General features: G+C 43.5%; 1 protein-coding gene across 9 annotated transcripts; it reads left to right on the top strand.

The window, feature by feature from the left end:
- Positions 1-21,551: 21,551 nt before the first annotated feature.
- TMEM229B (transmembrane protein 229B) lies at positions 21,552-59,827 on the top strand. 9 transcript variants are annotated; one of them, XR_004426474.1, is made up of 3 exons: positions 21,552-21,671; positions 52,379-52,427; positions 55,129-55,482. XR_004426474.1 is itself a non-coding variant. In XM_033147222.1 (3 exons), exons 2-3 carry the CDS (start codon positions 52,398-52,400, stop codon positions 59,677-59,679), a joined length of 561 nt encoding a protein of 186 aa, XP_033003113.1. In that variant the 5' UTR covers positions 21,603-21,671; positions 52,379-52,397; the 3' UTR covers positions 59,680-59,827. The 9 variants fall into 9 exon arrangements, 5 of the variants coding, with proteins under 5 accessions (XP_033003113.1, XP_033003128.1, XP_033003098.1 ...); XM_033147222.1 differs by lacking the exon at positions 55,129-55,482 and adding an exon at positions 59,149-59,827 and having other exon boundaries at positions 21,603-21,671; XR_004426477.1 differs by lacking the exon at positions 21,552-21,671 and adding an exon at positions 22,214-22,235.
- The last annotated feature ends 4,927 nt before the right edge of the window (positions 59,828-64,754 follow it).

Genomic DNA, 64,754 nt, shown 5'->3' with positions numbered 1-64,754 from the left:
CCAAACCCAGCATATTACTTTTCCTTTCCGAAGAACTGTTACACAGGGCAGTGAAGCAGTTCAGGAACAGAAGGCAGGTGTGGAACATGCAAACATTGTGTGTTACTACCCTCTACAGGAGAAAATGCACAATAGTGTTATTATGTCAATTGTGATATAATTCATGATAACACAACATGCAGGTTACACTATACATTTACAGCCGTATTATACAACTTTAAACATGCATTGCTTCCCCGCCAAATAATATTTGGAACTGTATTTTATTAAGGGTGCTGAGAGTTGTGAGGAAACCCCTATACAGTGGTACCTCGGGTTGTGAACACGATCTGTTCCGGGGTGCCGTTTGCACATCGAAAAGTCCGCATCCCGAGCAGCGATATCGCACATGCACGGAAGCCCAATATTGTGCTTCTGCGCATGCACGACCTGTGCAGAACGCTTCTGCGCATGTGCAGACTGCGTGGAGCACTTCTGTGCATGCATGCACAGCGAAAAACGGAAGTAAAGACTTCTGGGTTTGCCGTATTCGTAATCTGTGCCGTTCACAACCCGCAGCGAACGCAACACGAGGTACGACTGTATCCCTAACAGAGCTACAATTCTTAGAGTGGTTTAACGATCAATCTCTCATCCAAGGGAACTCTGGAAAATGTAGCTGTGTGAAGGGAAAATGGGTCTTCTAACAACTCTCAGCACCCCGAACAAGCTACAGTTATCATTCATCTTAATGCAGAAGTAGGGAAGCTCTACCCTGTGGGCCAGATCCTGCCCTTCAGGCTACTCTCTCTGATCCTCAGGATGTTCCCTATGCTATGCCTCTCATCAGCCTTGCTCTGTACTCTTGAGTACTTTGGCCTGGAAAGTATCCTTGAACTGTGATGGTGCTTCTTGCTTAGCTGGGTTGAGTGATGGGAGGCCATAGAAACTTAAGGCAGGCTTTTGCATAGCTGGAATGGAGCCCACAGTACAAAGATAAGAGTCACATTTGTTGTTCCACTTCTATGCCTGTGACCCTGTCCAACACTGGCATACAACTCCTGGATGTTCCCCTACAAAGGAATGCAGGCCTTATGCTGGAAAAGATCCCCAATGATGTTCCCCTGCCCATGATAAGTACAGATGAAGAGAGTGTGCTACAACTTTTTCCACAATAAACAATAACACAGTTAAATCACTGTACGGGGTGTCCACAATTGTGAGGTCTGAAGAAATGAGGATGATGCCTCCACAATTGTTGCCATTGCCTGTGGACTGCTTGTGATGTCACAAAGCACTTGAGTAGAACACAGCTTGCAATGGCTGTGACATTCAGCATTCCACAGGTTTCTTCCATTTGGAGGAGGTGAACTGGCAAATGAAAGGAGGCGATCAGCCGCCAGCAGAATGCTATGGACTGATAATAAGGCAAGTTTGCTTGCTGAATGGGATTATGTCTTGAAGGCTGCTGATATCCATATTCAGAAGCTGGCTGATGTCTAGTAATGGACCTAATGGACGCTGGCAGGTGTTGGTGGGTGGAAGTCGATGGAGTTCACATTCAGAAGCTGATGGGTGCTGCAAGGCATAAGCAGGCTGATGTATGTGGATGTAAGGTGGTTGATGTCTGCCTTCGAAAGCTGGTCAACAGAAGCTGGTGGACTGAAAGCGGGGGAGGGGGTAAATACTAATATTTGTTTTTGAGAGCCAGTGTGGTGTAGTGGTTAAGAGCGGTAGACTCGTAATCTGGGGAACCGGGTTCGTGTCTCCACTCCTCCACATGCAGCTGCTGGGTGACCTTGGGCTAGTCACACTTCTTTGAAGTCTCTCAGCCCCACTCACCTCACAGAGTGTTTGTTGTGGGAGAGGAAGGGAAAGGAGAATGTGAGCCGCTTTGAGACTCCTTCGGGTAGTGATCAAGCGGGATATCAAATCCAAACTCCTCTTCTTCTTCTTCTTCTTCTTCTTCTTCTTCTTCTTCTTATTATTATTATTATTATTATTATTATTATTATTATCATTATTAAAAAAACTTACATAAATTAATTTTTGTTATAACATTTATAAAATGAGAAAATGAAAAATAAATTTATAAAAAAGAGGAGAGGCTGCTGGGTGCTGCTCGTGGGCTTCCCAAGAGGCCCCTGTCTGGGTACTAGGTGAAATATGGTGCTGAATAGGCATTGGTCTGATCCAAGATGGTTCTCCTTATGTCCTTATTGTCAGTTAGTGAGCAGAAGGTTAAACCTTGTTGGCTACAGGAGTCTGCTGAAACTTGTGAGTGGAAAAGAAAAATAGGTAAGCAGAATCTATACAAACAAGCACAAATAGAAAACCAGAAATAACAGTACATAAAATATTTGGCAGGCTTTGAGTAATGGTGGCGTCTAGACAGAGTTGAGTTTAGTACTGGCCTGGCGTACTTGCCATTTTATACACAAGGAAGCATTCCTTTCCCCAATGATTCCTAGCTCTACAGACAACAGCACCTGGCAGACAACAGACTGTGAGACACTGAGCTTTCCAATTATGTTAATCATTATGCGTGGTAGCAAATGTATTGTAATAAATAACCAGTCCTGAAGTGCCTAAGGATTTCCCAAAGGAATTTTTGAGAAAAAGAGAAAGAAAATACCAGTAACCTCTGAGTCTGGCAACAAATAAAAAAATGTCCAGAACTTGAGAGGCCTTTATTACATCTCCATTGTTCTCTACTCATCTAGGGAATGTTTATGCCAAAAAATATAGGTGTCAGAATGCAGTGTATTCTCCTACCTTCAAAACTTTTCATGTTCTTTATGAAGTATATTTGTCTTCATTTTGTATGGCCGTCACCCCTCATGCTTCTTTCATGTGATGGTCATTGATTTTTCTTCTGAATGCAGACCCATTCAGAGATGCACCACCTCTTGGAGAGCCACCAAAATGAAAAGTTCAGAAATGGATGTATTTCATATGAAAATATTAGTGTCAGTCATGTTGCCATGACCTTGGATTCCAGCAGTAAACTCAATGCACAGACTAGAGGCCAATATATCAGTTGTGTCAACAGAGGAGGCACTGAGCATCACCACTGAACAGGAGACCCCCAAGCCCACAATGCCAGGGATCCCTGGAACGAGATCATAGAATTATTGAATTGTAGACTTGGAAGGGACCAGAATTTTTTGCCCAATTTAGGACTTGAACCCACAACCCTAACATTTAGTCTTATGCACTGAGCCCTGCAGCCCGCAACCCTGAGTCCAACAACAGGCAAGGATGCTCTCCAAAAGAGCCTCAAACACCAGCCCAGCATGCCCAAGCCAGAGAGACAACTGAGTGCCAGGCTTTCAAGTAAGTGGCTCTGGCATTTCAAAAACCAAGTCTCACAATTCTGCAGTAACTGTATACATTTTAATTTGCAAAAATTTATATACCAAAATTTATATGCCACCAACATTTATAAAAAAAAATATGGTGAACAGCATAAGATCAACAATAAAAATGCATTTATAAAACAAGTACAAAATACATCACAAATCAATAGATCAGATTAATATGACAACATAGCTGCATCACGCAGTCAGAAAAAAGGCTGGGTGCCTGATGTTCTTTGGAAGCACATTCCAAAGGGCAGGTGCCAACACAATAAAGACCCTGGGTATAAGGCAAACCTTGGGCACATTCAACAATACTAAGAGTTTCTCCCCAACCCTCCAATACTGATGTCAATAGCAGACTTGCTGTATCATTCTGCACTAGCTGCAGCTTCGGCAGTGGAACAGACTCCCATGAAAGGTGGTGGACTCTCCTTCTTGGAGGTTTTTAAGCAGAGGTTGGATGGCCATCTGTCATGTATGATCTAGCTGAGATTCCTGCATTGCAAGAGTTTGGACTAGATGACCCTTAGGGCCCTTTCCATCTCTACAGTTCTATGATTCCAGACCAACCTTAACGGAGGCCTTAATAGGCTGGCACAATACCATTATTACAGCAGCTTTGATTGCTGTTTATTAATGTTGACTTCATTACTGTTCTATGGTTGTGTACTGAAAGCATACTGTTTTGCCAAATATGCTGATATCTTAATCTACGTTGGGCAGCTTAAAACTGAAACAGATAAATGATAAATAAATCAAGTTCTATTGTGTGGCTGGTCCTGGTTACGCAAGGGGATAACTAATGAGAGGCAAAGGTGTAGGAGTTGGCAGGCCATAGGAAAGGAAAATGGGCTTGTTAGCAGATTAGTTTCATGCAATATATTGTGTGTCTGGTATTGGACGGCATGTAGTACATGATGTCCTCGCATACCAGAGCACTCCCTGCTGCTGCACCTTTCTCAGAGTCAGCAGGTTGCTGGGTAAATGCTATGCAAGTGATGTCAGGCATCATATATCACCGAAAGTCAAGATCAAGCCCAGCTGCTGCGACTATGGATGCATTCAGAAGAAAAGAAAGATAACCAAGGAATGGAACTGCTTGGAACTCAGCCAGGGATGGGAACTTTAACAAATACCCTGAACTAGGTGCTTGGCATCACTGAAGTATGTGGGGTGATGTGACCTTTATGAATGCAAGAGCAGTGCTCCCTCAAAAGTACGAGGCAGTGGAATTTGCTACCAAGGAGTGTGGTGGAGTCTCCTTCTTTGGAGGTCTTTAAGCAGGGGCTTGACAGCCATCTGTCAGGAATGCTTTGATGGTGTTTCCTGCTTGGCAGGGGGTTGGACTGGATGGCCCTTGTGGTCTCTTCCAACTCTATGATTCTATGATTCTATGATAAGCTCTTTTGTGATTCCTCTGTACTCCCAACCCTCTTCACTAGGCTTTTGTGTGTCTTGATTGGCCACTGGGAATAAACGGGAAAAACCCCTCTTGCTCTCTTCCTGTTAGTACTATATAATCAGATCTGTGGGACTTAAACCCTGTGTATTCCCATGGACTGCAAACACCGGATGCTAATGAGACACAGTGGGGAGGACATTTGCACAGACTCCCCTGCCAGCAGGGACAGCTCAAGACATTTTGCTGCCTCAGTTGCAGGACAAGATGGTGCCCTCCCCCTAAAGCACATACAGAAGCCAATTGGACTGGTAGTTGAATGTTGCTCCATTACTGGTGAATGAGCAGTATCCTCCACTGCACTTGAGGGCAGCAGGCTATTGTAGAGGGTATAGGGCAGCCACATGCCCTTCACAGCTTTGTCCACTTCCTGCAGCTCAGCATCTGTTGCCTGTGGCAGCTGACTATCTGCCTCATTGTAGGGCTGGTCCTGCCTGTTTGTATCCTCAAGAACAGGCATAGGCAAACTCGGCCCTTCAGATGTTTTGGGGCTACAACTCCCATCATCCCTAGCTAACAGGACCAGTGGTCAGGGAGAATGGAAATTGTAGTCTCAAAACATCTGGAGGGCCGAGTTTGCCTAAGCTTGCACTAGTGTCTCAAAAGCACACTCAGATTCACTTTTCCCTCCCAGTTTCTTTTTACTAAACTCAAGTAAAAGTGAGCTCTTTCAAACAATGTTCCTGCCTTTATTGTATCTCAGTTGCAGTTTGGGAGGTTTTTAAGGAGGGCTCTCCCTCGCTCACTAAATTTATTTTTTGATCACAAATCACATTCACAACTTTTGAAAGAAGGCCATCATCTTGAGGCCTCAGAATCTTCACCATCATCTTGTGTACTAATACAAAGCCAAGTCTTCCCATTCTCATGGAGCTGGAGCAAAGACCACACCATTGACATACAAAAGAGCAGGATAACAAGTGTGGAGGAACCCTAAGGCCTGCACATAGACTAATCAGAAAGGGGTGAAATTAGGCAGGCCCACACCCTGAAAGCAGCCCCATAATAACTCAGTGGCAAGGAATGTAGAGTGGCTGAGAAGAAAACTGACAGCCAGGTGGAAACAGAGAATAAACTAGAGTGGCTAGAACAAAAGGAAAGAGCACATTTGTGTGTGTGTTCACACACCCACACACACACACCCCAAAAAGAACCATCTCAATAGGTCAATTCCTGGCAGGGGCACCATCTTCTCTGGAGGATTGAGGGGGCCTGACCTGACATAGCATGGGTGTGTGTCTGAACATTGAGGGGCCCAGCCAACTAAGAAGAGATTGCCTCCCCCAGTGCCTCAGCCCCCAGGAGCTGGCATCCTTGATTCCTGGTTCACCCTGAAAAATTATTTTTTAAATATTTTCAGTCACTTAAGTTGTCATAACACATTCAAATTCAGCTCTGCCACTGGGAAACTCTGTTATCTCTCTTATCCCCAGCATCAACCCTCCAGTTCTGTAACCAGACCCTAATGATACTGCCCTGCCTTACAAGGTGTGTGCACAGGTTAAAGACATCAGCAGCCTTCAACTTGAGGCCGTCCAGGTATTTTGGCCTACCACTCCCATCAGCCTCTGCTAGAAGGGCCATGTTAATGTCTTTGAGGGATGGAAAGGGCTGAAACGTGAAAGTTGGGAAAGTAAGAGATGAGAGCAGCTTCACTCCATGAGTGTTTTGGCCTTTGCCCCAGCTTCATGCTGACATCAGGCAAACTGTTGCCAGATGCTGAATTCTCTGCTCTGTTATCTCTCAGGCCTTGATAGGGAAGTTTGGGATTGGAGATTTATCTCACTGCCAGGAAGGGGAGAGGATACCCCCTTGCTTAGCCCTCCTCTCCCTGACTCATCTGACAGAGGGTTCTTATAAACATACACAGCTGGTTCAGGGCTTCCAGGAAACTCAGGGCTTCTCCCACAAAATTAACATTTACTGCAGCAGAAAGCAGGCAAAGGAAGACAGCAAGGGTAAGACTGTGGTTTGGCAAAGTGCTCTTACATAATAATAATAATAATAATAATAATAATAATAATAATAATAATTTATTATTATTATTATTATTATTATTATTATTATTATTATTATTACCCCGCCTATCTGACTGGGTTTCCCCAGCTACTCTGGGCAGTTTCCCACATAATAATAATAATAATAATAATAATAATAATAAAAGCAATAAAAAATCAAGAAGCTTGTTTTGCAGTATGACTGGCTGTTGGAAAAGAAAAGTGACGTTTGTATCACATTAGAAGATGGATTGTGATATTTCATGATAGGCTTGTACTCCTGTGCTGAATTTTCTTGATCGTCAAGAAATATTAAGTGCAAAGGTTGCTGTCTGAGGTGGGGAAACGTTTCCCCAAACCATCCCTCCCTTCCATCATTTTGAGCTAAAAAATGCAGCTCCCAAGAATTTATTCTACACTTCTGTGAGTAACAGAATTTAATATTAAGAATGCACAATTCTTAAACTTGCCTTGAAGCTGCCTTCTACACCTTTGATACCTGTCCCTAACTGTAAATGTGTGAGGGTGGGCTGTGGTTACTCATTGCTGAGGGAAAGACACTTTGCACATGATCAGAAGCTCTCTGCTGTGCTTTTACTTCACACCAGGATTTGGTACTGAAAAAGAATTTCTGAGACAGACTCGTGGTTCAAACTAAGCCTCAGGAGGAGTCCAGTTACCATCTTTCAGACAAAATGGATGTCATGGGATTTACTATGTATCCTCCACATATTATAGAATTACGACTCCCATAATCCCAGACCAATGTCTCTGCTGGCTGGGGCTGACCAAACATTCACCTCGTGGGGGATGGCTACCGTATATACCCGAGTATAAGCCGACCTGAATATAAACCGAGGCACCTAATTTTCCTACAAAAACCTGGGAAAGCTTATTGACTCAAGTATAAGCCGATTCACCTTTGCCGCTGTGGAGGAGGAACGAGCAGCCTGAAAGCAGCCCTTTGGGCTGCTCCTTCCTCTTCCTCCTTTGCCAAGTTTGCATTTATGCGAGCAGTTCAGGAATGGAACAAGCTGCCTGGGGAGAGTAAAGAACCGCTGTTCTTGTACACTTCTTAAGGAATGGTTGACTGGGGAGAGCGGGTGGTGGCACGAGTGGAGAGAAAGGGCTTCTTTCTCGCCGCCCCCACCACCCGCCTCACTCGAGTATAAGCCGAGGGCAGCTTTTTCAGCACAAAAAATGTGCTGAAAAACTAGGCTTATACTCAAGTATATACAGTAAATTCCTGCTTCAGAGAGAAAAGTGAGAAGCTGCTTTTGCAGGCAACATTTATTATCATACTGTCTGTCGATGCCATCTAGTGGCAACCGTTATTCACTGCATTTGATGTGTGAATACATTTTCCTCACTAAAGCATTCCAGGGTGCATATATCGACGCAATGCTGGAGAAGTTTTCTCCTCACGGCAGTGGAGATAAGGAGGAACAAGGAGTACATCTCGATAAATGGATTTATTTCATTGTCAACAAGGGAAAGAGATAAAGGATTATTGCTGGAGATAAGGAGTATTGCGGGGAGTCTGAAAACATGTAATAAATAGTACCTTGTCGGAGCCTAGTTTGAATCATAATCTGTCCTTAAAAAAAAAACCTGTCATAAATTCAATTAAGTGGATTTAGAAATGATGGGGATCTGTCTATATTACATCTCTGAAGTAAGACTACAAACATAAATGCAATGCAAAATTTGTCTGCTCCCTTTGACCATTTATTGTTCTTGTTTAGTCGTGTCCGACTCTTTGTGACCCCATGGACCAGAGCACGCCAGGCACTCCTGTCTTCCACTGCCTCCCACAGTTTGGTCAAACTACTTCTGGGCATTTGAGAGCTGATTCTGCCATTATTTCCCCCTATGCACACCAATAACCTGTAGTGAGTGGTCAGGTGTTAAAATCATTTTGAAGGTGGTTTGCCAACTGCATGTCTTGTATAGAGATCTGCCTTATAGTAGGTCACTATTGTTCTGTCTAACATAGTTGTTTTTTTGTCAAGGAGAGAGTCTCAGGTGCATAAAGTACATACTATCTACAGTCTTAACAGCTTGGGCGCAGATTACTTGCAGGATCACCATCCCTATATATATATATCTACACCATGGGTAGGCAAACTAAGGCCCGGGGCCGGATACGGCCCAATCACCTCCTAAATCCAGCCCACGGATGGTCCGGGAATCAGCATGTTTTTAAATGAGTAGAATGTGTGCTTTTATTTACAATGTATTTAAAATGCATCTCTGGGTTATTTCTGCATTTGTAAGAAATCAATCTTACAGTGAGCCAGCACCTCCACTATGGAACTCCCTGCCTTTTGAAATCAGACATTTATTTATTTATTTAGATTTAGTAACTGACCTTCAAACATATTATCAGGATGGCATACAACAAAATATTCACAACACTATAAAATAACACAGCACAACAAAATAACCTAAAGCCAGCAACTTGCATGAGCTCTTGTGACATCGTGCAGGCCTGACTACTAAGGTCTGCTTCTCATCTAAGGCTTAAAGGAATGTAAAGGGCCAGAAATTTGGCTTGGAGTTTTGCACAGCGTAATTAGCTTTAGACAGTATTTTAGAGTTGAAAGGTTACTTTGCGAGGGCACCTAGTCCAATCATTTGCTCTGTGCAAGAGATGCATCTTGGATGGCTTTACTGTGGCTCAGATCATCAGCTTCTTATAGCAAAATTCCAGCTTAAACTGAAGAAAGTAGGAAAAACCACTGGGCCAGTAAGATTCAATCTAAATCAAATTCCTTATGAATATACAGTTGAAGTGAAGAACAGGTTCAAGGATTTAGATTTGGTGGATAGAGTACCTGAAGAACTGTGGATGGAGGCTCGTAACATTATACAGGAGACAGCAACGAAAACCATCCCAATGAAAAAGAAATGCAAGAAAGCAAAGTGGCTGTCCAATGAGGCCTTACAAATAGCGGGGGAGAGAAGGCAAGCAAAATGCGAGGGAGATCGTGAAAGATACAGGAAATTGAATGCAGATTTCCAAAGAATAGCAAGGAGAGACAAGAGGGCCTTTCTAAACGAGCAATGCAAAGAAATAGAGGAAAATAACAGAATGGGAAAAACCAGAGATCTGTTCAAGAAAATTGGAGATATGAAGGGAACATTTCGTACAAAGATTACAATAATAAAGGACAAAAGTGGAAAGGACCTAACAGAAGCAGAAGACATCAAGAAGAGGTGGCAAGAATACACAGAGGAATTATACCAGAAAGATATGGAGGTCTCATACACCCCAGGTAATGTGGTTGCTGACCTTGAGCCAGACATCCTGGAGAGTGAAGTCAAATGGGCCTTAGAAAGCCTTGCTAACAACAAGGCCAGTGGAAGTGATGATATTCCAGCTGAACTATTTAAAATTTTAAAAGAGGATGCTGTTAAGGTGCTGCACTCAATATGCCAGCAAGTTTGGAAAACTCAGCAGTGGCCAGAGGATTGGAGAAGATCAGTCTACATCCCAATCCCAAAGAAGGGCAGTGCCAAAGAATGTTCCAACTACCGCACAATTGCACTCATTTCACACGCTAGCAAGGTTATGCTTAAAATTCTACAAGGCAGGCTTAAGCAGTATGTGGACCGAGAACTCCCAGAAGTGCAAGCTGGATTTCGAAGGGGCAGAGGAACCAGAGACCAAATTGCAAACATGCGCTGGATTATGGAGAAAGCCAGAGAGTTCCAGAAAAACATCTACTTCTGCTTCATTGATTATGCAAAAGCATTTGACTGTGTCGACCACAGCAAACTATGGCAAGTTCTTAAAGAAATGGGAGTGCCGGATCACCTCATTTGCCTCCTGAGAAATCTCTATGTGGGACAAGAAGCTACAGTTAGAACTGGATATGGAACAACTGATTGGTTCAAAATTGGGAAAGGAGTACGACAAGGCTGTATATTGTCTCCCTGCTTATTTAACTTATATGCAGAATTCATCATGCGAAAGGCTAGACTGGATGAATCTCCAACCGGAATTAAGATTGCCGGAAAAAATATCAACAACCTCAGATATGCTGATGATACTACCTTGATGGCAGAAAGTGAGGAAGAATTAAAGAACCTTTTAATGAGGGTGAAAGAAGAGAGCGCAAAATATGGTCTGAAGCTCAACATCAAAAAAACTAAGATCATGGCCACTGGTCCCATCACCTCCTGGCAAATAGAAGGGGAAGAAATGGAGGCAGTGAGAGATTTCACTTTCTTGGGTTCCATGATCACTGCAGATGGTGACAGCAGTCACGAAAGTAGAAGACGCCTGCTTCTTGGGAGAAAAGCAATGACAAACCTAGACAGCATCTTAAAAAGCAAAGACATCACCTTGCCGACAAAGGTCCGTATAGTTAAAGCTATGGTTTTCCCAGTAGTAATGTACGGAAGTGAGAGCTGGACCATAAAGAAGGCTGATCGCCGTAGAATTGATGCTTTTGAATTATGGTGCTGGAGGAGACTCTTGAGAGTCCCATGGACTGCAAGAAGATCAAACCTATCCATTCTCAAAGAAATCAGCCCTGAGTACTCACTAGAAGGACAGATCCTGAAGTTGAGGCTCCAGTACTTTGGCCACCTCATGAGAAGAGAAGAATCCCTAGAAAAGACCCTGATGTTGGGAAAGATGGAGGGCACAAGGAGAAGGGGACGACAGAGGATGAGATGGTTGGACAGTGTTCTTGAAACTACTAGCATGAGTTTGGCCAAACTGCGAGAGGCAGTGAAGGATAGGCGTGCCTGGCGTGCTCTGGTCCATGGGGTCACGAAGAGTCGGACACGACTGAACGACTGAACAACAACAAAGACAAATTCACAGAGGATAAGGATCAATGGCTATTAGTCACAATGTCCACCTTCAGGGTCATAGGCAGTATGCCTCTGAAAGCTGGTTGGTGGGACTGGGAGAGAGCTGCTGCACTCAGATCCTACTTTCAGGCATCCCAAAGCATTTCATTGGCTGCTGTGAGAACGGGATGCCAGACCAGATAGGCAGGCCACTGTCTGATCTGCGAAGGTTCTTATTAAGTGCTAAGCAGATGACAAAAGATCAGGTGATAAGGTACATTTCAAGTGGAATGACACCCAACCTCCATGTGTTCATTAGCACTGCAAGCTGCCCAGAGCCTGGACACTGTACGCACAGATCATCTCTGTACATGCAATATACACAAGCTCTCCCTTTCATGAATTAATCAGCCCCAGATTACATGTCATCATCTGCATGGTGTGACTGTTGATAGCTTTATGTTCCGGGGAGAGCCAAAGCTCAGTGGGAGAGTATCTGCTTTGCACCCAGAAGAGCCAAGGTTCAGTCCTTGGCATTGCCAGGCAGGGCTGGGAATATCCCATGCTTGAAGCCCTGGAGAGCTGCTGCCAGTCAGTGTAGGTGATACTGGGGCAGTGCTTTGACTTGGTGTAAGGCAGCTTCCTATGTTGCTCTGTTGGTTGTGCTTTCCGTCGTTTGTCTTCAGATGAACGAGCTTCCATAGGTACTTGGTGTATAGGTTCAGAAGGGGGACAGATCTCATTATTTTAATAATTCAGTTGCAGCAAAGAGCTCCAGTTTCATTCATTAGAGGGTTTGTAGTATAAGAAAAAACCTGAACTTAACAAACCAGCCCCATGGTAATGGTCGTGGCATTAGCTGACCCTTTTCTTGACCTGTGGGAAGCCTGCCAATTGCTAGGAGCAACATAAGCTGATCAAGGGGCTGTTAGCTATAGCACAGAGGTTTTTAAATACGTTCGTGCTGCCAAGAATGCAAGTGGTAATAGCTTAACTGCTGACCATGACTTAAAAAAAAACAAAAAACTGGTGGGCAGCTTTTGCTTCTTTGTGCAGGGGTCCTAGGTGCTATGTGGGGCCCTGGCAACACCCGGCAGAGACTGATTCAGCCAAGACTTCAGTCTCCACCTTGAGAAGGTCTAAATGTAGGCTTAATGACAACAAAGTCAAGCTAGGTTTTTATTTATTTTATCCCTCCCCTTTCCCCCAATCCCCTGCTTTGCATATCTTCTGAGGAAGAATTCTGGAGAACTCAGAAGCTTTAATACCAGTTGCTGGGAACCACAGTTGGGCCGAGTGTAGTTGCACATGTTCCCAGTTTGCAGGCTTCCCACAGGCATCTGGTTGGCCACTGTGAGAACTGGATGTTGGACTAGATGGGCCACTGGCTTGATCCAGCATGCTTGTCTTGTGTTCTTATGTTGCTCAGTTTCATGACGTTTTGGTTGGCCCTAGTAAATGCTCTGTAGAGCGGCCAAACATCCCTGCTCTCCAACCACACTGGCCAAACTCTTACTCTTAGGCACTTGAAACCCATGGTCAGAATAGTGATGTGTGCCTGCCTTTCCTGGGTTGTATACTCTTATTTGCCACAAATAGAAATTGACACCATACAGGATCCAATCTTGGCAATGGGGAGTTTGAGGCAGTATTAAGCATTTGACACTTATACCCTGCCCTTGCTGTTTGACTCTCCTGCATACCAAAGCTGTAGCACTTAGCAACATGAAATCCCATCCTAATTAGCTTTCATTTAACAATACCCTTTTGTACGCAGTTAGAATGTCAACCACCTCCCATTGAAGGGATGCAAGGGAAAGTAACACAGTATTTAAAGTACTGGGTCAATGTTTCTAGACCTTTTGCAAAGTGAATAGCCCCGCTGATATATTTTGAGCCTACAGAACCCGTCTTGAAAACTAATTATGGGATTTAAATAAGGTAAGATTGGATTGGAAGCCTAAGGGACTGTTGTCCAAATGCAGCCTGTTCTGCGGAGGTCAGGCTCCTTTGGGAATCTCCAGCCAACATTCAGTTACGTTGAAGCTACATATCAAGTACTTCTTCATATGACAGGTTTAGTATTGTGAAATAGGCAATTTTCAGCAACTGGTGCATGAAACACAATGCGGGAACTTGGGAAACGAAGCAGAGTGTCCTTCCACATATAGGTCCAGTGACAACATTGTCTGCATCAAACTTTAATTTTCACCACCTGTGACAGAAGTGTGTCGATCTGCCTTCCCCCTGGGGTTGGATTGTGATTTCTCCTAGAATTTTATGGATCTAAAAGGGTTTCAGACTGGACTGTGGGGACTTCCTGTCTCCTATCTAGCAGATCAATGGAATAAAAAGCTATTACAGGCGATCAACACAATCATGTCGCTGTTTGGGTTTTGAGATGCTGTAGGGATATTAACTAAACAGTACACCAAATGTAAGACGTTCAGTGAATGCTAATATTTACTGCTAATAGTTCTTCATGTAATGATGATGCAGAGGCCAGTAGGCAATGTCTCTCCTTTTCTCTAGTCCAGGGGTAGCCAAGGTGGTAGCCTACAGATTCTGATGGATTCCAACTCCCATCAGCCCCAGCTGGCATGGCTGATAGTCAGGGGTATCTTGAGGGCAACACATTGGTGCTCCTGCTTTAGATGTTTAGAACAAGGCCATAGTAAATACTGGCAAATAATGAAAAAGGGGAATAAATTTCATAATTTATCAACATTAACTTTGAGATCTACAATGAATATTATAATTCTGGGAATACTCTTATTCTGGGTGCTTCAATACTGTGGTGGGAACTCCTGTGTTTACCATATATGACATGGTTGTTCCCACTCACCTTTTCATTCAATAAACAAAAATGATGTTTGCAGCTGTACAAACTAACAGGTTCCCTATGCATTTACAGATCAGTTACTGTGCCTTCACATACCAGGAAAGTCTCAATTTCACAGTCCTTTGAACATATGCTGCTGGGGTACTTTCCATCTCGGGCCCTCAGGGAAGTTGTTTACAGCACATTGTACTCACTTTCTTTCTTGGAAGTTCTGACCTAAATTCTTTTCCGCAAACCACCTTCCCGGCTCATTGTGCTTCATTCTAGTGAATAATGCATGTTGTCCTCCCTGGCATGTCAGACAGCATTTGCATCAAGATTCTTAGCGGTTCAGAATAGGTCTCCTTTCCCTCTGACTTCTTTTCTCTCTTCTGTCGTTTGTGTGGTTCTCTCACATTTTAAAGGAAAGCTTGTGTCTTCCAAATGGAACAAAAAAAAACAACAACCCAAAAAACTATTCTCAGGGATCGTTCAATTCTCCTTAAAGGGAATCTCATATTTTATATAACACAGATTCTATTTGCAGCAGGCTTGCACATTTAATAGTTTATGAGATTTGCTCCATAATTAAAGATGCAAATTAGTGCACCCCTTCTGAGTCTTCCTTTTCAGCACTCTGCAGAACTTTTCATTAGCCTCAGATTTTCAGTATCCCCAGCCAAAGAAAACAGGAAACAGCTGCTAGGAGGAGTTTACATTTCACTTGTGGAGTCCACAGTTCAATTATGGACTGTGGCTTGCCATTATAACATCCTCTGGGACTGCTTGACCATACCTCCAAAATTTCCTATCGCCATGGCCTTTTCTTGAGCTAATTATGCTTCCCTTGTTAATTATGACTCTTCCTGAGACCTGGTCCTGCACACTTGGTTTCCTCATCCTTCCTGCTCCTCCAGTTGCCTTGGCTCTGATGAGCCTACCTAGCAGCTGCATATTAACCTGGTAAGATCAGATGCGATTCAAAGACAACCTTGCATGTTAGTCCTTATGTAGATAAGGAAATAAGTAAGATACTGTATTGAGTTAGATCAGGCTTCCTCAACCTTGGCCCTCCAGGTGTTTTAGGCCTACAACTCCCATGATCCCTAGCTAGCAGAACCAGTGGTCAGGGATGATGGGAATTGTAGTCTCAAAAGATCTGGAGGGCTGAGGTTAAGGAAGCCTGAGTTAGATGCTGCTATTTATTGCTGTTGTTTTTCTGGTGCTATTTTATTATTATTGGTGATGATGATAATGAGGCAACATAAAATTCTGTCTTATATTGTTGCTTTTATCTTTTATAAAGCTTTTGTTTTATGAAACATTGTCCTTTATATTCATGGAAGCTGCTAATTGCGAATAGCTGGAAGGCGTTTTTTTAAACATGAAATTTCTTTATTAATAATGTATATTCCCAAAACTAAGCAAGACCTCATACATTTGAATAAATAATCAAGTCTTCAGAAAGGGAAGCTCAGATGATCCTGCTGCAGTGGTATGTTATCCAAAAAATATTTTTACCTCTGTGAGGCTACAGAACCAACAGATGTTAATGGATTGCCCTTCTTTGCTTAGGCCTAAAGGTACTCTGTGAAGAGAGCAACAGATTTTCTCATATTTCCATGATTATTTCACTGAGATGCCTCATATTCTCCAAAGCTGAATCACAGGCTACTGCAGCCCTCTGACAAGCTGATATATCCCAGCATTGACACAATGGATATTGATTGAATGAATTTATATACTACCCTATACCCAGAGGTCTCAGGACGGCTCACAGAATAAAATCAAAATATAAAACCACAAAATACATAATCAAAATAAAAACAACAACCCAACACCCCCCCAAATCCATTTTAAAATGGCGAAGGATGTCCTCCTGAAAGGACTGCCATACAGAAAAACCACGAAACAAGCCAGACTGATTTGAATAGCTTGAAAAACTAGCTCATTATCCAGGCATTCCCAGAAAACACATCACCTTTTTGTTTTATATCCTTTTAGCAGGTAGAAACACCCTTCCATAAAATTTGATAGCACACTTTATCTCAGCCAAAGACTGAGAAGCAAAAAATAAAATAAAAAATACTTATAGTGATTGCTAGGTTGGTTATTGCTCTTCAATGGAAATGGAAGGGGAAACCTTCAAAATAAGAATGGCTGGAGAAATTACAGGATACTCTTTTATTCATCAAATCAATGGCATTCTGTAGATCTTCAAATGCATTCATACATGTTAATTAAACATGGAGGCCAGTAACTGTTTCTATAAATAATTCTTTGTCACCGGGCTATGACCAATTTGAATGGAAAAACCCCATGCAGAGGGTAATATTTTGGTCACTGTAAATCAATTTTATCTTACATAAAGGAGGCCTTTTAATGGTGTGTATGTTTCTGCATGTTTTGTTACTTGTAACAAATAAAGTATTAACATGTTTAATTATTCATCATTTGGTAATAAAGGAAGGATCCTTGACATTTGTTTGAAAGTTCTGACAATTTTTTTTCAGTTGCTTGCACCATGGGAAGAGTTAAATGGTCCGTGTTTTCTGTTTGAAAGATTTTAATTCATCAATTCAGAGATCAAGACCTATTTCCTATGTGCTGAAAAAAACTATTCATGTTTTAAAATGTCACAAGCAGTTTCATATCTTCTAGAGAAAGTCTCATGTATGAACTGGAACAAAAGCTGGACTCCTACATTTACTTCCTAATGAAGTAAATTCATTTCTGCTCTAGACCTGTCATTCTGGGATTCACCAGAGAGAAAACTTCATTAGCCTTTGGTTCTACAGAGCCAGAGAGATTAAATGGAGTCTTTCTTCTAGACGTGTTTGCTTGTTCAACCACATGGATACTATGGACATACGAAAGGGGAAACATTTCAAACTTTTTCCCTGTTGAACACTGTAAGGAGGAAATTGTCATAAGCAGAACTGAATGCCCTGAGCTTGTTGGAGTCTTAAAGAAACAAAGTTTGCATTGCCTCCTTACCAATCCTGTACAGTCTGAAAGTCTGGATATTAAAAAGATTCACAAAGACATGATACAGCTCCAGTTTTGTCTTTGTGGGAAGTTACTGCTAGAAAAAAATTGCCCTGAATTTTCTGCTGCTCAGAGAAGGGAAAGTGTGGAAGGGCCATAGCTCAGTGGCACAGCACATGCTTCGCACATGAAGGGTCCTTGGTTTAATCACTGGCATTTCCAGATAGGGCTGGGAGAGACTCCTGTCTAAAACCTTGAAGAGCCACCCACAGTCTGTATGGAAAATACCAGACTAGATGGGCCCATGGTCTGACTCAGTATAAGACAGCTTCCTATGTTCCTATGCGGGAAAAAAATATCACAGCCTTTCATTCTGACATTCCCATGACAAACAATTTCAGGCAACTGCCATAAGCTCAGGACTTGTATTTGGGAACCTCTTGGTTATAAACATCTTAGCAAACTGAAGGCCTTGATATTTCAACAGAGCCCTCACTGGACTGTCCCAGAAAGCAGCCCCTTCTCTGTGGAGATCACCCCCAAGCGATGATAGAGAAGCACCCCACCCCTAGGTCACATCCACATCATGCATTTAGGAAACATTTAAAGCACACAGCTTCCTCCTAAGAAACCTAGGACTGGTAGTTAGTTAAGGGTGCTGGGAACTGTAGCTCTGTGAGGGGCAAACTACAGTTCCTAGAACACTTTGGGAGTAGCCATGTGCTTTAACTTTATGGTGTAAGTGTGACCCTAGTTCCTGTGAATGTCCCTTCCTTTATCCTCAAATACCAGCAATTCCATTTCGGAGATTCCTGCTTAGCCACCTAATTCCCAAGGATGATAGCTTTCTTGGCCGCCACATTCCCAAGAAATATGGGACTAGTGCACTAGTCAGGACCAGAGAATTAACAGAGAGCTGATAGTCTCCAGGAAGGTGCATCAAAGGCCACACACCTCCCTGTAACAGTATTCATCCCTCTATAAACTACTGACCAGACATGGACCTATATTTAAGGTTATTGTATCTTGTAGCCAGTTGCTCCATGATCTGTCCTTGGTCCTGATGACTTGCTCTTGGGATAGTAACTAACTCATAACTGCTTCCAACTAAATGAGAACCTCCTTGTTCCGTTTTAGACTGGCAGTATGTTCTGCTGCTCTGCCTGTACTGAGTGGCATCTCTCTGCAGGCCTTGCCCTTAAACAGGAGAACAAGCAGACACCTCCCCATATTTTCACAGAATTGATTCAGGAGCACAGCCACCACAGCATTGCCGTGTTTACATTGCAATTGTTATAACAACTACAGTGCACATATGTTCATTCTACCCAGTTACAAAGATTATGAAGGGAAACAAGCATCTAAATTGTACTAACAGCAGATGAGGTTGAAAATCTGGTTCTGGACTGTACCATTGCAGGCAGGCACTCATATGACCGAATGTTCTTTTGTTTATTTTAATTTTTCTTAAGTCCTTGAAATAGAAAGGTAAATGTCAGCGAGAAGTCTAGGTTAGATTCAATGACATCTAGTTTTCTTTGTGCAAGGTTTCTGTGTGACTGCAAAATCACTCTACTGTGAACACATAAGCGATTAGAATATGAAAGGTATATAATCATTCATTTTAAGCAAAGACCTACCACTTGGTCCATGATACTTAGCAAAGAATAGGATTTGAGAATAGAAGTCTTCTTTATGACATGTTGATGTGACATGGCACTGGGGATGCTTTTTATCTCTAATTTCAAGTAGCTGGAATAGAGAGATTACAGTGGTAAATTTCTAGTTCAGACTGGTCAGTCACCTACAAAACAGAACACAACAGCTGCTAATCAACAAGATCAGACCTCTAACAACTGCAAACTCATTTACACATAATTTCATATTGAAGTAACTGGGCAACATTTTTCAGAACTTGAATAGCTGGATTTTAGTTGCAACAAAGGGTATAGCATAAGAGTGTCAGTTCAGCAAAACAGATGGCCTGGAGTGAAGGTAATATTTCATTTAAACAGCCAAATACTTTTCTAAGAGTAAATTGCTTGGAGTGCAGGCTCCCATGAAAGTCTCTACCCAAATCCTACTGAAACGACTTGCATGAAGGAACTGAGGGGATGCTCATCAAATGTGCACATGATGCCAAACTTGGAGGGGTACCTAATGCAGCAGAAGACAGAATTGGGATTCAAGATAACCTTAACAGATTGAGTTACAGGTAGGTAGCCGTGTTGGTCTGCCATAGTCAAAACAAAATACAAAATAAAAAAATTCCTTCCAGTAGCACCTTGGAGACCAACTAAGTTTGTTCTTGGTATGACCTTTTATGTGCATGCACACTTCTTCAGATACACTGAAACAGAAGTCACCAGACCCTTATATATAGTGAGAGAGTGGGGAGGGGTATTACTCAGAAGAGTGGTGGTAATGTCTTAACAGATTGGAGAACTGAGCCCAACCTAACAAAATGCATTTCAATAAGGGCAAATATAAGGTTCTGCACTTAGGCAGGGAGAACCAGCTACACTAATATAAGATGGGGAACACCTGGCTTGCCAGAAGTATATGTGAAAATGATCTATGGATCTTTGTAGACCACAAGCTTAACGTGAGTCAACAGTGTGATTCAGCAACAAAAAAGGCTAATGCTATTCTAGGCTGCATCAACAGAAATCAAGGGAAATAATAGTACCTCTCTATTCTGCCTTAATCAGATCACACCTGGAGTACTGCGTCCAGTTCTGGGCAGTTCAATTTAAGAAGGAAACTGACAACCTGCAACGTGTGCAGACGAGGGCAAGATGATCAAGGGTCTGGAAACCAAGCCTTATGAGGAACAGTTGAGGGAGTTGGGTATGTTGGGCCTGGTAAAGAGGAGACTGAGAGGCAATATGTTAGCCATCTTCAAATATCTCAAGGACTGTCACATGGAAGATGGAGCAAGCTTGTTTACTCCTGCTCTGGAGGGCAGGACTTGAACCAATGGCTTCCAGTTACAAGAAACTAAATATCTGGAATAACTTTCTGATGGTAAGAGCTTCTTTTGACAGTGGAATGGCCTCCCTTGGAAGGTGGTGGGCTCTCCATTGTAGGTTTTAAAGCAGGGGTTGGGTGGCCATCTGTCATGGATGCTTTAGCTGTGGTTCCCATATTGCAGGAGGTTGGGCTGGGTGGCCCATAGGGAACCCTTCCAACCCTACAATTCTATGAGTTTATGAAATGACTGGAAGCTACACAAGAGAACATCTCCTTTTTGCTTGTGTCTCCCAGCTTTGCTGAGAGTGTGTTAAAAATATATTATGCCACATAGGGCCAAACAATAGAATATTGAGTCCAAGCGAGTTTCTCTGGCCTTTATGAAGAGCTATAGATATAGCACTCAACTGCAGCACAGACATAACAGACCAGAGGTCTTCTCCTGGTTCCTGTGCAGTATTTCATAAGAAGAGCCCTACTGGACCAGGTCAATGGCCTATCAAACTCAGCATCCTGTTTTCAGAGGGGCCAGCCCAGATACCCAAGGGAAACTAGCATGCAGGACCTGAGTGCAACAGCACTCTCCCTACCTGCGACCTCCAGCAACCAGTATTCAGAGCTGTGCTGTCTCTGACAGCGGAGGCCGAACATAGCCATTGTGGCCAGCAGCCAGCATTGGATTTAGGGTAGTGCGGGTGGTTCCCCGGCACAGGGTGAGAAGAGCCATAACTGAGAAGATCCATTTGGGGGTGGCGGATTTTGGCCTCGCTCAGTGCACGTATTACCAAAGATGACCAAAGCCCATGGGCGTTGCCAAGGGAGGGGGCAGGGGGGCCAGCTGCCCCCATAATCAATAAAATTTCTAAAATCAATACAAATTTGAGTTTCTGCCGCCCCCTAACAAAAGCCTGCCCTCCCCCAACAAAAATCCTGGCTCCGCCCATGCCAAAGTCCTCCCTCGCCAGTAGCCATAGCCTTATCCCCCAGGACTCCTAGCTGCATGTGGGGATTTACCAGTTAATGCATGTACCCATACACCCTTGGGACACTATGAGAACAGAATATATGGGTGGCAGCTCCGGGGCATGTTGGCAAAGGGAGGATTCGTCGCTCTTCCCACACCGTCTCCAGTCACCACGCCGGATCTGGCACACTGCAAGCCTTGGCATGGTTGGCTCATAGGCTGGTCACTTACAGGCCCATCCTCTGGCCTCGGGACTCCCGGGGATTCTGGGCCTCTTGCCGGTTGCCGGACGGAAGGAACGCGCCGCCTGCAAATCTGCCGGGTAAATTATTCAAAACAAGCGGATGTAGCCGACAAAGGACCCGAAGGAGAAGAAGTAACCCTTCGCGGGCTGCGCCTCGCCAGGCCAATCCGGGCAGCGGCGGCGAACGAGTGGCAAGGAGCGGAGGGGGCGCTTTCGGGCGGTGGAAGAGAGCCGAACCCCGCCCGCGAAGGAGACCCGGCGGCGGAGGCAACCGGCCGCCTTCCCTCCCCGCGCCGCGCTCCTTCCTCTTGCGGGCGCGGCAGCGGAAGGGTTAAGCCAGGGGGCGGGGGCAGGATGGGAGCATGTGCAGTCGGGCCCCGCAGCCGCGCTATGGGTCCCTCTTCGCTGGCACACTGGATCTGCAGCTGCCGCGGCGGCGGCGGCGGCACAAGCAGCAGCAGCCGGCGCAGCCGGAGGAGGAGGAGGAAGAGCAGCCGGCGCCGCGACGATTCCATGGAGGCGAGCGCGGAGAGGCGTAGCTGAGCCCAGCCCAGCCGCGTCCCGGCCCGCCGCCAAGCACCTGCGCCGGGGCCTCCTCGACCACCTACCTCCCCGCTCTCCAGCAGCGCCGCTGCTGCCCGGGTAGGTGCAATTGCAGAGGCCTCTTCCTCCTCTTCCCGCAACTGGGGCGCTTGGAGGTGGAGGGTGGCCGAGGGAGGAGATCCCACCGCCCGCCCGCCCTCCCGCCTCGGGGTTTCCGAGGGAACTCCGTCTCCGGGGAGTCCCTTGCGGATGGAGGCAGCGCAGGCGGGCGGGTGGGACGCAGCAGGAGAGCGCGGCGGGCGGGCGGGAGGGAGGCACTGCTGGGCGGGCGCTGCTTGGTGCTGCAAGAGCCGCATCCTGGCGGGCTTTTCTCATGCGCCGGGTCCGGCTGCCGGAGCGCTCGGCCGGCCCCGTACACCTTCCTGCCTCGGCCGGGGATGCTGCCCACCCCGGGGAAGAATGCGCAGCAGCCCGAAAGCGGGGTGACCTGGGGGGCTAGTCGGGATTGGTTCCGGGGCTGCGCTGGGCGCGCTTTCGGCTCGCAGGGGATCCCGAGTCCCGAGCGCCTCTTCCGCAGTCCAGGAAGGGACGGGGTGGGGGAAGGGAGGTGTCTCCCTGCTTAGACCCATCTAGGCTGGGTTGAAAAGGAGCTCCTCTCCAGCCCGGGGCATTATTGCGCTTCCCTACCTTGGCATTGCATTTCTTGCTCTCCTCCTCTTCGCTCTCCGTCCTCCCCCAGCAGTCCGGTCCCCTTTGGTCGTGAGCGGCACTTAAGCACAGTGCTACAGTCTGTTGTTCATTACTCGGGCTCCCCCCCCCCACCCCCAATCGCGATTCTCCAGCGAACGACCGAGCTATATATTTTCTTCCCGACATGCTGTCCAGTTGTCAAAATGTGAGCTTTTCTGTAGTCCTCTTCTTGCCGTCTAACTACTCTTCTTTATCGTTTTTCATTTGCAAAACGCTGTAAGCCTTTCCTTATGCTCACCATCCCGACTCTGTGAAGTGAGCGGCTGTACCATTAGCCCCATTTTACAGATATGAAAACTGAGGCTGAAAGAGGAAATGGAGCCCTTGTCAAGGCCAGCCAGTGAGAGATAGCGGTGGATTTGAGACCAAATAATCTCCCAGATCCAAGCCTCACCTGGCTCTCAGTGAGGTTTATTCCCTGCTAGCCTCAGTATATTCCTACCATCTCCTCTGCCTACTTTTTGCTTCTGATGACTAGGCTGGCTTGGTTGCCTTTGGAAACCTTCGCCACAGTCCACTTGTTCGCCTCTGAAGTGCCACACCAAGTCACATGTTTGTTTCCCCCTGTTACAGACTGAATGTAGTGATTTCTCTGGAGTTTGTCATAGTTCTTTACTTTCTGGCTGTAGTTAAGGGCATCTACTGTATCCGTGGTAGACCTATCTTCTAGGTGCCACTACCTGGGTATTTACGGTAGGTAACAGACCTCTCTAGGTAGTAGAGTGCTTCCTACTCAGCCAGAGACTGTCTGCATAGGGCTGGAGAACAGGAATTAACTACCGTTGGTGTGTGATATTTGAAACATTAGGTCTTGCTCATAAAACACATGTACATCACTTGATTTCTTTGCACTGGATCACTGTACAGCTGATGACTTGGACTCTACCCCATGAAAGATGGTAACCTCATACAGTGGTGCCTCGGGTTACAGACGCTTCAGGTTACAGACTCCACTAACCCAGAAATAGTACCTCGGGTTAAAAACTTTGCTTCAGGATGAGAACAGAAATTGTGCAGTGGTGGTACGGCGGCAGCAGGAGGCCCCATTAGCTAAAGTGGTACCTCAGGTTAATAACAGTTTCAGGTTAAGAACAGACCTCCAGAACGAATTAAGTTCTTAACCCGAGGTACCACTGTACATTTCTTAAAATGCCACAAGACTCACTGAGGGTTTTGATGCAACAGACTAAGGGCACAATCCTAAAGTTAGATCCGGGATCTAGTTGAGCCAAATTAGGATCTCAGCTGGGAACTACGTGGCTGAGCTAAGCTGGGTGGATCTTTAAGATGCAATTATCCCTTAAAAGGGGACATTCCTAGGCAGAGGGGCGGGGGCAGACAGGACCTACGCTGGATCCTAAGCTTATTCAGCTCAGTCACATTACTTGATGTGTGTTAAGCCAACAAGAATGGTGCTGGAACTCAAACTCTATTTCAAAGGGCTTGTTCCCCCTTCTTCTAGGCTTAGGCTGGCTCAGCCAGCAACAGCCCTGTTGCTGAATGGAGTTTGGATCTGGATCTTAATTTAAGTTGGCATAATTTATGCTGGTTTACCATATTTAGGACTGCTCCCTTACATGCTTACTCTAGTGGAAATTGTATTTTGAGATGATAAAAAGGGATAGGAACCTGCCTGTGGTGATTTCTATATTTGTGATGAAACACAGTGGAAGTCATCAAAGGGGTGAGCTTGCTTGTATTGAGCTCAGCTACTTGGAATAGTAATATCGCATACAGTATGTTGTTCTCCCATCCGACCCAAGTTTATGACACTTTTTCACATGAAACTGGTTCAGTTGATTTGACTAATTCAAATCAATTCAGGATAAACAAAAGGATGTATTCAGAAGTTGAATAGGATAGATGGAGGAAAGGTTTACATTGTTTGCTTGCTCCTCAATTATCTCTAAAGAGGAAAAAGTACATCATCTCTCTTGTATCCATAGCTAAATATGTACTAGTTGTCGACAAATGGGTATAGCATTCTGTGCTGCTCTGAAACCAACTATATTGTGTTGCCAGGAATAGCCAGTGTTTTAAAAATAGTACCTATAATCTCTAGCATTCTGAGGACAAAAAGAGAACCTTGGGAAAACTCAGGTATGGCTGACTGCCGGACTGTCATTTGAATGGAGGTGAATTTGCTAACATGAACAGCTGTTCGTGTTATTGAATTCTTGTGAACAATCAACTTGACAGATGTCAGATAGCAGTAGATTTTCTCAGTACGGAAAAATTATACAGTAGTTAGATTGATGTGTACTCAATAATAAAAAATTTGAACCAGGATGGCATAAGTTACGGTAGATTTGACCTACAGAAATATAATCAACAAAGCAAATTAACTGTGTGAGTATATGTATGTATATGTGAGATATATATCACACACACACACACACACACATATTGCATAATTTATTTTGCTTCTATTAGTCATGAAAAGTTGTAGGAACTATGCAAGGCACTTAAGCATAAACCTCCTGACCTCAGGAAATTCATTTTAGACCTCTGTTGCATCTGAGATTTTATTAGGCCTTCCCCACACATCTTTAAGCCTATTTTTTATCCCCATAAGGTCTAGAAACTTGCTTTTAGAAATGATGACTTGTCTGTGCAAACATAATGTCACTGGGGGGGGGGGGGGATAGGATTGGCCATGAACTGAGATATCCATGCATAGCACTTCAGGGCATTTCTGATAATTAGGAAGACCTAATCTCATTAATCTGTTTATTAGCAGCTAGTTTGACCATCTCCAAGGATTGGGAAAAATATAAAATCTCTATATATTTTTCAATGGTACAGAGAACGTGGAGGTCAGGTTTCACGGGCAAACATAAGCGGCAATTTCGTGTACTGTATGGTGTGAACACTGGCTCCCATTCATATCACGTGCTAACAGGAATCCAGCTGAGCAGCTTTGCGATGAGTCTTCTACCATATTGTGCAAGGATCCGCTTTCTCCATAATGCTCAAGTTCTTCATCTAATGACTAAACTTTTATGTATGACTCTACATCCTTTTTTGAGGGGGGAAGTGTTACTGCTTTGGTATGGTGGTGGTTTGGTCCGTTTGAACATCAACAGTTTTTTCTTTGAATTTGTAGGTCTTAAAATATTAATGCAGTTTTTTTTTAATAAAGCAAAGCTGATTTGAGGGGGTGCTAAATTTTGTGCCCATTACCAAATTGTATGATTCTAGCCCACCCATGTTTATCTTCTCTGTTATTTTAAATAGAACCTGGAGAGAGTTAGGGAAGCGGCTTGTCGGGGCTTCCTATACCTCCCTGCTGGTAGGAAAAGAAGCTTGTGGGGGAAACAGAGGTCCCTCAGGCCTCTGCTCCTCCCTTTCCTTCTCCAGAAAGCCAGTCCCTCTCCACCCTTTTCCCGTGCTGTAGACTGTTTAAGCTCAAGAGCTCCAAGAGCCCTTTATTAGGTCTTGGTGGTAGCAGTGCTCACCCATTTCTGAGCTGAGCTGTCTGAGTGGCAGCTGCCCTGGTGCCTGTAGGGGGAAGGTTGAGGCACTTTGTTAGAAGCCAGTCTGCCCAAAGTGATCCCCTGCGGATCTTCACACATACAGTACTACTGTATAATAAACAATTTGTTTCTAGATGAAAGGTTCTGCAAATTTTGTTGGAGAACCTACTGGAGACTGTGTGCTGGTTAGATCTTGAGAAGTTTCATTTCCTCCTCACTCTCCATCTAAAAAGAGGAACCCCTTTTGAAGTGATAAAGCTGCTGTATTTTTTCCCATATTTGGACTCTAATGTCAACAAGTATTTATGGACCACAGGAGTAGCTAACATTGATAGTGTTGCTGTTTATGGTCACTGTGCTTCCACAATACAAGCATTATTCAAAACATATTCCTTGTGGCAATAAAGTTGAGAAAAATGGGGGGGGGAATGGTATAATTGACAACCCATACATAGAACTGAGTCTACAGTGACTGAGCCAAGTATATGATGCTAAGCTGCGGCATGATCCAGCCAAAGCTAAGCATTCTTAAGTCCCATTGATTTCAGTGCCTGTTCTTAGCTTAATTTTGACTGCAGCACGCTTTAAACCAGCTTCTATGACCAGGTTTAAAATGTTGAATTATAACTCGGTGGATGCATTCTGGGTAGGGGTTAAAGCCTGAGCATAAGGCTTTTTTTTCTCTTTTCTTTACTAATAATAGTATTTACTCGGAAGAAACTTGGTTTCAGTGCAATTTGCTTTCCTAGTAAGCATGCATAGGATTAGCTCTTCAGGTGTAAGAAGTTTTCCAGGTCCCAGCTTTCAGAACTTGAGATTCACGTTCTGGACATGGGTGGTGTTGGTTATTTTGAACGGCGTATCAAGAGATTTATTTTTATTTTTATTTTTATTGTAGATTGACAAGCAATGGCAGCAAGGAGCTGCAAAGACAGTACCAAAAACCAAGCTATCCTGAAAACTGTATTAAATGGCAGTATATAAATACTCATAACCAATCAATCATTGGTTATATAAATAAAATGCAAAGATTCAACGAGCAAAGATCTGTGTTCTTCCCTGATGCCAGCTATTTTGTGCGGGGTGGGGCATCAGGAGTGAGCAGCTTTTGTTCCTGTTTATTATTATTGGGGGGGGGGGGGTCACCCTTCCTTTTGAAACATAAGCAAAAATCTCCACTTAGTGAAAGGAAACAGCTTTCAGGAATGCAGTATTTATGTGATAATCCGCCACTGAACTGGTAACCTACAAAGGGAACTGTTTTTATTAATGGACATTTCTATGGTACTCAGCATTGGTAGTGTGTGTGTGTGTTTAGGTTATTAACTTGCAATTTTCCATTTCACAGTTGCTATACAAAAGAGTCTAATTTCTATCTTCATACCAACTTTCCCATTATTAACTGTTCCTAAGTGCTGCTTGTAGAAATGAATAAAAAGCATAGATGATGAATTAAAATACTGTGTAGGTGAGAGTGAATTCTTACACCACTTGCAGGGACAGTATACTACAAGACTGTGCAGTAGTTTCAGGAAATTCATTTCAAGCGTACTGTTGTGACATCTCACTGAGTCAGTGTAAATGTATCAGCCATGATGTCTTTAACCATGGTTTAGAAATCGAGAGATTGTACACTTCTTTGCCTTCTGTTTTCTCCATCCTCCATCTCCTGCTGGCCTTAATCACAATTAAATATGACATCGTCAATGACATTTACCACGGTTGAGACTAACTAACCAGGCTCCCTTTTAACCAGGGATTTGAATAGTGATTAGTCGATGATCATCCAGTGAACTACATGGTTAAGCACAGATTGGGACCTTGATCTCCCTGACCCATTGTATTGCACCACAACCTGCTCATCACTTCTGTATACTATGGCATACTCCTCTGGTTTTGATCCAGCAAGGGTTTTGAACCGATAAATTGGCAGTCTGCTAAATATCCCTTCCCCCAAAATGACATCAATTAGGGCAGATTAATTATAATACTAAGATTCTAGGCTAAATCTCAGAATAAAACTTTGACCTATTTTATTAACAAATAACAATAGTCACATCAGCTGTGTTTAGCAGCGGAGCATGGAAAGCAAATTTCCTATATCTCATCTAAAGAAGTATTTGTGGGGAAAGTAGATTGTTTCCCCAGAGATTTTGAATAGCCTCTGGCTAGCTCTTTCCAACAGCAGATGGAGTCATAAACTTGTGTCCAGAAAGTACTGCTTCAGGTTGCAGGTGACACGCAAACATATGATGCAATACACTCTGGTTATTCATTCACCCATTCATTTCTATTTTTATTTTTAAATTGCATATCACACCCTGTTTGAAATCAGTACAACAAAACAGAAAACTAATGAAACCTTAACTACAGAAGGATTATTTATTTATTTATTTATTTATTCATACGTACATACATAGGAGAATTTTAATTACCGTATTTTTCCGTCTATAAGATGCCCCCATGTATAAGATGGCCCCCAATTTTTGGGGACTCCCAATTTTAGGGAAAAAAATCATGTATTTTACTATCCGGATGTATAAGACACCCCCAAATTTTTTACATTATTTTTTAGGGGGGGGGAACCTAGTCTTATACACAGAAAAATACGGTAATTAATTGTTCTCCCCTTTCCTCCAAAGAGGTCAAAGTGGTGTGCATGGTTTTCTTCCTCCCTATTTTCCCCCTCACAACAACCCTGTGAGGTAAGCTAAGCTGAGAGACTGTGACTGGCTCAAGGTTACCCAGTGAGCTTCATTGCTGGACAAGGATTTGAACTCTGGCCTCCCAGGTCATAGTCCAGCACTCTAACCTCTGCACCACACTGGGTCTCACAGTGGCCACCTGTTTGGACACTCCTTAAGAGCAGAAGAGGGAGATGCTTGTGCCTTGTCCCCAGGTGTCACAGAGACACAGCCATGCACCTCCACCTGCACATAAGCGCCTGCTGCCCTTGGAGATCATGAGGGGGCTGGCGCATTCGCACACAGCGTTTTAAATCATCATCCTATAAAGGCGCAGAGAAGTAGAAAACATAACGCAACCGTCACAAAATAGAATGAGGCTCAGGTTAAATGTTCGAAAGTCTAACCTGGGAAAGTAAAGTAACTCTTCACCGAGAATCTTATCTACAGTACAGTGGTACCTTGGGTTACAGACACTTCAGATTACAGACTCCACTAACCTAGAAATAGTACCTCATGTTAAGAAGTTTGCTTCAGGATGAGAACAGAAATCACGTGGCGGCAGCAGAAGGTCCCATTAGCTAAAGTGGTACCTCAGGTTAAGAACAGTTTCAAGTTAAGAACGGACCTCCAGAACAAATTAAGTTCTTAACCCGAGGTACCACTGTACATGAGTAGGTGCAGGTGAGTTTCCCAGAGAAGAGCATTTGATATAATCAAGAGGGCCCTGTCTCTGGTGATCACGTGCCTAAGCCCAGAAGGAAGCAGGCATTCAGAGAAAGGGCCCTGAAGACCTTAATGCACAAGCAGAAACTTGTGGGGAAAGAGGATCCTTCAGGTACCCAGAAAGCAAGCTATATAGGGCTTTAAATATAACACCAGCATTTCAAATTTTACCTGGGAATAGATTGACCACCAGCAGGGTGAGGCAGCCACCTCAGGCACTTGATCGTGGAGTCACGAAAGGGCAGGTTTTTTATTTATTTGATCTTTCTGCTGCCAGGGAGGGGGAGAAGAAGTGTTGGTGAGGTCTTCTGCCTCATGTAGCATTAACATGGTTGGCCTGAGGCAGTGTGTGGTGGGTTGGGGGCACCATTTACTGTTTCACATCATACAGCAAAATGCCCTGGGCTAGCACTGGCTAGCAGTGAAATAGTTTCAGAACTGGGCAGATATGTTCTAGGAGTGCTCCCAGTAGCAATCTTGCACCCGTGTTCTGGACTAATAGAAGCTTCTGTCAAGTCCCCAAAGTCAAACCATGTAATGCATTGCAGTAATCTAATCCAAAGATTGCACCATATTTCACATATAGAAGTACTTGATACAATGACTTCACATTGAAGCCGCACTGAATTTTGTATTTGGTTCATAAAGCAGGGATGACCTTGCCTTGCCTTGCTGAAAAGTATCACCAAGAAACACTATATACCCATTAATGGTAAAATGTGTTTGTTGGGTTTTTAAAAAATAGCCTTGGTGGCAAGTGCTCCACACTGAGAGATGTACCGGTATTTCTCTTAGTGGTGTCTAATATGGCCTTACCTTTTAATTCAGCTTCTCATGCAAAATTCAGACATCTGTTGCTTTTCCTGCCACTAGCAGTTTCCTTTCTGATAGCACTGCAGCCAAAATATGCCACTGAACATCCGAGTTTCCATAAGTCATTAAGATACAGGATCCCATAAAGTTCTTGGGTCCTTGTAGAAGGCTGCAGTAGTCATAGTTCAAAAGTTTTTGTTTCAAACCTAACTACAGTGGTACCTCGGGTTACATACGCTTCAGGTTACATACGCTTCAGGTTACAAACTCCACTAACCAAGAAATAACGCTTCAGGTTAAGAACTTTGCTTCAGGATAAGAACAGAAATTGTGCTCTGGCGGCGCAATGGCAGAAGGAGGCCCCATTAGCTAAAGTGGTGCTTCAGGTTAAGAACAATTTCAGGTTAAAAACGGACCTCCAGAACGAATTAAGTACTTAACCCGAGGTACCACTGTACTTGGGAGGGTATCATAATGAGGAAAGAATAAACCCAAAATATCACAATTATTACCGTTATAGTATAATTCCCTGCTCCATCCTTTAAAAGAGCACTTATTTCCCTTTGTTGGAAGGGAAATATTTGGAAATTAAATAGCTATGTGTTAACTCTGGCAGCAGCTGGGAAAGAAAGCCGAGATCTAGTGATATTCTGGCTCATTAGTAAACGTTACTGTTGTATGTGTTAATTAGGGATAATGATGCCACACTGAGCTTTGTTCAGTGCTTACTCCTTTGCCAATGACAAGATTACCAGTCTGTGTCAAAAAGCAGAGACCAGCCTCAAGGGCATCTGAAGTGGATGATGCATAATATTTTTCACATTGAGTACATGCTTGTAACAGTTTTAGAATAAAGTTGCTTGTGCAAGAACTCAAATAGATTTATGTTAGTAGGGAAGCAAGAAAGGAACTATGTCATCCTGTGTTCTGACCCCTGCTGTTGAATTAATTAATCTAGTGCTGTCGTTTGGGGCAGCCTCTCCTAATAAATCCTCTCCCTACGCAATCTTGTCTTCAAGCTCTATATAAAAGATGGATTAGTGCATAAAGAGGATCTCATCCGCTAAGCGCCTTCGCTATCATGTGCTGTCTTCCCTGTGTCGCGTAAGGTTGAGAACTGATGCTCATTAGTTTAGACTTAAGTGATGGGTCTTGAACTAGAATTTAACTCTCACTGCGGCTTGTCCTGTTTCAGGCTAGCACCTTTGACAGGAACCGCATGTCTTCTGTAAATTCCTCCAGAACAGGCATCCCCAAACTCGGCTCCCCATATGTTTTGGGACTACAATTCCCATCATCCCTGACCACTGGTCCTGTTAGCTAGGGATGGTGTGAGTTGTAGTCCCAAAATATCTGGAGGGCCAAGTTTGGGTGTGCCTGTTCTAACCAATAAATATTTGTTATTGAGCACTACAAACAGCCAGGAAGGGAACTTCACATAATAAACACATGACCACAACTGAGCAGTGATTGTTTTTCTAAATATATAATTAAAACTTTATGCAAATTTTTCAAGTCACTTTGCTGGTAAAATAAAAATAACCAAGGCTGAAATATTATACATTTACCTAGGAGTAGGCCCCATTGAACTCAACAGGGCTAAAAAAAAATTATTAGACATGTATAGGATTGTGCTGTAAGGCTACAATTACATACCTGGGAGAAAACATTATTGAACACAGAGGGACTTCCCTCTGAGTAAACATTCCTAATAGGATAGCACCGTAAGTTACTCATTCCTGAAAAAATAGTAGAAGAGTGGAAAAACTAGGAGTATTGCTGAAGCGTTTAATAAACCACTGTCCTCCACAGAGTATGTAACAGTTGGAAAATGTTAATCTACTAGGTTGCTAAGCAACTGTGTCCTGACCTCAATCTCTATTGGATCAAGGGGAGTTTACTGATGAATTATATTTTTACTCTAATTTAAACCTTGATAGAGCTGGTGTAGGTGGGGTTTTAACAAAATGGTCCTTTTCCTGGTTCATTGGAGTCTTAAGGTGTACCATTTATCATTTGGTATGCTTGCAAAAGCATGCTAATGATAAATTTCAATAATGAGAATTAAAGCTTTAACAGAATATTGTGTTGCACAAAATTCAGTTTTTGTAGGATCTTGTGTCAGTGTTAGTAACCCAAAATTAACCTCAGATGTGTTATGGCTAGGCTAAAGGTCAAACGGATAAACAGCCAAAATGTGAAATGATGTCACAGGAATGAGAGCTGTCAGAATCTCTCAAGTATCACTTTTGAGATATATCCCACATTGCAGGGTTTTTTTTTTAAATCAAGTAATAAAACATACCCATACAAGGAATACAGAATTTAGTAGTTGTACAGAAAAGAAAAGAAAAATAGAAAAAAATGATTGTAGTATTAGACGTTCCAAGAAAGGGAGTCAAATGAAAGTGTATCTCCATAAGGTTCCAAAAACTGATGGAAGGTGAAAACCATGTTCAATTGTCTTAACAAAGTCCATAAAAGGATACCATGTCATATAGGTGGTGTGAGTCTTATCCACCCCATATCAATATCATTTTTGTGAAATGGTTAATTTGCCCTTAAGCACAGTGTCCCATACTTGCAAAATTCATGCTTCAGAAAGATTTTCATTTAAAAGTTTTCCCATTTTTTGCAATCACTAATCTAGGTGCAGTTAATAAAATGGAAGATGATGTCTTTATTGGTTATGTTCTTAATATGAGGAGTAAAACAAGATAGTAGGGCTAATTTTGCATCTGTCCATACTTTTCAGTTTTAGCTGTATAAAATTGCTGTACTGTACCTTCCATCATTTGTTTTGCTAAAGTCCTTCAGTTTTTCAACAGTTTGTTCTTATGGCATTTTGCTTTAGAAACCCCGTGATTGTGGAATCAAACATTCTGGTTCTTTTCCAGACAGGCAGGCACATGCTTTCATTAGTCAAAGTGGCTGCCTACACTTTTCTTAGAGCTATATGAATGCAGTCAACAGCTCCATGCTTTGTTTTTATACACAGGAACGACTTCAAAAAGCCTGCATTTTTGCTAATTTACATGGTAATAGGGGCAGCAAACTTGAAACGTAAGCGAAGGGCCTGCAAAATAGAGGCATTCAGATTTGCTACAAAGCTGATTATTTCTACCATTTACCTTCTTGTTTCTCAGAAATCAAATTGGAGGCAAGGAGCAAAACGTTTTGGGTGCTGTGTTCTCACAGGGTTGTTGCAGCTTTCTACCTTGTAGGTTGGATTGTTTTAATACCCTTAATGCAGTAGTGTAGTGTGTGTGTGGGGGCAACAGGAGTGATCGCCCTAGCACAAAATTGTTAGTGGCGCAAAATTTCAACACGCGGTATTGCCTCAGTACAGCTGCATGCTTCCTTTGCTGGGCTCCGTTGAAAACAGCTTCTCCAGATAATGGAAAAAGTTTTCTTTTTTCTTTTCCTTTCTTTTCTTGGTGGTTGCAGTCTCCGCCATTAGGCAGTTGAATGCTGATGTGTACTCCGTCCAGTGAATATAAAGCTTCCATCAATTCAGAATCTCCTCCCCTGTGATGTCTCTTTTCCCAGAAGGGCTTATTTTTAATAGTTGCTTCCCAGAGGATTATGACTCTGTGGTTCTGGAGTTCTGCTGTAATACAGTTCTCCAAAGCACTAAGACACACCTTTTGTCCAATTAGCATCTCCCTTTAGCTAACTAATGCTTAAGGTACCTTCATACATCGCAGAATTGGCCTATCTTAGCTACTGTCTCATTAAAAGCAGAGTGGCATTGGGCTGCATTGTTGTCTGAATGCCCTTGGGCCTTGCAGACTGCCTGAGCAATGCAGTGTCTCTCTAGTAAGCAGTCATCCATTTGCCTATACTCTCTGTGTTGTAGCTGAGAATTAGCCCATCTCCCTGATAAGCACCAGCTCTCCTCAACTGCAGATTCTCTAAAGTCAGGATTCTGCAAGTAAGGAGGAGGAAGTTTCTCCCAAGGCAGTGGTGAGTAACCTTTGGTGCACCTGTACCACAGCCAAGACCCAAGTAGAAGGCTGTGTACACATTACCATTGACTCTGGCTCCAGTGCACTTCCACTGGTAGTGTTTGAAAGTGCATTCACATGAGGTTAGCCGCAATCCCTACGTATCCTTTAGTTTCTTGAGAAATTATGCTATCTGATGCCCTAAAACCAGCTTCCATATGATTTAAAAATGTAGGCCACAGTTAAGCTGAAGTGTGTATATTTGAGACAGTGTTGCACATGCACAGATGACAGCGCATGCACATATTACAGCTTCACTGAATAGGAGTTTGGCACAGGGAAACAAATCAGCTAACGTACATCAGGTGAAAACATCACCAACCCCTCTCTGGTGTGCACAGCAACATAAGAAAGTGACTTGAAATGCAGCCTGGGGCTATGGGGTTGATGCATTTTAAGCTGCTAATATGTACAATTAAGTCACATCTTACATGCATTTAATATACATTATTTCAACCATATGTGCTTGGCTGTAGACCCTTTCCAGATTCCATTCCAGCCTTTTTCTTCTGCCTGCATCTCTCTCTCTCTCTCTCTCTCTCTCTCTCTCTCTCTCTCTCTCTCTTTCTACCACTGCTCTGTTCCCCCTTTATTTCTCTTTGCCTCCCTCCCTCTTCTTCCCTTCCATCAGTTGCTCACATGAGGATGAGTGAGGGGAGGCAATGGAGCTACATGGAAGGCCTCCCTGCAGGCTCCCCCCCCCTTGCCAACCAAGGAGAATTAAAATTTGGCTATACACAATTTTCACATATATGCACAACCATTGGCACCAAATATCTGTGCATGATACAAGGTGATTGTACGTAGACACTGACACTCATCAGGTGAAAAAGGCTGCTTTATAGCACTGCGTATGCCACTCTCATGCCTTGGTGTGATTTTACCTCTATCCTGCTGAGCAACAGAGCAGGCAGCAGTATAGACATGAGTGGATAGGTCCTCCTTCTCTAGGCAAAGATTGCTTAGGTTGACTATCCAAGTCCTGAGGCATGATCCATTGGGAAGAATCTGTTCTTCCTTCCTTTCCAGAACTGCTTGGCTAGGTAAGGGTGATAAGCACTGTTCAGACCATGAGCCGGGTTTCTTCCAGAAAAACAACCCAATAAATGGATCCTTGGATTCTCAAGGGCCTTAGGTTTCCTGTATTTGGGGGATGCTGCTCCACACTGTGATTTTGTGAAGTTCTTCTTCCATATTTTCAAGTCCACATTAGTTAAAAAAAACCAAGGGAATAGCTGGTGTGAAGTGAACTTGAGTGGTGTGAATGCAGTGTTCTACCGAGGACTCCCAAATGCATTGCCTGCCCTTCGCAAAGGTGCTTGCATTGATCTCTCTTCGCAGCTGAGCGAGGTTTGTTTTTGTTGTTGTTTAGTCGTTTAGTCGTGTCCGACTCTTCGTGACCCCATGGACCAGAGCATGCCAGGCACTCCTGTCTTCCACTGCCTCCCGCAGTTTGGTCAGACTCATGTTGGTAGCTTCGAGAACACTGTCCAACCATCTCTTCCTCTGTCGTCCCCTTCTCCTTGTGCCCTCCATCTTTCCCAACATCAGGGTCTTTTCCAGGGAGTCTTCTCTTCTCATGAGGTGGCCAAAGTATTGGAGCTTCAGCTTCAGGATCTGTCCTTCCAGTGAGCACTCAGGACTGATTTCCTTCAGAATGGATAGGTTTGATCTTCTTGTAGTCCATGGGACTCTCAAGAGTCTCCTCCAGCACCATAATTCAAAAGCATCAATTCTTCAGCGATCAGTCTTCTTTATGGTTCAGCTCTCACTTCCATACATTACTACTGGGAAAACCATAGCTTTAACTATACGGACCTTTGTCGGCAAGGTGATGTCTTTGCTTTTTAAGATGCTGTCTAGGTTTGTCATTGCTTTTCTCCCAAGAAGCAGGCGTCTTCTAATTTCGTGACTGCTGTCACCATCTGCAGTGATCATGGAACCCAAGAAAGTGAAATCTCTCACTGCCTCCATTTCTTCCCCTTCTATTTGCCAGGAGGTGATGAGACCAGTGGCCAGGATCTTAGTTTTTTTGATGTTGAGCTTCAGACCATATTTTGCGCTCTCCTCTTTCAGAGCCAAATGGGGGCAGATGCTCCTAGGAATGCTGCTACCATTCTGAGATAACAAAATTTAGCCAGGTGTGCCGGGTGGTTCAGTGGTGATTGCAGCTGAGAAAGGAACATTGGGCTGACTCCCTGATGCCTGATCCTGTTGCTCCGAGTACAGCAAGTGCCCCATATCGTTTGCCCTCGAGGACTATCAAAGGAAACCTAGATGTCTTCCATTACTGTTGAAAACAAGAGTGGAGTCCCATGCCGGGCCTCGAAGAAGAATGTAGATCTATTGGCAGCGGATCTGAACAAGGGAATAAATAATTCATGCCCCCAAATGCCTCCTGTGCGTTCTCATCCATTTAGGCTGCTTGGGAGCTCTAGCTGCTGAGATGCAGACACAGATCGACTTCCAAAGGATAAAAACCCTTATAGAACGCTGCTTGCTGTTGCTTCTGTCAGCCTCCAGTTCAAAGGATTGCAGCAGCTGCTGTGATGTTGGCTTAAGAGGGCGAAGGCCGGACCCCCGATTTCTCCCCCATCAAAACTGTGGTAGTCCAAGAAGTTCTGTAGCAAGGGCAGCCTGCTAGAATCCCTTCTCTAGGTAAGTAAGGCAAAAAAAGGTGGCTTGGCTAATTTTACCAGGAACCGTGTGGCAGGCAGGAGAGAGGGCAGTGGCTCAGCCCAGAGTTGGAAATGGCCTTGTTTATGTGCCAAGGGGCTTTTCTTAGGACCGGGGGGCGGGGGGGAGGGCACAGGAGAAAGAAAAGCAGGTATGTCTCTGCCAAAAAGCTTGCTAAAAACAGACAAGGCTTTGATTCTCTTTCAGCCACCATCTTAAGAAGTAAAGCTGATTTAATAGCTGTTCAGTGAAGTAAATTCATTGTGTGGAGTCACTTACTAGCTGGGCAGTTGTCCATATCAGAGTTGGCAGCTAAGGGCTTGGGAGGAGGAATTTCTCTCCCTGCCTCGGTAGAGGTCTCTTTAGGTCACGGAAGAGGTGCACTGGCAGGGCAGCAGCGGGGAGAGGGGTTAGTCCAGGTCGGCAGGAAACGCAACTTCATTCTCCCAAGCTGTCTATCCAGTGCCTGTGAAACAGGGCTTGTGGGCTGCCAAACTTCCTCTTTGTTTGCTCAAGTCCCTGCTGTTGCCACCATTTACCTTCCCTGTTTTCACTGAGGAGAAGCTCTTTCCATTGGATTCAATAACTTCTTTTACATTTTGCTGCTCAGGTTGCCATTGACCCAACAGGCTGTATACCCTGTGAAGGAGAGTGTATGACCTAGCTATTTAAAGCAGGTGTTTAAACCCCAGTGTGAGTCAGGTTTCTTAACAATGGGCTATTGCCACTCCATCTCAAGGTTGTTCCAGTCAGACTGTCTCCTCTCCAGATCCCGGTGATATCCAGCTAAGTCATACTCGGAATAGACGCGTTAAAACCAATGTGCTTAAGTTACTTAAGTTCATTGATTTCAGTGGGTCTGCTCTGAGTATGACTGATGTTGGATGTCATCCAGGGCGCTCTCTCGGTCTGGGTGTGTGTGTGTGAGTGAGTGAGTGAGTGAGTGGTTAGAAATATAAATGTGTCACACTTCAGTTGCAATGTATGAAGTTAGGCACATGGATGTCGTCTGTTGCAAAAACTGCAAACTGTAGGTGATATTTATCTGGTCCTGACTATTATGTTACAACAGAAACAGGGAGCACAGCACAAGACATTTGCCTCTTGGAACAGTATACAGCACAAAGGGATAAAATACAGTAAATGCAATAAAATAATACATTGCAGCAGCATTTAAAAGCCCAGCATTGCAATAGTGAAGATTACCAGAGCATGGGCTACTATGGCTGAGCTGTATTCATACCTGCTTTTTTTCTGCATAGCCCTGCCCCTGGATCTATGTCATGGTTACACTAGGCAGCCTTTCTCAACCTTGGGCCCGTAGATTTGTTGGACTACAACTCCTGTCATCCCTAGCTAGCAGGATGAGTGGTCAGGAATGATGGGAGTTGTAGTCCAGCAACATCTACGGACCCAAGGTTGAGAAAGACTGCACTAGAAAATGTGACGGAATACAGGTTCAACCGAGTCCACACAAGTTTTGCCCCCCCCCCCACAGAGCACCATTTGTGCAAGAACTAATCCCCATGACTTCTGAACTTAGGGAACTGCTTTGTTCTAATTATGGCTAGCTAAAACAAACCAAGATTTCATTCAGTGGTTTGATCCTGAGTTTGTTTAAATTACCCATAGTGGACTGGGGGAAACACTTTTGATGAGTTATGGTTCCAAAGTGGAAGCTTTCAGAATTATCCTTCGGTGTGTGTAGAGGAGGAGAAGCGGGATCAGGCGTGCCCAAGCCTCATGCAGGCTTGTTCCCACAATGCTAAACCATGGTTGTAGCTGAACCATAGTTCTGTATTACATGTGATCAGTCAGAATGTTGGAAAGTAGGGTGGAATGTTGCCATTAGCCCCCTTAATTTATTACACAAGTGAATAGAACCCATGTGATAACCACTCCATAACATCTGCACATTGAAAACATATGTCTAAAAGAGAGCTGCCTTGCATGAGCAGGTATTCGCAGAAAGGACTCCTCTTCAGGTACTGGAGACCAGGGCTAGCTTGGCCATGCAACCCCAAGGATGAGGCAGGCATTGTGGACCCACTCCCAGGCATTGCATAATTCCCCTTTGTATGAATAACACCGGAAGGGGACTTACACATAGTTGAGTAAAAAGAACATTGGCATGCCCAGTTTCATTCCCTATTATTTATGAATAACAGAAAGATTTTGATATAAGCTGACTGATACAACAGGGTTCTTTTTGGTAGTGACCTTTGCGAAATGCCACAGTATAGAAGCTTGTGGATGTGTCCAAAGAGACTCCTTAAATGGAGGGTTACAATGATCCCCTCTTGTACAGCTCTAAGCTGTGGCCTTGATATGTACAACTGCTAGACTCTGGTGTAGAGAGCTCAAAGTATGCAAAAGAAAATAAGCCTTACAGTGAAATGTTCCCTGTTGCTTTGGGTTAGTCTGCTGTGCAGATACAAGGATGGCAAAGAACTCACAGCAAGGTTTCACAGCTTACTTTTAAGATTGTTCAACGGAGCAGGATTTGAAGAAATGCCCGGGTGGTTTCCATAGTAATGTTGCTGTGGAGCACTTCTTACACTTCAGAGGTAGCAAATGTGCGACCCTCTGTGTGGCAAAATAGTCAGATCTATTAAAATGGAGGAGCCATCTGGAAATCCAGAGATGGACACAGGTGTGCTTATGCTTGCTTTTGTCTTTGTTGATTAGCATCTGAGCAAAGAGCACTGAGAGAAATGGAGTTGGAAGGGGTTCATTCTTCCAGACAGTCATTTCATGTTTAGTGCTCTTTAACTGAAAATCCACATAGATTTTTAGGGTAATGCTTGAGCTACACTAGCAGCAGATGGTGCTCTCTGTCTCTCTTTTTGTACACATATATCTCAGCAACACACACAGATGCCTCTTACACTTGCTTCTGCCCTTCATGGCCATCGTGACATAAAGAGATCACACTGGTCTACTTGCTCACAGTGCTATCATATCACTATATCATATCACAGTGCTATATCATATCACAGTGCTATCATATGTATATACCTGTATGCAAGTTGCCTGCCTCTTCAAATGTAGTGTGTGAGCCTCAAACAGGTTTATTATTATACTTGCAGCATGGAAATGTTATATTCTTGCTAGAAAAGAAACACCCTGTTCCTGCTAGAGTTGCTTTTAATCTTACAAGTTTTTATTTTTGGAGTTTTGAGCAGGATGGATCGATCTCAACTGAGGCAAGTTGTCACCAATAAAAAGACAGTTTTAAATCAATTTCTCCGTTGTATAAGTCATTCTAATTTGTTGCTACAACAATGAAAACATTGGTTAGCAGCTAAGAGCTTTTAAAACAGTGCTGGAGCATAATCTAAAGCCTCTGGAAAGGAAGTCTCTGTGCCTTTGGCACCACATTTTTGTTTACTTAGAAATAAGGGAGAGGCAATTGTGCAATTAATAGATTTATTTTTTTGACCCTTAGTGCAAGATCACTACTTTGTCAGCTTAAATCTCTAGAATGTTCCAGAAAAGGGGGCTAATAATTGCTGAGGAGAACAAAGATATGGAGTAGCCAGTCACATCCATATTATACATTTAAAGCACAGAACTTCCTCCAAAGAATCATGGGAACTCTAGTTAGTTAAGGGTTAAAGGTAAAAGTAAAGGTACCCCTGACCATTAGGTCCAGTCGTGTCCGACTCTGGGGTTGCAGCGCTCACCTCGTGTTACTGGCTGAGGGAGCCGGCATACAGCTTCCGGGTCATGTGGCCAGCATGACTAAGCCGCTTCTGGCAAACCAGAGCAGCGCACGGAAATGCCGTTTTACCTTCCCGCTGGAGCGGTACCTATTTATCTACTTGCACTTTGACGTGCTTTCGAACTGCTAGGTTGGCAGGAGCTGGTACCGAGCAACGGGAGCTCACGCCGTCGCGGGGATTCGAACCACCGACCTTCTGATCAGCAGGCCCGAGGCTCTGTGGTTTAACCCACAGCGCCACCCACGTCCCAGTTAAGGGTTATGGAACTGTAATTCTGAGAAGGGTGTGCTACATTTCCCAGGATTATTTGACAGTACTGGGCTACCTTATGAGGATGTTATATTGTAAGAAAGTATATGCAACACTGAGAGCACAGTATAAATGCTGCATATATTTCATTCGTTTGTATCCCATCTTTCCACTATAGAAGTCTTCAAAAAATGCCATTTGAGTTCCGCCCTTTAAATACTTTCAAGGAAGGCAAAGAATTTCAATAAATCTTTTTTGTTTAAATAAGTTACACACATGCATTGATCAAATAATCCACTTTCTTGGTGCCTTACCATTTGGACTGGGTCACAGTCCATTAAACCAACACATTCTGGCACAACTGCAAGCATTCAGACTGGCTTAAGCCTCACACATCATACAGAAACATAGAGCCTAGCTGTGAACTGTCTCATTACAAATAGAACCAGTTGCAAACCAATCATGTCAGTAACCAGAGCGTTTGTTTAATGCAGCCTTCCCCAGCTTGGTGTCCTCCAGCTCCTATCAATTCCTGCCAGCTCTGCTGCGCTTCCTGGGGCTGTTTGGCGACTGTATCCCAAAGCAGCTGGAGCATGCCTAGCTGGGGAATGCTGCTTTAATCCACAACTGTGACTGGAATGTGAATCTTTGGCTTCCCCTTAGAATCTTGAGGTTCCTTGCATTTCACAACCAAGCAAAGTGTGGATGGATGATGTGTATTTGTTGCATGTGATCCCACTCAGGGCTTATGAAAATGCAGCATATGCATCCAGCCTCATGAGGCTGCAGCCCTACACAGTTAGGCACATTGAACTCAGTAGAAATTGCTTCCGAGTAGAAATGTAGAATTGCACTGTAAGTCGCTCTACTTCAAGAGCAAGCTTAGACCTTATGGCTGTCAAGGGCAATAGCAAGGGATTTCTCTGAGGATGGGGAAGACTTCAATGCTCTCCTTAGCAGCATCCTGTTTCAAATGACTACTTGCAGAAGGGAACTAAAGTAGGAAAAAGGAGTGTATATATGAAAACAGGCTAAATTTGCATAATATGTACACAAAATGAATACTTCATGCATAATGTTTGCATAATGTATACACAATGGAAACTATTTTTCCTTCCTTGAGCACGGCATGTTCCCTTTGCCTGTGAGCTGATGGGTGGCTGGGAGTGCATGTTGCTCCAGCAATGGAAGAATCGGGAGCCCACTTGATTGTTCCTTTAAAGCATCCTTACCTGCCCCATGCCTGATATCAAGAATGTCATCAGGTGTGCGCCGGGAGGACATGGTTCCCCCAAAATGGCCTAAAGGGCCAAACAAAGAGGCCTGATGGACCAGGTTTAGCCCAGAGGCTGAGGCTCCCAACCCTTGGTCTAGTAGAGGCTACAATGTTCAGCTTCTCTTGGTGCAGGATTTGAGTTGTCATAGCAGAATGAATCTTCCAGGACAGAGTTTATACAGTCTTGGATAATATGTCATTATTTTATCTCCATGATTTCCCCTCTACACAATTGCTCTGATCTGTCATTATGGTATAGCAGGTGGTCTACTGCTGGCAGTACTGTTTAGTATAAACTGTTGCTTGTTCTGATGTTGAATAGCATTTATATCTGAAGAAGCAATTTTGGTTTTACTGGATAAATAATAAAATGACACTTGTATAATTTGTGTTGTGTTGCTTAATCCTTCATTGTGAAATTGTTGTTCGACTTTTATCCAGGAGGAAATCTGTTTTGTGTACCTTCTGTGCCAGACCTCTGCAGGTATTTGCCTACACACTTATAATGGGACATTTATATCATCTGGAATTGGCGTTTCCAAACTGAAGGCCTTTCTCACCTGTGTCTTTTGTGCATGCAACACTAGCTCTGCTTCTGGATATTTGTTGTGCCATTGCCCTCTGGGGTAGACAGTCTTCTTGATTATTTATTTGTGCTTATTTATAACTGATAAAATGGCCATAATGAGTTCTGTTTGTAAAAAAGGATATTGAATAATTTCTATGAAACTAATTATATAGTTAACAAGAGACAACTATGCTGCAGTAATATCCTCCTTTCTAGAAAAGGAAGCAGACATGCGAGAGGGGAGCTCTCCTTGTTTTGTTTATAAAACTTTCCAGAGAAGGTAGCAGCACAGACAATAACAGGGAGCCAGCCCTACCATTAGGCAGAGTGAGCCAGCTGCCTTGGATAACTGAATCTGGATATCATGAGAGGGCAGCAAATTGTTATTTAAAAACAACCAGGAGTCTTATGTCATCACAAAGACCAACAAATGTGTTATGGCATAAACCTTTGTAGACTCAAGCCTTCTTTGACAAATACATGAAGTGAAATATTAGCTGGCAGGTATATAAAGGAGACAGTTGTAAGGTAGGATTATGTGACAATGAGTTGCAAAAATCACAACCAGCAATAATGGAAGCTTAAATTTGTGTTAAATAGGCACATAATGGATTGATGAGGCACTTGTGAGATTTTTCGGTGTCATCCTCCAAAATAACTTGACTAACTTTGGGTACAATTTACTTGTTTGTGATGAGGAGGACTATTTGCTGATTTACCGGGGGGGGGGGTGTTGGGGTTGGACAAGGCTGAATGCAGTCTTTGGACCAAAGAAAGGCTAAAAAAAATGCCACACCTGGTTTTTTTTTAACACTGATATAGTGATGGGGATGTATCAGTGGCATTGACATTGGTCAAGGGGCACCTCTGGGCATTGTGTGTATTTTTCTGTCATTATGGCAGGTTGCTCCTTCCAACAAGACAACCTTTTTCTTCTCCCTGCAACTTCATAGGCCGACGTCCATTTTGAATGTCCTTGTGAAGTTGTGGACATACGATCACCTGTCATAGTCCTGCACTGCCAGCCACAGCAGAGCTCAGTGGAGGGAGAAGCCAGCCAACCACCGAGTGTCAGGGGGGTACTTGCCTGGAGGCAGAGTCTGCATGCAAGGTTCAGTCCAGTCCTAAGGTCAGGTGTACCTCAGTGCACATAGTCAGACAATTCAGGAGTCAAGAAAGCTGAGGGTCCATGGTCACAAGAAGCAAGATCTAGCCAGGAATGAGAAATGCTGTTTCCAGCAACTGACTGAGGCTAGAAAGCCTGCTTAAGAAAGCTGGAGCCAGCTGGTTCTCATCAGGAGGAAGAAGGCTGATCAACAGCAGGTGGCGTCACCGTGGTGTAGTGGTTAAGAGCAGTAGACTTGTAATCTGGGGAACTGGGTTCGCGTCCCCGCTCCTCCACATGCAGCAGCTGGGTGACCTTGGGCCAGTCACACTTCTTTGAAGTTTTTCAGCCCCACTCACCTCACAGAGTGTTTGTTGTGGGAGAGGAAGGGAAAGGAGAATGTTAGCCGCTTTGAGACTCCTTCGGGTAGTGATAAAATGGGATATCAAATCCAAACTACTCCTCCTCCTCCTCCTCCTCCTCTTCTTCTTCTTCTTCACCTTCTGTTCCTTCAGGCTGCTGCTCAGCAGGTGAAGCTGACTACTGGCCCATGACATCACCCTCTATCTCCCTCTAATGGAGTTTATGTAGCAGGTGTTTCATATCTTTCATTTTTTTGGCGATTCAGCGGTCTGTACAGTGACTTCCAAAAAGATCATGACTACAGCTGCCAGAGGGCTTTGCAAACAGGAAGTGGGCTTCACACAACTTCCTTTTGAGACCGAAGTACCGGGTTTCTGTAAGCTGCTGAGTGTAGTGATCACTCGGCAGGAGAGAGCTCACTTTGTCTCCTCTCCAAGGGTGAGCAGACTGTGAATAGGATTTTATTTCAACCATACTGTACTGTAAGACAGAGAGCCGCTCCAGGAAATGAGCTGTTGCAAGGTAATATAATTCTCTTTGCTCTCCATATGGTTTACATTTGAAACTTTGCCCCAAGCAAAGATCACCTGGCATCAGGACGACTGGATTATTCATGTTCACTTTTGCCTGCTTTGTGTCCCACTGTGATAAAGCAACTCAAATTCTAAGGACTGGATTTGTGGTAAAGGGAATTTGATGCTGATTATTTTGTTAATTCTAATGATTGTTGTGCTCTGTTTCTATTCAGCAAAATGACAGAATCAGCGGTGGTGGCAAAAGCCTCCGTGCTCCCTCATGTTTCAGAGCAATAACTGTGGAGTGAGCACATCTCCAGAAATATAAAATTCAGCATACAGAAGGAGTTAGGAACCTGTTGCCTTCCATATATTGGATTGTAATTTACCACCATCATTTTATTTGTGTGCTGCCTTTCTGTAGTTAAAACCATGCTCAAGGTAGCATACAACGTGAAAAACACATCAAAAAGTGCATAACAAAATTGAACAGCATTCTTGGAAATAGACTATGACGCCTGAAATCCTACAACATCTGGAGGGCCACAGGTTCCTCACCCCCAATATATAGAATAGAGCTACATGTACCAACAGTCTGTGACTAATGATAGTAAAAGGCAGTTTATCTGGAACAATAATTGTGTGTGTTTATTTTCATATTTTATATGAGGGTTTTTGTTATATCAGTCCAACGTTTTCCTCCTAGTTTACATAGGGAGGTTCACTATGCCAAAATTTAAGAAGAGGGAAAATGCTACCTAGAAGAGAGAGGTATATTTTATCATAACAAGGTGTTTCTACTCTCAAGAAAAGGAATTGACATGCAGGCTAGACTACAGTACAGCCTCTTCCAGAGTGACAAATAAACAGTGATTGCTACTTGGCATCAGCATGAAAATGTTTACCCCTGAGCTCTTGAGTCGTATGCTGATTTTTGAAATCAGTTGCCCTTAAAAATCTTAATGCGTCTTAACTTATACAGTATCTGAATCTTGGGGCCAAACAAGATGAGATACCACTCCCGCAGTTAGCAATTGCATGCATGGCTTTTTAAAAGTAAATTGCAGGTGTGAATTTACCAATCTGGAGTGAAATATTGGCATGGGTGATAAGTAGACTTTGTCCCTTTGTCTCCCCATGGGGTCCTGTCCTGGATCACCCCCGCTATTTGTATGGGGGGGGTGGGGTGGAATCCCCCATTCACTCCAAAGTCCAGTCTTGTGGTCTGTCCAGCCACAACACTAGAATGAAAGGTGCATTGTGAGCTTTTTTATTGACATAGCTTAAAGGCACAAATCAATTGCCCCTACATTTGTCCATCAAAGTCGATATGGTAATGGGAAATTCAGTGGCCTGTTTTGACTCGTGCGTCAGCAAGAAAATTGCCAGTTAAGATTAAGCTGCAAAATGTTACATGCGATAGGAATAAAAAAGAGAGAAAAGAGCAGCTCCATTGACTTGTGTTCAACGGCTGAAAAGTGTCGTGTTGACTCATAAATGGCACATATTGGAGCTGGATTAATTAGTGACAACCAGTGGGAGATTTTCAGTTTTGGATGGGTCGCCATAGCCGCTGCCCCTTTTAATTCTGGAACAAGCCAAAACCTGCCCACTTCTTTTAAGACTCGCTTTTCCTTAAAGACATGTCAACATTTCTGCTCGCTTTGGAAATGCACTGAGATGGAAATCTAAAACCAGGGTTGACTGAGGACCTTGATGAAATTATTGATGGCCCTTTGGGACAGCTGGTCCAAAGATCTGTCATCAAGTGCAGTGCAGGCAGGACGGTGAATCCCGTGACTTCAGCCTTTGCCGGCCGTGTATATGACTGTGCCTGCCTTGAGCAGAAAGTGCAGGTGGGGACTTCTTGCTATGAAGTAGCAGCAAAGTCCATAATTTCATTACACCCCCATCCAAGAGACAGGACATTTGAGTGCTGAATCCCAAAACATAGGTACGGGGCCTCAAGTTGTCTTCTCCTGCTAAAACATTAAGTATGGATGCTAATTGTGATAGCTGGTTTATACAGATCTAGCTGACCCGGCCACGCTTTGCTGTGGCTGATTTGGTGAAACGTAAAAGGAAGATACAGTATAAAAGAGAAAGTGTAAAAAACAACAAACTTTATTTGCATAGCCTACAGGCCATTGCATAAAGAGAAAGTGTATGCTTCCCCACACCTTTTCTCGGTGAAGTTCAGTCTGCCTGCTCTCCCCCCCCCCCCTTTTTTTAGGCTTCCTCCACACAACTTATTATTACTGGTATTCGAGTTTCTGAGGTGTTTTTCCCCGCTTGTCTCCATGGCCCGGCTTTACGGTCTTGTGGACCCGCCCCCCCCAATCTCAGCACTACGACGCCTGACCTTCTGCGTCCCACGTGTTCTCTTTGGCTGGGGAATCCTCCTGGGCTCCATATGCGTCTTGGTGAGGCTAGGGACCCTCCCAACTACCCACCCCCCGTGTTACAGACTGGGGGGGGAGGCGTTTTGCTCCCCTCCCCCCCAGTAATTCCCCCCACACCCCGGTTGTCTCCATGCCCGGCTTCACAGTCCCGCGACCCTCCTAGATCCTAGCACCAGCATGCCTGGCCTACTGCCTCCCACGTGCTTGATTTGGCTGGGAAATTGTCTGCAGGGCTCCGTATGCATCTTGGTGAGTCAGGGGACCCTCCCAACCACCCCCCGTGTCCCCAGGGGGAGGCGTTTTACTCCCCTCCCCCCTGCACCCACCGCGGTTGCTGTCTACCCCTCCCCCCACTTCTCCATCCGCTCACCGATGTCTGCAGGTCGGCGACTGTCAACTACGGTGGTTTGTAGGAGGAGGATGTGTAGGGGGAGGGTGGTGGTGACGTAGGAGGAGCAGGAGGAGGGGCCAGAGGCGGGTGGGGTGTGGCGGTGAAATGAGATGACTGCTGTGGTCTTTGACGTCCACTGGAGGGTGCTAGATTTGTTTGCACAAAATCACATTTTTACATGGGAAAGGTGTTGCATTTGTACAATGTAAGTACATATGATCCCTCCCATATGGCCATGGAACGTTGTGTCCAAATTTGAACGCAATTGGCTAAGCAGTTATGGAGAAAGGCGAAAACAAACAAGCATGCAGCTTGAAGGATTTTATATATATAGATTGATGGCACCTGCAGATGCAGCTGGGCGTTTGTCCACTCACTGGCATGTTTTATTACTTCACATGCTCCAGGGCTTTATCCTGCCACCAGAATCCAGTCCTGGCACAGGTCAAGCTAACCGTACCTGACCTGGTTGGGGCTAATAGGAGTTATAGTCCAAAACATCTGGAGGAGCCCACATTGGCAAAGGCTAGATTAAGCCATCGGAGTACAATTTATGTCAGCATGCAAGCACTGTGGGTTATGAGTTGCTGAGATTCTGCATCTGCAAGTATATGTTTCAGTTTGGAGTTGGGTGGCATAGCAGATGGCACAGAAGACACTGCTCACAGGAAGCCAACTGTTAGAGGTGGTTCAGGCCTCTGAAGTAGGGGAGCAGATGCTCTACTCATCATTGGCCCATCTGCTCTCTCTGCTTCTGCCATATCTACAGGCACTTGTGTATCAGTGGTAAATGAACAAAAGAACAATCACAGCCACCCTATTCATCATGGTCCCAGCTGCTTCGTCATTGACTATGACTAAGGGGGGTGGGGGTGGGATGAGGAATAGCTGTTGAACCTTCATGAAAATTCAGGATGGAAAAGCAGCACAGCAAATTTTGAGTTAAGACTTATAACTGAGTGGAAATGTGGCTTGTTGCTAACTCTGAACCGGCTGGTGGACATGGCATGATTCTGTAGGACAGAAGAACACCCCAAATGCAGCTTGTAGTGTAGTCAGCATCAAGATAGTCTCTGGATAGGTGGCAATGGTTCTGGGGGTTCTCCTGACCCCTCCAGAGCCACAGATCTGGGTGTTTGGGGGAAGGAGTGGAAGGCCTTACATGGGCTAGCGCTAGCAGACCCATTCATTCAATATGTGAATAGGAGCTTGAACTCTGACCTCTGGCCTCATATGACTCCCCATTTGAATTCGTTGGCACTTCATAAGAATATGATCCTGCCTTCAGTTCTGGGATAGTCTCATGAAGATGGTTTCTGCTTCAATGGTTTGTAGAAGCTCTCAATAATTAAATTGTTCTGAGAGTCACGTTCTGTGGGGCCAGCATGGCTACCGAAATCTCTGCTGTGCAGCTCACACAGATAGGCTAAGCATCTGCTTCCAATATAAATGTGCAAATGTTGTGATAGGACACCTGTTAACTTCTTTTTCCTTTGCTTATTGGACCAAATATGACCTATTGGTTCAAAAAAGCAACAGTCTATATGGCCTGCAATTTGCTTATGGTTCTCCAAATGCCTTAAAGACGCGGCTCTATGTGTGAAAGTCATCACTGACCATACAATATGTTCCCATTGCTAATTAAGCAGCCTGTAAACCACAGGTGTAAGGAACACAATACTCCCTGTTGTAAGATAATTGCTGGAAAGTGGCAAGAGAATGGCTTACTGCCAAGGAAACTACTTCAGGGACCTGGCTGTCCCTTCTTTGAAAGCAGTAGCTCATTTTAAGAAGCAGGTCCAAGCAGTGAATATTCACCTCCAGTGACAGTCTATGGAAGCCTGTTTTCATATGTTAAAAAAGAATGACTTGTGCTTTTAAGTGTTTTAGACAAAAGAGGTATATCCTCACGTAGGGATGGATGGATCAGGTTATCTCCAGCCCATGTCAATGTCACAAGTCCATTCCATCTTGCTTCTCCATCCATCTCCAGGTTGTTGGGGTTTTTTTGTTTTTTTTAAAAACTGCATAGGACGATCACATTAACTTTGGATATACATGCATTTTTGTTTACACCTTATCCTAAACAATTTAGAACATTATTTAAAAAGCAAGAACTGTATTGTAAATTTTGAGAGGCAAATTGGGTATCTTATTCCCAGAGTGGATGGATCAGGACAGTGTGTATCGGAATTTGCACCATTAGATAAATAATAATAATAATAATAATATTCATTCATTCATTCATTCATACGGTCAAAGACCAGTTCAAGAAGCACAAAAAACATCCCCATCAGATACAGTTGTTTGATTAGGAACATGGCACAATTAAATTAATCCAATCCATTGTGTTTTACATTTCACTGGGAGCATTGTGGAAGTTTAAGGAGCACAAGCAAAAGTGCCGCTTCGTATTTTGAGGCAGGGAGAATAATAATTATAATAATAATTATTGTTGTTAATAATATTTATTTATTTATTTATTTATTTATTTATTTATACATACATACATACATACATACATACATACATACATACATACCCTCCCCATCTGGCTGGGTTTCCCTAGCCACTCTGGGTGGCTTCCAACAAAATATTAAAACACAATAGTCTCTTAAACATTAAAAGCTTCCCTAAACAGGGCTGCCTTCAGATGTCTTCTAAAAGTCTGGTAGTTGTTTTTCTCTTTGACATCTGGTGGGGGAGAGTTCCACAGGGTGGGTGCCACTACCGAGAAGGCCCTCTGCCTGGTTCCCTATAACCTCACAGTGAGGGAACCGCTAGAAGGCCCTCGGCACTGGACCTCAGAGAAGATTTGCAGCAAGATTTGCAAGCTTCCGCTTGGATCAAATTGAAGGTCAGATTCCAGAAAGCAGTGTAGAGGATTTGCTGAGGGTTTTTTTTATACCTCATAATTACTAGGGACATTGATGCCTCTGAGGCATGGTCATGTGTATCCTGTTCTGCTGACGCTTAGGGACTCACAAGGGAAGTGATATACATCCCCAAGGCATCTTCCATTCAGACTCCTGGGCAACCCTGCTATCTGAGCTATGGAAGGTGTTTGTCTCAGCCAAAGACCAGAGTCATCCAAAGGCTTAGAAAGACTGGTAGGGCTTTCCCTTGGAAAACTGTCTGCAATCTTTAAAGGGCTCATAGCTGATTCTACAGTCCCAAGCCCCTGTCTGACTGTGGAGCAGGGGAAACGGCGGGGAGTAATTCCTGGAGTCTGCAGATCATGGGAGAGTCACATCCTCAGGCTGAGTTGCTGTAAATGGGCGTGCTAAGGACCCCACACCACAGGAGGGTGACATGCCAGTCATCCAAAGATGTGTCCTCCTCTTGGTCTGAAACATTGCAGGGGGGTTGTCTCACATGCCAGCTGTTGTCAAAACGTAGATCCAGGCTGCTCAAAGGAAACATACAGAATGTTCCTTGAAGAAATGCTTTGGAACCCAGTCCTGCCCGTGTGTTGTTTGTGCTGTGCACAGGTATTGGTACCTGTATGCTGGTTAGTTGGTGGAGGACTGATATTTTTAAGGGCAGACAAGTAGAACTGATTTTTTAAAATGAATAACGTTAAGCATTTAATTTTCCAGAAACAGGAAAATCCCCATTTTAAAACATTGTTTAAATTTGCAGGTGGTTTTAAAACCAGTTATAGTTGCTGGTATTCAACAGTCTCCTGCCTTGCTGCTGGGTCCCTCCCCCTCCCCCTGCCATTGATCACTGCGTATCTAAATGCTCCTGATTCCAGGACTTTTTCTTCCCCCTATTTATGATCTCTCAGAGAACTGTTCAATTGACTAATCTGTTCTCCCTGGCACCTTCAGCATTTCAGCCCAGTTTTTCAAAACTGGCTGTTACATTTTCATCTTAGTGGCAACTTCTGACACTGCTGCTTACACAGTTGTGAGTGGGCTTTTGCCTCATTTGGAGCCAGCCACTTACAACAACAATCCCACCAGTACTTGGGCTTTTTCTTGGGTCACTAGGGACAACCCTATTCCCCCAAGTAGCTCTAGGTGTACCTGCTGAGGTCTATCATCCCCAAATATGTGCACTCAGCTACCTAGCCCAACTTCATGGTAATGATTGTCTATAGCTTTGGAGGTCCGCAATTCCTATTGGCACCCAACAATAGCCACCAAGAGTGGCAGAACTGTTAAATTGGTGACCATTAGTCTTACATGAAAATACACTAGCTCTATCCTGTCACAGTGCCTCTGCTAGCGTAATCCCAATCAAAATGCTTGCAGTAAATGCATAACATTAAGAGTGGACTTTTTAGCTCAATAACCCACCAGCTGTGATAGGTATACTTTTTGCACTGGCAGCAGTCGTAAGTCAGACCAATTCTTAGTTTATTCTGAGCCATCCCAGGAGGTGGCTTTTGCCCATGCAGCTTAGAGATTTGAGTGTTGCTCGCTTGCAGCTTGGTTGTTCCATTGTGAGCCCCTTAGGAAACATTGACCTTTTCTAGAATCTTAGTTCACTTTTTAATTTTATCTTGTAGGAACCGTACGAGCCCAGACATGCCTGTGAATGTGGAGGAATCTAGGCAGGTGAGCTGTGAATTGCCAGTGAAACAGATCTTTTTTTTGTAAAGCACAGAACAACTTTTCAGTTATGGGAAATAATAATAAAGCAATGAAATACATTTTTATAACTTGTTTTCACACAATCTTTTTTCAAAATCCTGAATTCATTGGTAAACTGCACATACTGCTTAGACGCAAGCTCAGCTCAGTTGCTTTCAGTGCAGTTGGATCTCCTCTTTGGCCAGCTAAGTTATTTTCTTGTGTCACCATTTGTATGTGCGACTTCCCCTCTTCCTGAACCTAGAGTCCATCAAAATAACCTTATAAGGAGGCATTAGCTATGGGGGTGTTTAGATGTATATAGCAGGTCATAGACACATTGTGGGAATGTACAGACCAATTAGATGTACAATATTTCGTAAGGATTGAGGAAGTACATTTTTCCTGTTGAAGCTGGCTGAATCAGAACTCATTCATTTGTCCCCTGTCAAAATGCCACTTTCTTTAGAGCAGTAGAGCAGTTTTCAACTTTTAATTGCTGCCCCCCCCCGTAAGGAACTAATGTTTGATTGAATACAGGAACAAGATGTGCTTAAACATCATCATCATCACTATTAATAATCATATAAAAATTGAAAATATGGGAATGCTTTTTTTAAAAGCAAGGATCTAATGTTGGTTTGAATTGAGGAACAAGCTGTTCTTAATATTTAAAATTATTTTATTATTAAAAGCATGGGGGAAAGGCAAGACATCCAACCAAATCACTATTTGATTCATGGATTAGATGCATTGTCATTGGCTTCCAAGCTCATGAGGAAGATGGGCTCTCTAGTGGGGAAGGTTCTGACTCCTGTTTTTTGATATGTCTCTACACACTAAATTGCACTGAAGAAGTTAACTTTGGATGATTTGTCCAGCCGCTTTGTAGCATTCTTGGGAATATTCTGATAATTACATATCCAGAGTAGGCTGCTTCCAGATAGTTACTTATTTTGTCAGTTGGATTTGATCACAACTGGACAAATTCAGGTTGTGCACTTAAACTGTATTTGGCACTCTTGTGCAACAAACCTGCTTCCAAAACCACAAAACTGTTTGTGGTAAGGAACCCGACAGAAGAATGCACTTGAAAGTGTGGAACAATTGCTTGACACAATGTCGTTTAACTTCCTCTCAAAGCAGACAGACAGACAGACCAACCAACCAACCAACCAACCAGGATAGATGCACTATAAACAAGTAACCTGAGTCTGTTTCCCCTATTCACACCAAAGTGGTAGTTGCTTGCTTCATCACTTTATCCTAGCTCTTAGCATTATCTAATAATAATCTTAAAATTATCTAATATTATTGCAAGCCAGCTGCTCTTACTCAGTTTTGATCAGATACCATATTGGTGGATCTATGTTTTATTATTACAGTATTACTTTTTAAAGTGTGTCTTTGCCACATCTTGGCCACATCTGCACTGGCAACTTTCTGAGAGATCAAATTTATTGCAGATCAGCAAGAGAATTCTGTTGTTGAAATACATTTCTCTACACTGATTATCTGCCTTTCTCTGGCTCAGCCATTGCTTTCTGTAGCACTATGTATTTATACATACATACTTTGCTGGGGGAGGTTGCCCACTAGGTACCCTTGTCCTGAGTTGTTTCAAACTCTAAATGTTGACAAAACCTAAACCCAGCTCAGTAGCTGACAATCAGCCAGTGCAGAACTTTCAACACCACCTGCACTAGGTCCAGCTTCTGAACCATGTGCAAAGTAGCCTCCCATGCAACATGTTACAGTAATATAGACATGAATTTATCAGTGCATAGACCACCATGGCAAGGCTATTCCTATCCAGGAACAGCCATAGCTGATGAACCAACAAAAGTTGATAATGGGTGCTTTGATCCATTAAGGTCACCTGGGCTCTAGTGACAATGGTGGATCTAGAAGCACCCCAAACTATGCACCTACTGCTTCAGAGGACGTGCAACCCCATCCAGGGCAGGTTCCCAACTTAGGAACTGCCCATCAATAGGAAATATATTAATCAACATCATCATCTTCTTCATCTTCATCTTTCTGGAATTCAGTCACAATTTATAAGCCCTCATCCAATGGTGACACTTCTCTCTGCATCTCCTAATGCTTGCCCCCAGCAGCTTCATATAGATGTTAAATAGTTTTGTGCCTGTGGTACCCTCCAGATCAACTGCCAGGGGGCAAGGGAAGTCATATAGTATGATTCTCCAAAATCTACCCTGTATGTTGAACTAAAACCACAGTAAAACTCTGACCCCAGGATGATGCCCTAGTCAATGGTATCAAGCCACTGAAAGATCTAGGAAAATCAGCATGCTTGCACTTCCCATCTCTGTCTTTCTCTCCCTGCTGAAGAAGGTCAGCCATCAGGATGGCCAAGACTGATTTTGTCCCAGAACTGGACCTGAACCCAGACTGGAATGGGTCAAGATAATCCATTTCATCTAAAAATGACTCTATGTCTTCATGCTATTTCTCAACCTTTTTATTCTTCAATGGTCCCAAAGTGAAATTGGCCCGAGATGAGTGGGAGGAGCAGAGCAAAATACCCTTTGACTAACATAAATTGATGTTTTCTGCTGATGACTGAGAAGCCTGTACATCCCTGCTCTTTTGACTTAATTTGATAATTAGATTCATTTAATCTTTTGTCATTCCTTTTTATTCTATCCATCTCCTTACTCAGGATGGATTTGAGAGCTAGTCAGGGATCTCCTGACACAAGACACAGCCTGTACTGGACTGAGCAACAATACAGCCCAGGAAGGTGAATTCCTCTAGAAGGGAAAAGAAGCAAGCATAGACACAGTGGAAATACCTAAAAATAAACAAATGGAAGATAGCTTGCTATGCTTCTCTACTTGAACTATACAATCTAAAAAGAGCAAGAAAAGAGCACAAAGCCTTTTGACATCTTTCTTCATCTCTGTCTTCCCCAGCTAATGCAGGTTGTGAGAGCCTGTGCATGGATTGTATCACTGTGGTGTTATGTACAGGACCTACCACACTGTTGTACTAAATAAAGACCCATTAAAATCTCTTGGAGTGTGCAATGATTTAAATGGGATGTGGTTATACCCTAATTATATCATACTTGCCTTATGTGGTTTACAATGCAGATAAGTAACTGAGTATAGATTGATCCTTATAACAGACCCTATGGTCTCAGGTTCACTGTAGTGTAACTGGAGAAAGAGGTAATGGTAGTGTTGTGTGCCCTGGTCCATATATTTGGACAAACAACTTTCAGTAACTAGAACTAAGTTTATAGTTCTCCTAGGCAGAAATTCAACTCACAACACCAGTGCACAACCCATATTTTTATGTACATTGATGAGCTGGTGTCCTAGGACCAATGTCAAGCTGAGTGGAAACAGCCATAATTGCAAGAGAAGTTGCCTCAGAGCAAGGAGATAGGATCTCAGCATTTGAATGGCTACTGGCTTCCATCTTGCCACCAAGGTCATCACTGACCACTAGAATGTGAGAAACAAGCCTCTGATAAGTGCTGCCTGCTCTTAGTAGGCAGTGCCGCCAGCTAATTGTAAATTTGATACTTTGCTTGCTAATTCCCTACTGAGAGAAGGGCACAATGGAAATGCACGTCTTTTCTCTGTAGCCCTTCAAAGAAAAGCATTTTAATAAAGCATGTTTATTTTTGAAAAAGCTGATTTAGTATTGCATGTGAAGGACAGCTGCTTTGAAATTTAACAACTATGGACACTTGTCTGTGTTGTTGCGCCTATTTGAGATATGGGAAGTGCGCCAGAGAGACTGCCCTAGTCATTCTTACTTCTAACGGTGGAGTTGAGCCAGTTCCTTCTAAGAGCAAAACTGGCACACCTAACAAATTTTATTCAGGAGACAGAAGTATCAAATGCAAGCAGCTTTGCCCCTTGTCATCACATTTCCTGAGTGCTTCTCTGCTCTGGATCCTTCCTAGGCATTAGTGACTGTTTAATGTGCTTTATTTACAGCATCTGCAACATGTGCGTTGAGCAACTGGTGTTGCCAAAGCACTAGAAAAACTGCCTGAGATTAACTGTTATTGCCATGTCTTGCAGTTCAAACAAATGTCTCAGGGCCAAAATATGTGGGGCCCTGTCACTGTAGCTGCTGTGGTTATGAAACATATAGGTTTCTTCCCTCTTTGGGTGCCCCTTTTTTGTTTCATTGCTAGCTCTGTCTACCACCACCACCACCCCAGCTGTAGAAGATTATATAGGTAAAGGATTGTTTAAAACGTAGTTTGTAGTTGAGATTCTTGCATTGCAGGGGGTGGACTAGACAACGCTTGGGACCCCTTCCAACTCTACGATTCTATGATTCCTCCATACGTTGCTTGTTTGTATGAAATGCAGATTCCTCATCAAATCTATGTGTGCAATTTAAATTAGTAGTTTGGCTTGTATTGTATTATCCATACCTCCCCATGCTGTACAGAAAACAGAGCCTCATTGATGAAGCAGCGGTGGCTAGTTTTTAACTATGTTACACAGAGCAATCCAAACCCCTGATCTACTGTGCTGGAGAAGAGCAGCATGAGAACCCATATACTTTAGTATAGCTGGGAATAAAGTTTTTTTAAATGACAATGACAACCCTACCTCATTGAGTTTAAGTATGCTGTTACCTAGCTTATTCCCAGGTCAATGGAGTAGTTGTGACTTCATCAGTGACAACTCACAGGCCTCAAAAAGTCCAATTAAGATCTGACTAGGGAGCAGTTCATAGTGTACCATATTCAGGAGGCCTAGGGTTGGATTTTGGCCTGAAAATGTCTCGGTGTGGGGGCTGAATTTCTTTTTTATATTATTATAAACCAAGGAAAAGGCAGAATGTCAACATAGCACTGGCTTCATCTCACATGGAGAACCATTTGATATCAAGTAGGTATTTGGCCCTAACCTCTGCCCTTCTACCTAAACATGCCTCGTAGCTATAACAAAAGACGCTTCCTCTAATGTGGAAGGAAAAGGTTATGATACAAGTCAGAGAAATAAAAGTATTCTGTATAGGTTGTGTTTGTGTGAACATGTGAACTCAGTTTGTCATGGGGCACTGGTCACCCTGTTCCCACCATTCTCCACTCTCCCTGAGAAGCAACTCCAGCAATGTGCAACTTTCCCAGAAGAAAAAGCTTTTCTGTAGGACATGGAAAGAACGCAAATGTACTCATGCTACAGACCATGGAAGTTGGTATCACCACCAGTTCATTTTTCAGGTCCTGCAATTGGCTCCCAAAAGGTGGGGTAAGTCAGTGTGGTGTAGTATTTGAAGGTATCCAACTAGGACTGAGGTTCAAATCCCAATCAGCATGAAGCTTACTGGGTGACATTAAGTCAGTCATTATCTTGTAACCTAACTAAATCGGGTGGTTGTGAGGATTAAAACAGAGGGACCATGCATGCCACCTTGAGCTCCTTGGAGAAAAATGTGGGCTGCAAATTAAGTCAATCCATAGAACAGGCTATAAAACTGGACATGCCTCCTTGTTGAAGTGGATGGAGCAGTAGCTGGCAATTTTCTAAGTTATAGCCAAGTATTGCTCTCCCAGGAAGATTTTTGGAGAACACAGGAGATGTGCATTGAGAGTGTAGGATGGCCAGAAGCACTTGGGGGAGTAGCACTGCATGGGCAACTAGTTCTGAAGTTCCTAGGTTGTTGTTAATATCCAGATGCCAGAGCACTTTTGGATACAGGAAAAACTGCCACTTGTCATTTAACACAAAATCAAGGTTTTGACATTATATCTCAACTGTTTTTGGTCACACTCCCTTTTTTTTATTAAATGAACGTCTTAAAATGTCTTTTGGTATCCTTTGTGTCACTTACCAGTTGTTCCTCATACTGTTCTTTTTCTTTCCTCATGTTTCCATTAGTTTTGCACCTTAGTCACTTCTCCAACTTACTCTTTCTTGTAAGCTTCCTGTTTGGATGTAGAGCACTTTGCATCATTTAGCTAAAATTAGTGTGGCATTATCTCTTCTTATGCTTGCCTTAGCTTGGTGTTGCCTGCTACTACGAAGAGGTAGAACGTGTGTCACATTTTAAACAAGCTTCATATGCATCCCCTTTTCAGAATTTCTAGTTGTCTTGATTCCCAGGTACAGCTGAAGGGTGTAGGCAACAGGAATACCACAGCCTAACTTAAATGAGAACTGGGACGTTTGCACATAGACATCTATGTGAAAGTAGGTCCCACCTGCCTGGTGTCTGGTACCAAAGACAAAACAAAAGTGAGGCCTGCTTGTGTATGCACAAAAGCCTCAATCCTTATTAAAGTTATATGCACGGCACAGCTGAGGGAGAATGTGCAGATCCAAGGTTTGTATCAAACTGCGAGAAGACACTTTCCTGGCCACACATGAGTCAACACTATATTACACTGTAATCTGGTTCCGAGCATACTGCAAGAAATTAGGCAAAAGCAAGACATTGCAGTGTGTAACTACTCTTCAAAACTTCACTAGTCAGAAAAAAGGGGGGGAAGATACTCCTACTTCCTATTCTGGTTTTGAGCAGGTCACTTTACAGATTTATGCCACTTTCATTATCTGTTATATTATTGATTCACATTTTTGTACTTTGTACCTTTATGCATTATATTATTTTGTTACATCTGTAACCTCCAGTGTGACAAGATCTAGTGCTGTTACCCTTGTTTACTCTTTAATCCTTCTCTCCACCCCCAATTGTCTTTCAGAGTTCCTGCTGGGGACTGTGCGGAAGGATGGCGGCTGCAGAACCCCTGACTGCTTTCTCCCGTTGGTACCTCTATGCTATTCATGGTTACTTCTGTGAGGTGATGTTCACAGCTGCTTGGGAGTTTGTGGTCAATTTCAACTGGAAATTCCCAGGTGTCACTAGCGTATGGGCACTCTTCATCTATGGAACTTCCATCCTCATTGTAGAAAAGATGTACCTGTACCTGAAGGACAAGTGCAACATCCTAGTGCGCTGCCTGATTTACACCCTGTGGACGTATACTTGGGAGTTCACCACCGGCTTCATCCTGCGCCTGTTTGATGCCTGCCCTTGGGACTATTCACAGTTTGACTTGAACTTCATGGGCCTCATAACCCTGGAGTATGCCATTCCATGGTTCTGTGCAGCAGTCATCATGGAACAGTTAGTCATCAGGAACACACTGCGTTTGCGATTTGATGAGAATGCTGAACCCGGGTCTCCTACTACTGCTGTAACCTTGGCCAATGGCCATGTGAAAACTAACTGAACAGTAACTTCAAACTACACCTTGACTAAGTGAATTCTCCTGCCCCTTTTCACTGGAGACTTTTGATGATGGCCTCAAAAACAAAATTCCTGCTTCCTGTATGATAAACAAACCTCCTATGTTTGGAGGCATGCATGAAAAAGTGGAATCAGTAGGTTTTCTATGGATTTTTTGCTCTTTTTGTTTTTTTAAAAGCAACAAGTAGCACTGTCAGCTACCTGTTGGTGAGATAGTTTGACTTGTAACTTATTATGAAAACAGTCATAATACTTGCATTTTACTACATATGGGTGGGTGGGTGGGGGGATAAGAGTAATGCTCACCAACCTTGTACAAATAACAAGTTAGTAGATTGACACGGACGGCCCATTTAACTTAGTGATTGGCTTATATTCCACTAGGCAATATTCAGGTGCTTGCTTGCAACCAGTACCTCCCATGGGACCCGAGATGCTTCAGGGTCAAGGAAAACTCATTAGCTGTTGAGACAACCCAACAGTGGCAGTCAACTGGGGAGGTGGTTTGCCCTCTTGTGTGCTCCCTCCTAAGGCTTTTTTTTAAATGCACCACAGTGTATGGTATTATGGTGCTGGACATCTTCCTGGATTTCTATAAAATTACTTTTTGACTCATCCATTCTGAGGCTCGCTAGAGACCTTCTCCCTCTCCCAATAGTCTTTTAAAAAAATAAAATAAAAGTCTCTTCTGCTGGATTAATTTTATCATTACTGTACAAGTTGCATTTTAGGCCAAGGAGCCCAAAACGGGAGAGAAATGGCTGAAGCCTTCCCTGCCTCCTATCCTTGTTCGTTGTAATAGAACTGAACAGAAGGGCTGCTTCAGCTCCAATTCTCCCCATAGTAACTGTTCACATTACCAGGATCCTCTCTGCCTTCCTCCCCTGAGAATTCTGTCACCAATGATACCACTGGCAATAATTGTGGACCATTGGCCCAGGTATTGAAGTCTCCATATGTCTCCTGGATTCATTGGGAATTAGAATTGTGCAAGACACTGTGCAGTGCTCATCTGCTTCTACAGATCTTTGGGAAGCTCTGCCTGATGTTCTTCTCTATGTACTTAACAGCAGTATTAGGGGTGCAGCAGTCTCTCTTCAGAAAGCTATTTATGAGTAGCTGGAGGTGATATCCCACTGCCTTATAGTGGGGAGCACTGAAAAGCCATTCTCCCGGATCTTCCAAATGGATTGTGAGCAGTGTAGCTAGGGCGGCAGGCATTCTTGAACCACCTTCCCTAAGGTTGGCTCCTCAGAGATTGCTGAACCACAACCTCCATCATCTCCAGCCCACATGGCCAGTGGTCAGAGGTTATGGGGGTTGTAGTTCAACATCTGGGGGACCCGAAGTTGGAGAAGGCTGTTTCAGAGCCTGTGGAAAGTATGAAAGACCCAAGGACAGCTTAAATTAACAAAGCATCCAATAGCCTTAAGAGGAGGGTATGCTGTCACTAGACCTCCTGGGCAAAAATAAAGAAAGAACCAGGTATCATTTGCACTGAACGGAATTGAATTGCACTAGCAATGAGTTGACCTTGGGATGTGAGTTTCTTTATGTGGCTGCAGTCTCATCTTCTGTGGTTTGTTTAGATGAGGCCTGCATATTTGTTTGACTGACCATTGACTGTTTCCTCCATCTGGCAGTCAGTTAACACAGCTGTTGTTTGTTCTGTTGAATTTCATTCTACCACCCGGGATGGGATCTGCATTGTTTTATGAATAAGAATAACTGTAACAGTATCTTGTCTTGTATTTTCAAAGTGTAATTATTTTGTTCTTCCTAATTTTCGCTCAGGTGTGAATCCATTGCGGGCAATGGATCTGCTGGAGCACTGAAAGCAGAAACTTATTCAGGTCTGCCCTGTTTTAAACAGTGTCTCCTGAAATACTCAGCAAACACAGAGATATTAGCGTTCCCGTTTATCATTCATCCATTTTATATTGAATTAAATTAAATTGTGTTTCCTGTCTGAGGCAGTACCATGCAACAATGTGCTGCAATAATGGTCAGCTGAGTGGAAAATAAAATGGAGGAGCAATTTATTGGCTATGGAATCACAATCTTAATCCTTTTTTACAGTGCAATCCTATGCATGTCTCCTCAGAATTAAGCCCAGTTGAGTTTAATGGGGTTTATTCCCAGGGAAGGGGATATAAGAGTCTAGCCTTAATTCATAATTTGATTTGCCATGAAAGTAAGCATTATTCTTGGCATTCCACTTTTCTAATCTGCTGTCCTAAACCACAAAAGAGGAACAGCGAATCGGAAAGATACTGCATCTTGCTTTTCATGAAAAAGTTTTTAACAAACTATATTTTCCTCCAAGTATTCTGTGATGGAGGGAATGGTGCAAATAGGAGGTGGGCTACACTTGAATCTTCTGGTAACCACAGTTCAAAGCATTAGATAAGGCTGGACTAGTGGAATATTCTTTCTTTCACTAGTAGTCACTGACTGCTAACATCAGCTGCAACACTGGTTCCTTTACTAACATTACAAAAACACTATAATGGAAGGCTTTTTATTTTAAAAAGGCAACATCATGGATCTATTTAGAATATGTAAGGTTGTGGTAGCAATATCTATCCCCTGAATTGGCCAGTAGCACAATCCCATGCTCCTTAGAGGGTCTATAATCCCATCCTAAATAACACAGTTATTTCACGGCCCATCAATTGTTATTTGCTTACACTGAAAAATGGCTTCTGGCCTCTTGTCTATGAACACCCCTTTCACTTGAGCTACGTTTTCCCATGAGGCATCAGAACTACACCTCCTTGTGCTTATTTTATGCTATTTTATTTGGTTTGTACTGTGTAGATGTGTCCCCAAGGGGCTATGATTTTCACACACAAGTGCACTTTATTCGCAGTTTGCACAGCAGGAACTGAGCTGGGCATAGTAAGTTCATATTTCCTCATGCAGCATTCACCAGATAAGCCACAGACCATATGAGCTTTCCTTGATACTATTCTACAACATCTCAAAGTTACTGTATGTGTCAGGCCCTGCAGATCTCATTACTCTTTTTTTGAGAAAAGCAACTTGGTTGCATTCAAGAGTTTTACCTCTTTTGATTTATTTACATTTGTTTTGTCTTTCAATTCTAGTGAAAACTACTGATGTTTTACAGCTGGGTTGCTTAAACTACACAGCAGTGGTGGCTTCGTTGCTGAGAACTGTAGCCTAGAAGCTGTGCAGCAGATAAAGCACTGGCAAATAAAACACCCACAGAACTCTCAGTTAAATATTTGCTTGTATGTGTATCCTCCTCAGTAGATTAAAGTTGCCTGTCTGAATTCACCAGCAATAAAAAAAAACTTGTGGTTTGTTGGTTTTGCCCTCTCTTCCTTGTAAGAAGAGGGTGGTTCATGCTTATGTCATTGGAAATGGTGGGTTATAAATTTGCTCATGCATTGCATTATACTTGTGTTATGTTGCAGCTTTTCTTACAAAACAGTAAACTCAGCTGGTCTATTTCTAGGCATACCATTCACATTTATTTAGGTTATTCAATAGTCATGTCATCTCCCACCAGCCCTAACCAGTGTGACCAAGGATGATGGAAGCTGGTCTAGCAATGTCTGAAGGGCTACAGGTTCTTCGCCTCTATTTTAGCCATTCAGATAGATAGCAAAAGAACTTCAGCACCACACAGATAAGGGACAAATCTTGCGATGAATGCATATGTGTGGCAAAACTAGAAAGGACATACTTAAGTCTCTAAAATATGCTGTCTCTGTGCTCCAGGGCTCACTGGGACTAATGAGGGACGTACCTCTGCAATTCCACTGTGTATCTACACTGTGTACAACCAGGCTGGGAACCTGTTGGACTTCCATCAGCCCCAGTAAACATGGCCAATGGTTGGGGATTATGGGAATTGTGGTCCAACAGGAGGGCCACAAGTTCCCCATCCCTGATATACAAGCTTCCTAAAGCAAGTCATCTTGGAAGCACTTTGTCAGCACTTATCTTCTACTTCTGTACTACTGTGCTCAGAGTTGTATGTGTGTGTGTGTTTCTTTTTGGTTATTCCAGATGGGCACACTTGGATCTTCTCTAGTGTGTGTCTCTCTCTCTCCCCCCCCCCCCCCGGCCGAAATTCTGTACCTTCTATGTAGAGGGGTGAATAGCGGGTAAGAAGCAATTTCCCCTCAATACAATTCCTATATACCTGTACAGTATCTTGCAACTTTCAAGTGAGATGAAGCAATTTATCTGTTTACTTTATAGTGTGCCTGAACTTACAGGCAAAGGCAAAACATTTGAGTGGAACACAAGCATATAATAAAAATTGCTTTCATATCATTGACCTATTATAGAAACTGCAGAATAGTCAAATCTGCTTTGTTCATTAGGAAAGTGCTAAGAGTATATGCAACCTACCCAACATAGGGTCCTAAACCTTATTTATCTTGAAGCCTTTTGGTCATTGTAAGAAGCTGTTTTTACCAGGGATACCCAGTTTTTCAGCCGTACTTGCATAAACACAGGTTTAGATATTTATACTTATTTAATTTACCACTGCCACCATTTTCCTAGACCTCTACTGCTGCCTGTTACTCCCGCCATCCAGTCCAGCTGCCATGGACAATCTGCCTCTGTACCCCAAAGTTTCTCTAGTTCTTCTCTTGGTGGCTTGGACAGTTTAGTTCACACTTGTCTAATCTCCCTCTGGTAAGATCTTTATACAGGGTAGCTTTGCAGATCAACTCAGTCACTAGTAGGGGGGGAAGAATTTGTTAATTTTGCTTCTGTTAGTTTCATTGGCTTCCAGTATGCTTCTGAGCACAATTCAAAGTGTTGGTGCTGACCTTTAAAGCCCTAAACGGCCTCGGTCCTATATACCTGAAGGAGAATCTCCACCCCCCATCGTCCAGCCTGGACACTGAGGTCCAGTGCCAAGGGCCTTCTGGCGGTTCCCTCACTGCGAGAAGTGAGGTTACAGGGAACCAGGCAGAGGGCCTTCAAGGTAGTGGCGCCCACCCTGTGGAACACCCTCCCAGCAGATGTCAAGGCAATAAGCAACTATTTTACTTTTAAAAGACGACTGAA

The sequence above is a fragment of the Lacerta agilis genome, chromosome 1 (genome assembly GCF_009819535.1).
Source record: "Lacerta agilis isolate rLacAgi1 chromosome 1, rLacAgi1.pri, whole genome shotgun sequence".
Classification (NCBI taxonomy): Eukaryota; Metazoa; Chordata; class Lepidosauria; order Squamata; family Lacertidae; genus Lacerta; species Lacerta agilis.
This window is presented reverse-complemented; position numbering and strand designations above follow the sequence as displayed.

Excerpts from the sequence above, each read along its gene's own strand:
- TMEM229B (XM_033147222.1), top strand. The coding sequence starts at position 52,398 with ATGCCTGTGAATGTGGAGGAATCTAGGCAG. Across the intron at positions 52,428-59,148 it reads ATGTGGAGGAATCTAGGCAG|AGTTCCTGCTGGGGACTGTG; the intron begins GTGAGCTGTGAA and ends ATTGTCTTTCAG.